This window comes from Papaver somniferum, chromosome 3 (assembly GCF_003573695.1).
Source record: "Papaver somniferum cultivar HN1 chromosome 3, ASM357369v1, whole genome shotgun sequence".
NCBI classification, from domain to species: domain Eukaryota; kingdom Viridiplantae; phylum Streptophyta; class Magnoliopsida; order Ranunculales; family Papaveraceae; genus Papaver; species Papaver somniferum.
The window spans coordinates 216,821,257-216,893,345 of record NC_039360.1 but is presented as its reverse complement, the minus strand read 5'-3'; the positions used below and the strand labels follow the sequence as shown (position 1 = coordinate 216,893,345).

Genomic DNA, 72,089 nt, shown 5'->3' with positions numbered 1-72,089 from the left:
GCACCGTTCATCTGGGCAGTAGATATAGGTTGTAAAAATTTAATTTTTTGACAAATTCAACTTATAAAAAGGACATTAAACCTCGTCTACCTATGTATTAACAAACCTTGATTACCTATTAGTTCAGCAAATCTCAAAATTTTAATTTCTTATTATTCTTCTTTAACAAACCCTAACCTAACTGTCTCTGAAAAAAAAATAAACTTTGAAACTAAGACTATATAATCATTGAAATTAACCACTAATCATTAATATTAACTACTAATTATTAGTATTAGATTCTAAACATTATCATTAACACTAATGAAATAAGAGCATTATTGTCGTGCTAAAAATATGATGATAAGGGGTTATTGATTTTACCACATTACCTTGTATGCTTCAAAACAGGATTTATAAAAAAGATCTATATACCAAGTGGACATCTCGCATTTGCGGTTGAGCCCCACTGATGATAATCCTATTGCGTTGGAGTTCTTGGCTTCCATGCATAAAAGAAAGCCTAAAGAAATTACTCAAAATGATTATGTTGTAGAGTATTATGAAGTTCATGAAATTTATGGTGCTGAAACTTCAGCGTCACAAAATCGTGATAGAGATTAATGTAGAGCTTGTTAAGAAGAAAGCAATACGGAGATTGCAGATGATACGAAGAGACGAAAGAGATACGAATAAGATGAAATCAAAAGATTAAGAATAAGAATATTGAAAGAGTTGATAAAGATAATAAAGTTGATTGATAATAATAATAATAATAATAATAAAGGCCTTGGTATCGTTATTCAGAAAGGTGTAGGAGCCCAATTGATAGCTAGGCTTCCTATCACCAAAACATACGATGATGTGTAATGACTCATTTATTAGTTTGTTTTTAATAAAGGCCTTGTTGGATCCTTTATTAGTTTGTTTTTCATAATAATAATAATAATAAGGTTTTGTTTTGATCGTAAGTGGTGTTTCTGTGAAAGAGGGGTTTCTTTGTTCAGATTGATAGTTGGTATTTTTGAAGGTGAATTTGTGGTGGGTTTCATGGTTTTGGCTACTAGAGAATCAACTAGTTCTCCTTCCTCAGTTCTTTAATTCTTTTTGAATTAGGGATTTGAGTTCTTGTTTTTTCAGAAGTAGTGTTTCGTTTTTGGGAATTTGGGGCATCGGGGTGTCGTCGATTGCAATATTGGGTTAGGATTTTTGTGACTGTCCTCTTCATCCTTCATCTCTGTGGAGCAGTTTTTCTGGGCTTTGTCAAGTGAATATCAGGATTTAGTTTTCTCGAGCAGTTTGATTGCAAAGAGAGTAGGTTGATCAATTAGCTCTTAATACTCAGTGGTGCAAGGTGTGTATTCTTCTTTTGTTATCTGATTGTTTGTTTTGAGCTTGTGCTTGTTCTGTGGTTGTTCAGTGGTGTTGGAATTGTAAATTTAGTATTGTTGTGTATATTTGAGGATTGAATTAGGGATGTTTCTTGTGGTTTGACTGCAAGGGAGAAGTTTGTTCAAACTAATTTTTAATCCTCGGTGTTGCAAGTGTGTAGTTTCTTCATATGTTCTGTTCTGTTTTTGTTTTGAGGTTGTGATTGTTCAATGGTGCTGAATTTTTATCAGAAGGTTTTGAAGTGGTGCTTTTGTAAGTGTTTGTATTAAGCAACTTTAGTTTAGTTGGAGGGGGTTTTTCTTCTGTGTGGTGTTTTGTAGACACGGGGGGTTTTCTTATGATTTGAAGAAGTGTGTACCAGGATCTTTCAAGCTGTTGTTTTTCCTGATTAGTGATTTAAGGAATGGTATTCTAAGTTTTCAATTGAGTTTGTTTGCCTGTTTTGAATTCATATTGTCCCATTCTTTGATCCCTAATCATAGTGGTTTGTAGTTATGCCTAGAACTAGATCATGTTCTTTTTCTTCTACTGCAATCCCTGTTGCATCTCCAATTTCGTCTGCACCTATCTACAACATCCCTGTACCGGTATCGTCCCCTGTTCATAATGATCGCATTCATTTCCCATTCAAGATTTTTAATGAATGCACTGATGGGGTTGATGGAATAGGCTATGTTCGTAGTTCCTTTCAACAACATCTCAGTGATAGACATTTTTCTTCGGAAGATGCTAAACAACAGTGCAGAGAAAGACTAAGTAAAGATAGGGGTTTTTACACTACTTGGGAAAAGGTTTTGCAGCAAATGCATTGTTGGTTGTGCAGTCATTGCTTGGTTTTACATGCTTGGAAAAAATCATGCAAGCACAAGAATATTGTCATTCCAGGACCTTACAATGGTGGGCATGTCAACTTTCTGGTATCCGACATTGTCAAACCCATTGCTGATGTCGTTGAAATCTCTTCCTCCTGCGTAGAGAGAACTTCTACATCTATCTCCTTAGATTTGCTCAATGATGTTTTTCAAAGGCAATTCACCATAATTGTGAGTATTCCTCCACCTTACAGGTTGCATTTTTCGAGAACTCTAAAGTCATGTTTAGATACTATTATCCTTAACCCTAGGGAAATTTCTTCTTGGATCAAACTTTTACTTCTCCCTATCTGCACTCTTAACCTGTACCGTCCTAATATCTCTTCTGAAGAATGATCAGGTAACAGGAAAAAGCTACAAGTTGCATCTATTAATCAGGCTTTGATGGATTGGAGAGAACCTAACGGGTGTCTCACTTTGATTCAAAAACTGTTAGATCAGCCTATACGTAGAAGTTTGAACAAGCTCTTAAAGAAGAAATCACAGGTTAGTACCAATCTGGATGCTTGTAGAAGGAAAATGTCTTTTGGTCATTATAATGCATCTATCAGAGTGCTTTCATCTGATGGTATTGCTCCATGCAATGAGTCCACTCTTTTAGAATTGAGGCAAAAACACCCTACGACTCCCCCACCTTCCATTCCAGTTGAGTCCATTAACCGCGATGCATTATCAATGGACTCAGGGGCTGTTTTAAAGGCTCTAAAAAGTTTCCCCAAGGGCACTTCATGTAGGAGAGATCGCTTGCGGGTTCAGCACCTTCTTGATGCAATGAGTAGTGCTTCCAATGTTGTAGCAGTTGAGTTATTATCTTCGATTACTAAGGTTGTAAATCTTTGAATAGCAGGATGCTGTTCATCTTCTCTTGGCGAATATATTGATAGTGCTCCCATTACCCCTCTGCAGAAACCTGGTGGCGGTCTTCGATCCATCGCAGTGGGTACCATTTGGAGAAGGTTAGTATCCAAACTTGCTGCAACAAGAGTAGGGAAAGAATTAGCTTCATATATGGGTGATTTTCAATTTGGTGTAGGTGTGCCATGTGGGGGAGAAAGTATACTTCATTCTGTTAACAGACTTATGGAATTGAAAGGTCATTTGTGTGATATCTCCATGCTCCTTGTTGAATTCTCCAACACCTTCAACATGGTTGATAGGACATCATTAATTAGTGAAGTCAGAGCGCAGTGTCCTTCAATTTCTTATTGGGTGGAATTTTTTTACGCAAGACCAGCCAGGTTGTACTGTAATGATGTTATTCTTTCTTCATCTCAAGGTGTGCAACAAGGGGATCCCCTTGGACCCTTGCTTTTTGCACTTACTCTCCATACCATTGTGAAGAATATTGCATCCCAATGTTGCCTTGACTTACAAGCTTGGTATTTAGATGATGGGACGATCATCGGAGACACTATGGAAGTTTCAAATGTTTTGCATATCATCCGATCTGAAGGGTTAAACCGTGGTCTTCATCTTAATGTTCAGAAAACTGAATTTTTTTGGCCAGTTGTGGATCCAAGAAGTTTTGAACCTGGTGTTTTTCCTTCCAACATCAGTCGACCATCTTCAGGTGTCAAATTGTTAGGTGGTCCGGTAAGTTTGGATTTACAGTTTTGTAAAGATGTGGTTTTACACAGGATGAATAAGACAATTCAGCTCATGAATGTTGTCAAGAAGCTTAATGACCCCCAATGTGAATTGTTATTGTTGCGCAATTGTTCTGGTGTTTCCAAACTTTACTTCACCATGCGTACAACTTTCCCTTTGGCCTTAGAACAAGCCAAAACTCATTTTGATGCTCATCTATTTCAATACTTGCGACATTTAGTGACATCTGATGGTACAAGGTTCGGACCGTTACAATATAGGCTTGCAACTCTTCCAATCAGGTATGGCGGACTTGGGATCTACACCATTTCAGATACTGCTAATTACTGTTACTTAGCTTCTCAATTGCAGACGCAGTCTGTTCAGCGCACCATTCTGTGTAACATAACTTCAGCAGAACCAAGTGTTGTTAGTCAGCAGGCTATGTAGACGTTCACCCAGGTTTGTGGTTTATCTTCTTCTTCGCTTAATTTAAATAGTACTGCCCCCCTTCCATGGATTCCATGCATTCTCTGGTAGTAATATACTTTAAATCTGTGAAGAAGCAACTTCCCACCAATTTCAATATGTCTGCACGTGATTGTATGTTGTGGAAGAGCAACAGATTGAAACATTCCCAAGATTACTTGCTTGCTATAGCTATAAGTGGTTTAAACCAAACACTTGGTCCTAGAAAATTTCGTTGTATTCTTAGTTATCGTCTTGGCATTCCTCTTTTCCCCAAAGATTGTCTATGCAATTGCTGCAACAGGGAGATGGATTTATATGGTGACCATGCTTTACATTGTGCCAGTGAGGTTGGGATTAAAAATTTAGGCATGATATTGTTCGTGACATCTTTATAGACATATATTTCAGATCAAGTGTTTCATCCAGAAAAGAAGCACAGCTTGGTTTAATCTCTGAAGGGAATCACATTTTGCTTCCAGCTGACTTTTTAGTTTACAACTGGGAGAACGGGAAAGATACTTGTTTTGATGTCACAAGGGTATCTCCCTTCACAAATGACATTCGTTCTTTTGTTCCTGGGCAGGCTATTGCCAAAGCAATTCTCCGCAAATGCAACAAGTACTTAATTAGCTACTTGTGAGTCTCATGGATATGGCTTTGGTGTTTTAGCCTTCACCACCTTGGGAGAGTTAGGTGAAGATACTATAGTATTCTTGAAGCGACTCAAGAATTGTCTTGCGAACAATGATGCCAATTGTGGCTTAGGTATATTTTTATTTCATAGAGTTGGAGTGGCTATTCAAAAAGGTATGGGCGTTCAACTTGTTGCTAGGTTTCCCACCATTACTTGTAACCTTGATTTTTCATCTTATGAATAAAGTTTTTTTTTTTAATTAAAAATAAAAATAATAATAAAATAATAATAATAAGAAGAAGAACGGGCACCTAGCTCACCTGGTCATCCCCGTTTCCGAAAGATTCATGCGTTCCAGGAGGTCTCAGGTTCGAGCCCCCAATGGTGTAATATTGCAGAAATTAACATGGAAGGTAGAGTTAGTTTGCCCCCCTTGTGACACAATCTCATCCCCCAACCGCTTGGCTAGGTTACCCATGAGCCTCGCTAGTAGGCTAGCACAGCAACCTGTTCAATTAATGTAGTAGTATGTCGTTGGAGCTTAGCTTGTCGGCGCACAGATTGTTGCCCGATTACCAACCATTCCTGTGTAAATTGCACTTTTATATTTTTCAATATATATCTCGGATGACACCTTTTCATAATAATAATAATAATAATTATGTAATGATCGCTGGTATTTGGACGATGGTACTCTAGTTGGGGAAATAACTTAGGTTGTAAAGGCTTTCCAGATTCTACGAGAATATGGTCCGGCGAGAGGCTTGCGGTTGAATGTACAGAAAACTGAAATTTTTTGGCCACACGCTGATCCTAGATGCAAAGACGTATTCCCTTCAGAAATAGGCAGGCCTGAAAATGGAGTGCGTCTGCTTAGCTGTCCTGTAAGTCTAAATGACGAATTTTGCAGTGACATGATTCAATCCCGTGTTGACAAAACACTCCACCTGATGGATTGTGTTAAAAAACTATGGGACCCCCAGGCAGAACTCCTCCTCCTTCGAAACCGTGTTGGAGTTTCAAAGCTGTACTTTTCAATGCGTACAACTCGATCACAGTGTATGCAGGCAGCACAACATCATTTTAGCGAACACTTACTTCAGTTCCTGCAGTACCTAATCACCAGTGATGGAGCAGGCTTTGGCCAATTACAACAGCGCATCACCACTCTCCCAATCAAAGATGGCGGCCTGAGAGTATACACTATGCGAGATACCACTCAGTATGGGTATATAGCTTCTTGTTTCCAAGCCCAACACCTGCATAGTAAAATTTTACAAGGTACTCCTGGTCTTAGTCCTCACTTTCAAACAGCGCTGGATCAATACATTCGTATATGTGGTTTATCTCCTTCATCTTTCAACATTAACGAAGTCGCCCCACAGCCCATGCATTTACTGGAAACTCGTTATTATGATGCTATTATGAAGGCCATACCGTCTACCTATGTTCTGTCCGAGCGTGACACCATCCTATGGCAGTGCAACAAGAAACCTCATGCACAGGTTGAGTGACGACATTACCGTCCTTTTGAAAAGATTGAAGAACTGCATGGCTTGTCATGATGTTAATAATAACTTAGGCAGTTTTCTTTTTCACAGGTTAGGTATCATTATTCAAAAAGGCATTGGGGTGCAACTTGTTGCGCGTCTCCCTGCCAAATCCTTGTAAATTACTGTATATTTTCGTTTTTAATAAAAGCCTTTGTGGCATATTTCATAATAATAATAATTCTTGTAACATGGAAGCTAGAGTTAGCTTGTAACATGGCATCTTTCACAATCTCAGCCCTCCATCCGCTTCGGCCCCCTTGGCTAGGTTACCCATGAGGCTCGCTGGTAGGTTGGCACGACAACCTGTTCAATTAATGTGGTAGTGCGTCGTTCGAGCTTAGCTTGTTAGGATTCCAACTAGTTAATGTAATAATCTCTATCCAATAATAAAAAAATATTTAAGAAAATAATAAGATTGTGTATCCTCTAAACAAGAAGGCATAGCCTTTAAATAGGTTCACAAGAACCGACTAAAAGAAAAGAAAAGGAATTTTACCTAAATTAGGAAAGTAAAGGACTTGCAAAGCAAGTAAACTTGGTAAAGTTGATGCAGTCGTTATGGGAGCTGATGAGTGCCAAATATTGTATATATTTATCCCTTTTTGTTGGCATTTAACTCATCTTTTGTGCATTAATTCTACATTTTATCCCATATTCTGTATTTTCATTGTTTTCAAGAATAAATATTTTTCTTACTTAATTTTATATTTTTAGGTAATAAATAAAGTTTGGATGAATTGCGGAATAGAGCAGAAAAGTAGTGAAAAGCCGGAAGAAATTACGCAAGGAAGCCGCAAAGAATGGTGCGCACAAGTCCAAAAAGCTAGGAATGGGCTCAAGAAGGAAGAATTGTTCTTAAAGAAGATATGGGATTGGCATACCCAAGGCCCAAAACCCTCACCCAAACCCATTTCCAATATCCAAACCCGCCTCCATCTTCAGCCGTCGGATTGGATCCATCTCATCATCCAATGGTCGCTTCATCGTCGTTCATCGAAATCGGAAGCTCCTGTCTAACACTACAACACCTAACTCCATCTGGCACCGTTAGTTTCGTTGTATATCTGCATCCAACGGTCGCTGCCAGCCTCTTCACTTTTAGCCGTTAGATCGATCCATCATCTCCACATCCCACGGCTCATCCTCGCTGTTCATCCAATTTGCTACAACCGCCCAACACCCGAGCACCCGATACCTATACCCTAACCCAAACACACCCTAACCCTAAAACTATCGACTTCACCTCCCTCACCTCCGTCTGCAACAGCCTCACCTTCACCACCTGCTCCGCCATCAGCCATGTCCGCCTCTGCCACCACCACAACTCTCACCAAAGACATCATAGCTCCTACCAACTGAAACCCACTCTTCCCCTACTCCTCTAGCTTTCTATAACATCAATTCCTCGATCTTTTCCTCTCACAGGAACCCTAGGTTAGGGGTTGATGAAATAGATGAGCTAGAAAAGCAATTAGGGCATGGGAAGAACAAGAGAAGACGCAGGAGAGGAAATTGAAGTATGGGTCGACACTTTGGAGCAGTTATCAGAGATTAGGTGAGTCGATTTTGATTTCTATTTCACAACAGAAAACCCTAATTTTACAAATTGAAGATTTTTGGGAATTGTTGATTGTAACTAGAAATAGCAGAGTGGGTGAAGATAATTGAGTAAAATCAGAGTTGTTAGGTGAGTCAATTTTGGATATTTGGTAAACCCTAATTTCACTGATTTGGGGGATTTTTGGGGATTTTGCTTATATGTATAAATAGGTGTTAAGGGTTGTGAATTTGGGCATCTCTGGACTAGCCAGTAGACATTTGAAGAAATTTTAATTACAATTTCAAATTCAGTCCCTTTATCACAGTTGTTTATTTTGAATGTTATGTGTGTGTGTTTGAATTATCCTGTATGATGTTTTTTTGTTCACAAGTTTAGCATGAGCTAAACTGCATTAGGCTGAGGCTCAGATGAAGCCTAGTGCACTGTCAAATGGTGAATTGCTAGGATAGTTATCCTGATGTATGTTTTGATTGAGCAATGGGAAGAGATTAATGCTCATAGTGCCTGTGATTGATTGTTCTGTCAAAAGACAGTCAATGCTAGGGGCAAACTAGTGAGCAAATTAGTTTTCCTCCCATTCTAGATGTATGCATAGGATTTTCAACTCAACCTAGGATCACTGCTTGGCTAGGACACAAAGGTGGATTCTAAGCCCTTAGCTTAGCCACAATCCCTTTTACAGTCACTTAATTTCAGTTCTATTTTGTTCCCTGCTAAATTTACCTTCCTTCACTGTTTTTCTTGCATTTTGAAGCTGTTGTGCACTGAAATCAGTGCACAAACTACCCCTGCCCTTGGCTCACAGCCTTGGTTCATGCCATTTGCCCTCTTTGTTTCACTGCCACTATAACATTGTGATCTTGCATCTTGTTTTACATCATCTGCCAGCATAGTTTAACTTCTTTATGCTCCCACTCCCTGTGGACTAACCCCTTGCTTACCTTCTATACTAAAACTTGGCCTTGTATACTTGCAAGTTTTGTGTGCAACCCCATTTTCACACCAAGTTTTTGGCGCCGCTGCCGGGGAGCTGGCTGCCATATTTTTGAAGTTTTCATTGCTGTTCTGTGGCCTTGCTGTGCTTGAAGCTGTTGTGGCCTTGCTGTGCTTGAAGCTGTCTCCTGAGATCATTGCACTCTTGTTCACTTGCAGGTGCCACTGAGTTGCTGCTGCTGCTGCTGTTGCTGGAGCTGGTGAACCAAGCCTGCTGCTGCCAAGCCAAAGCAACTGGGTTTAGCCACCTGCTGCTGCTGGGGCTCTGCCTTCTACTGGTGGGCTTGTACTTCTCTGAACTGGGCTTCACCAACTTCAACTGAACTGGGCTTGCCAAGTGCTGCTGGGCTCTGCCTTCTTTTGTTGCTGGGCTCGTGGTCTTCTATGAGCTGGGCTCTGTTCCACCTGTTGTTGCTGGGCTTGAGCGTGAAGCTGCTAAGGACGATCCTAAAGCCCAACTGGGCTGTGCAACTAAAAGGGGACCAAAAGCCTATTTTTGGGCTTCCCTCCAAAAATCAAGTAAGCCTAACCCATGAGTTAACCCACTTGTGCCTCATTTAAATTCAAATTCGGGCTTGTAATAATTAATTTAATTATTTAGTTGGGATTGTAATAATTTTTATTTTTCCTTTATTTTCTTTTTCTTTTTCTTTGGGAATGTAATTATTTTTTGTCTTTATTTTTCTTTTATTTTTTCTTTTTCTTTTTCATTTTCTTTTATGGGCTTGTCTTAATTATTATTATTGTTTTTATTTTTCTTTTATGGGTTGTGCTAATTTATGCTAGGTTTAGTTCAAATTTTTTTTCCAAAGCCCAATTTTAAACCAAAAAAAAAACCAAAATCCCTTGTTAGTCCAACACCCATTCAAAACCAAATCTTCGTAACCCTTGTGGGCCAAATTGTTTCCGATTGCTCTGTCTGACCAACATGTTAGTTGAGGTACCTACAAGGACATGACTGTGACCTATAGAGACCAAACAAACAGACTTGTTAGAATTAATCAAGAAGAACCTATCGAAATTCTGAGTTCTGAGGTAGACAGCCCAGATCAAACCGAAACAATGGGAGAACCCCGTACCCTCAAGGATTATATGTACCCAACTAGAGCCAGTCAACCTTCTTGTATTGTGCTACCCGAGGATAATGGCCATTATGAGCTGAAATCGAGCACAATACAGATGCTTCCTATTTTTAGAGGTGTTGAGAATGAAAACCCGTACCACCACGTGAGAGAATTCGAGGAAATTTGTGGAACTCTGCGTTTCACTCAAATGTCCGACGAAACCCTAAAGTTAAGGCTCTTTCCTTTCTCCCTGAAAGATAAGGCAAAGGCCTGGCTTTATGCTTTACAGCCTCAATCCATCATGACATGGGATGACCTCATAAAGGAGTTTTTCAAAAAGTTTTTCCCGAATCACAAGACTGCGACAATTCGTCAAAGTCTGAATAGCTTTGTGCAATTAGAGGGTGAGACCTTAGCTAGATACTTGGAGAGATTCAATGAATTATTGCTCCAATGTCCCCATCATGGTTTTGAAAAATGGAGACTTGTGCAAATTTTGTATGAAGGTCTAGATGTGTCCACCCGAACAACGGTTGAGTCGATGTGTAATGGTCTATTCGTAGACAAAACTGCTGATGCGTCTTGGGACTTCTTGATTGAAGTAGCTGAAAAGACGCAACAGTGGGAATCCATCCGTGAACCCAGAAAGACTACATCCGAAGCGAAGGCTTTTAGGATTGAAGCAGATTTCGAGGGAAAAGCAAACATGGCATCAATAGTTAGGAGATTAGAAGAGTTAGAACTACATAAAAATTCAAAACCTTCCACCACTACTCTCCGAGAACATGTCGCTTCGTCTGTATGTGCCGCTTGTAACGATCCCAACCATCAATTCCAAAATTGTCCCGATTTGCTTGCAGTCCAGGAATCTAGGCTTGAACAGGCACATGCCATGTTTCAAAAACCAGAGCATAACCCTTATTCACAGACCTACAATCCAGGATGGAGGAACCACCCCAACTTTTCATGGTCCAAAGGCCCCACTCAGGAGGACCATCTCAACCCACCCAAAGCTATCAAAACAATCAGGGATATCAATACCCTAGGAACCCTCAACAACAATCATATCCTCAACACAATACCGACAAGAGAATCCAACATAGAGGAGATGTCCAGAGTCTGGTGCAAGGTCAGAAAAATCTTGATCAAAAGATGAGTCAACTCTGCGATTCCATGAGCGAGAGAGAAAAGGGTACACTTCCTAGCCAACCCCAACAAAATCCAAAGAGGATATTTCAAGCAGGCACATCATCTTGCAATGAAACCTCACCCGATCAAGTCCATTCCATCACCACTCTTCGAAGTGGTAAGATTGTTGAGAACAATGTAGGCATACCACAATCAAATGAATCTGAGCCAAACATATCATTGCCTACACCACCCCAGAAAACCAATGAGCCTGAGCAAGTTGGAAAATCTGACAATTCTACTGCTGTGAATGTCCCTTTACCAACTCATGCTCCTGTCGCCCCATTTCCTCAGAGGTTAGTTTATCAACAGAAAAGCACCTACTACAATGAGATGTTAGATCTGTTCAAAAGAGTCAATATCAACATTCCTTTTCTTGAGGCAATTAGGCAAATCCCTGCTTATGCCAAATTCCTCAAAGACTTGTGTACTCAAAAGCGCAAGCTCAATGTGCACAAACGTGCTTTCTTAGCTGAACAGGTGAGTTCCATCATTCTGAACAAAACTCCACCCAAGTTTAGGGATCCAGGATGTCCAACAATTTCTTGCACTATAGGAGAACACACGGTCAATAAAGCGTTATTAGACCTAGGTGCAAGTGTTAACCTACTGCCATATTCTGTTTATGAGCAGTTAGGTCTTGGGGAGTTGAAGCCAACATCTATCACTCTACAACTGGCAGACCGATCTGTCAAGATTCCTCGTGGAGTGGTCGAAGACGTTTTGATCAAGGTTGACAAATTCTATTTTCCCGTAGACTTCATTGTCTTAGACACTCAACCTGTACAAAACCCAGACTGTCACATTCCTGTCATCTTAGGACGTCCTTTCTTGGCTACGTCCAACGCAATCATTAATTGTCGTAATGGAGTGTTGAAACTGTCTTTTGGCAACATGACGGTAGAATTGAATGTGTTCGATATTAGTCAACAACCTGTGAATCTTGATGATGATGATGTGCATGAAGTTAATATGATTGAAGGATTAATACAAGATTCGTTGACTAACATTCTATCCGTCGACCCCTTTCAAGCATGTATGGAGAACTTTAACTCAGATTCCTATGATGATGCATACTGTAGTGACGTCCTATCTCTGCTCGAATCTGTACCTCAAATGGACGTCACTGAAGATATGAAGTGGAACCACCCTTACTCTCTGATTCCAAGCTTGTTCCATCCATTGTTGAGCCACCCAAGCTTGAATTGAAAACATTGCCTAGCACTTTGAAGTACGCATTCCTAGGTTCCTCTGATACTTTACCTGTCATTATTTCATCATGTTTAGACACGGAACAGGAAAGTAAGCTCTTAGAAGTACTTAAGGAACACAAAGAGGCCTTAGGATGGACCATCTCAGACCTCAAAGGAATAAGCCCCACCATTTGCATGCACCACATTAATCTCGAAGAGAATGCCAAACCATCTAGGGAAATGCAAAGGAGACTTAATCCTAACATGAGAGATGTAGTCAAAGGAGAGATCCTGAAACTACTTGATGCGGGTATCATATACCCAATACCTGATAGCAAATGGGTTAGTCCCATTCAAGTTGTGCCTAAGAAGTCAGGCATTACTGTAGTTCAGAACGACAAGAATGAGTTAGTCCCTTCACGTACAACCACAGGATGGCGAGTATGTATCGACTACAGAAAGTTGAACACAGTAACTAGGAAGGATCACTTCCCGCTCCCTTTCATACCAAATGCTAGAACGTGTGTCTGGACACAGTCACTACTGTTTTCTAGATGGCTTTTCCGGTTATAACCAAATTCACATTGCACCAGAAGATCAGGAAAAAACTACGTTCACGTGTCCCTTTGGGACATTTGCTTATAGACGCATGCCCTTTGGGTTGTGTAATGCACCTGCTACTTTTCAGCGATGCATGATGAGCATTTTTTCTGACATGATAGATAGTTTTCTCGATCTTCATGGATGATTTCTCCGTGTTCGGTTCTTCGTTTGATAAATGTTTAAGACATCTTACCCTTGTGCTGTCCAGATGTAAGAAAAGGAACCTTGTTCTAAATTGGGAAAAGTGCCATTTTATGGTGAATTCAGGAATAGTTCTAGGACACATCATCTCGGAAAAAGGCATTGAAGTAGATAAAGCTAAAGTAGACCTCATCCGACATTTACCAAAACCCCGCTCTGTGAGGGAAATTCGATCATTTTTAGGTCATGCTGGTTTTTACCGGCGATTCATCAAAGACTTTAGCAAAATCTCAAGACCTCTGTGTAGTCTACTCGCCAAAGATGTTACCTTCAATTTCGATGATGCTTGTGTGAAAGCTTGGGAGGAATTAAAAACTCTTCTCACCGCCGCTCCTATAGTCCGACCACCCAACTGGGAACTACCGTTTGAACTCATGTGTGATGCCTCTGATTATGCTGGTGCTGTTTTAGGACAGCGTGTTGATAGACTACCATACGTGATATACTACGCTAGCAAAACCCTTAATGATACTCAACTCAATTACACAACTACCGAGAAGGAATGCTTGCTGTCGTTTTCGCATTAGACAAGTTTAGATCTTATCTCATAGGATCTAAGATCATCATATATACTGACCATGACGGCTTTGAAGTATCTTCTTTCCAAGAAGGATGCTAAAGCTCGCCTTATTCGATGGATACTCTTATTACAGGAATTCGATCTTGAAATCCGTGATAAAGAAAGGTTGTGAGAATGTGGTTGCTGATCATTTGTCTAGATTAACCATTGAGTCTATTGATGAGTCCATGCTAATCAGAGAATCATTTCCTGATGAGCAATTGATTCTGTATCAGACCTCCCTTGGTTTGCCGACATTGTTAACTACCGCTCGCTACAGTAGAATGCCCTCACGTTGGTCGAGACAAGACCGCTATAAGTTCTTGGCTGAAGTTTTAAACATTTCCTTGGGATGACCCATATTTGTTTAAGTACTGCCCGGACAAATCATTAGGAGATGTGTCCCCAACACTGAACAGAAAGATGTGATATCTTTCTGTCATGACCAAGCATGTGGAGGCCATTTCAGTGCCAAGAAAACCGCTGCAAAGATCTTGCAGTGTGGATTCTATTGGCCATCATTGTTCAAGGATTGCCATGATTATTGTGTTGCTTGTGAACGCTGTCAAAAGCTAGGAAGCATTTCGAGGAGAACATGATGCCATTGAACCCCATTTTGATTGTGGAGATTTTGATGTTTGGGGGATCGACTTCATGGGTCCATTCCCTATTTCTGACGGTAGATTGTACATCCTAGTCGCAGTTGATTACGTTTTCTAAGTGGGTAGAATCCATAGCAACCAGAACAAATGACCACAAGGTGGTACTTTTTCGTTTAAAGGAGAACATATTTTCACGTTGTGGTACCCCTAGAGCTATAATCAGTGACGGTGGTTCGCATTTCTGCAACAAGTACTTTGAGTCTTTAGTACGCAAGTATGGCATAACCCACAAGGTCGCTACTCCTACTACCACCCTCAGACCAGTGGACAAGTGGAAGTGTCTAATAGGGAAATAAAGCACATTATAGAAAAGACGGTTAACCCGTCTAGGAAAGATTGGTCAATAAGATTGAATGATGCTTTGTGGGCCTATAGAACAGCGTATATACACCAATTGGCATGTCCCCCTATCGTCTAGTGTATGGAAAGCCGTGTCATCTTCCTGTGGAGTTAGAACATCGATCTTATTGGGCAATCAAGCAACTGAACTTTTCTCTGGACGAAGCTGGAATTCAACGGAAACTTCAACTCAACGAGTTGGAAGAATTGAGAAATGAGGCTTATGACAGTGCCAGGTTATATAAGCAGAAGATGAAGATATTTCATGACAACGTATTCTACGCAAATCCTTCACTCCTGGTCAGAAAGTCTTGCTGTATGACTCCCGATTACATCTCTTTGCAGGAAAACTGCGTTCCAGATGGAAGGTCCGTACCTAGTACGCACAGTTTTTCCTCATGGAGCTGTAGAGCTGGAGGATGTTTCCAACAAGACCGTTTCAAGTCAACGGGCAGAGATTAAAGCCATTCCTTGAGCCATTTCCACCCGACATTGAAACAACCAACTTGGAGGACCCGGTCTATGTGGACTAAACTGGTCCACTCTTTCCCTAAATAACCAAAAAGTTTTCACTCCCGACAAAACCAAATTTTTCCCAAAAAGTCCAATCCCATTAAAAACCAAAATTTTCTTGTAGATAATGTGTTAGTTAAATTTCCTTTTGTATATATTTGTGCTCATCCATTGTGACTCCGAATATGTTGGAGTTTGCCTTGGATAACGGAGTTTTAATTCTGCTTTCGCCGAAATCGGGTATTCTCTCTCTCTTTTTACTCTACTCAGCATGTCCCTTTCCATATGTTTTATTTTAATTCTTTCCATGTTTTTAAACATTGAGGACAATGTTTAGTTTAGGTTTGGGGTTATGGAATGGATACCATGATAATATGCTATAATTGAAAACGAACTCCTTCTTCTTTTGAAAAAATCGAAAAAAATTCAAAAAAATTAAAAAATGATAAATCATAAAAAATGGAGCTCATTTACCTTGAAAAGTTGATTTATGTGCATATATGTTATACGTAGGGTTCTTAGTATAGAACGATTGGGCACTCCTATTCTAGCACATTTCACATAGTGATAAGAAACTTGCACGCGCACGATCTACCAATACATGTATAGCCTCGATCTTCAAGGTGTTTGATAGGAAGTTACGATTGCCAATCACATTAGAATACTGAACGAAACTTGACTAGCTTGTTCTTTGGTTGGTTGGGATAGAAGGTGGAGGTTACATTAAGAAAGACAACCATCGAATTTTACTGGGTGCATCAAAAAGGGCTACCTCTTGCTAGGAGTCATGTAATTATTATTTTTCTTTCTTTTTGTACATATATCAAAAATGTCAATATGTTGTAAAGATCAAAATTTATGTTCAAAAAAAAAAAAAAAAAAAAAAAAAAAAAAAAAATCAAGTAAATATCAGTTTCCATGTTTTGTAATATTTCTCTCTTGTTCCAAAAATAAAAGAGAGTAGTCAATGTAAATAAGAGTCATGTAAAGAGTCATTTTTTTGTTTTATTAAGCAAGGAAGGGTGCATGCCATTGATGTACAACGCGAGTGATTGTGAAATACCTCCTACTCATTCACAATTCTCGTAAAGTCCGGACAGCTAGCTAGATTTCGACCTCGGTTCTTAGCCTGAGAAACTATCTCTTGGTGATTAGTAGTCATAACATCCGATCTTTCTTTACACATGTGTAGATACACTTTACACTCTTATCACATGTCTTTAGTTGTTATCAGTGCTAGGATTGTGCCTTTGACAGCTAGATTGACATATTCCTTTGCTGTGAGCTTAAACTGTCTTGCACATGTCACGTTTCATGGAATCTGAGCTCATATTTTGACCTAGAACTTTGTAGGTACGTTCTAAGCAAACCTTCACGAGACTTCAACTCGTCCACTAGGGACACTTAGTGGTTTAAAAGGCTTAGTGCATACGCTAAATGCATTCGAGAGACCAGCGACAGTGGTATAGTTAGGATTTCCTTAGTTTTGTTTTACTTGAGGACAAGTAAAATTCAGGTTTGGGGGTATTTGATGAGTGCCAAATATTGTATATATTTATCCCTTTTTGTTGGCATTTAACTCATCTTTTGTGCATTAATTCTACATTTTATCCCATATTCTGTATTTTCATTGTTTTCAAGAATAAATATTTTTCTTACTTAATTTTATATTTTTAGGTAATAAATAAAGTTTGGATGAATTGCGGAGCGGAATAGAGCAGAAAAGTAGTGAAAAGCCGGAAGAAATTACGCAAGGAAGCCGCAAAGAATGGTGCGCACAAGTCCAAAAAGCTAGGAATGGGCTCAAGAATGAAGAATTGTTCTTAAAGAAGATATGGGCTTGGCATACCCAAGGCCCAAAACCCTCACCCAAACCCATTTCCAATATCCAAACCCGCCTCCATCTTCAGCCGTCGGATTGGATCCATCTCATCATCCAATGGTCGCTTCATCGTCGTTCATCGAAATCGGAAGCTCCTGTCTAACACTACAACACCTAACTCCATCTGGCACCGTTAGTTTCGTTGTATATCTGCATCCAACGGTCGCTTCCAGCCTCTTCACTTTTAGCCGTTAGATCGATCCATCATCTCCACATCCCACGGCTCATCCTCGTTGTTCATCCAATTTGCTACAACCGCCCAACACCCGAGCACCCGATACCTATACCCTAACCCAAACACACCCTAACCCTAAAACTATCGACTTCACCTCCCTCACCTCCGTCTGCAACAGCCTCACCTTCACCACCTGCTCCGCCATCAGCCATGTCCGCCTCTGCCACCACCACAACTCTCACCAAAGACATCATAGCTCCTACCAACTGAAACCCACTCTTCCCCTACTCCTCTAGCTTTCTATAACATCAATTCCTCGATCTTTTCCTCTCACAGGAACCCTAGGTTAGGGGTTGATGAAATAGATGAGCTAGAAAAGCAATTAGGGCATGTGAAGAACAAGAGAAGACGCAGGAGAGGAAATTGAAGTATGGGTCGACACTTTGGAGCAGTTATCAGAGATTAGGTGAGTCAATTTTGATTTCTATTTCACAACAGAAAACCCTAATTTTACAAATTGAAGATTTTTGGGAATTGTTGATTGTAACTAGAAATAGCAGAGTGGGTGAAGATAATTGAGTAAAATCAGAGTTGTTAGGTGAGTCAATTTTGGATATTTGGTAAACCCTAATTTCACTGATTTGGGGGATTTTTGGGGATTTTGCTTATATGTATAAATAGGTGTTAAGGGTTGTGAATTTGGGCATCTCTGGACTAGCCAGTAGACATTTGAAGAAATTTTAATTACAATTTCAAATTCAGTCCCTTTATCACAGTTGTTTATTTTGAATGTTATGTGTGTGTTGTTTGAATTATCCTGTATGATGTTTATTGTTGTTCACAAGTTTAGCATGAGCTAAACTGCATTAGGCTGAGGCTCAGATGAAGCCTAGTGCACTGTCAAATGGTGAATTGCTAGGATAGTTATCCTGATGTATGTTTTGATTGAGCAATGGGAAGAGATTAATGCTCATAGTGCCTGTGATTGATTGTTCTGTCAAAAGACAGTCAATGCTATGGGCAAACTAGTGAGCAAATTAGTTTTCCTCCCATTCTAGATGTATGCATAGGATTTTCAACTCAACCTAGGATCACACTGCTTGGCTAGGACACAAAGGTGGATTCTAAGCCCTTAGCTTAGCCACAATCCCTTTTACAGTCACTTAATTTCAGTTCTATTTTGTTCCCTGCTAAATTTACCTTCCTTCACTGTTTTTCTTGCATTTTGAAGCTGTTGTGCACTGAAATCAGTGCACAAACTACCCCTGCCCTTGGCTCACAGCCTTGGTTCATGCCATTTGCCCTCTTTGTTTCACTGCCACTATAACATTGTGATCTTGCATCTTGTTTTACATCATCTGCCAGCATAGTTTAACTTCTTTATGCTCCCACTCCCTGTGGACTAACCCCTTGCTTACCTTCTATACTAAAACTTGGCCTTGTATACTTGCAAGTTTTGTGTGCAACCCCATTTTCACACCAGGAGCAACTTGGAAAAGTTGATGCAGATGTTATGGAAGGAACTTGGCAAAGTTGATACCATCTTGAAGCATTGGATGTACTACATCAGTCCCCCCCTTCTTGAAAGAAACTCATCCTCGAGTTAGCTAATAAAAGAACTTCATTCTCTCCATATATTGATCTAGACATAGAGCTGTCATCACAGAATAAGAGTTCTTTTCCTCCATGAAAAATGTAGATATCATGTGTATCGGCTTACTACGATCAAAACAAAAGTCATAGCTCTAGAGATCATAAACCGAAGTATCCAAGAAATATGTCTCAAAGCATGATAAAAGTTGTGCTTAAATTTCCCACTATCAAAGAAAAAAGTCACGTTACCAATGATGATAATGTAAACCATGCAAGCAACAACTACCATGAGCACAACAAGTATATCTTTCTGAGTTATACCTTTGAAAGCGCGTTTGAATGGCTCCTTGACTTCAGTATTAAAATTTCTTTTTTGAAATAGCATTTCCCAACCAGGTCTCCTAAATTCGACGTAACGTCTGGCGTTCACAGTATTGTCTAACATTATCGCAAGCGACGATGCAGAAGTAGGTGGAGAAAATAATGTGAATTAGTTATGTCATTGAACCGTTCTTTTTTTGTATCAACCGGTCCAAACCGACTCATATTATATCCATCATTGTGGAGTTCTTCTCTTGGCTCCATTAAACTGATGTGCTCAACCATTTTTCTAACCATGATTTGGAATATCCAACAAAAATAATGGCGTTGAGTGTCATGTATCTCTTCCAATATATGCTTGCATCTATGCACTGTTCATCTCTCGTGTGGATGGTATCCTTTAAAAAAAATAACTGACTTAGCCCGCGAGTTGCGACAGTCCACTGATAGTTCTTTCTCATTTATCACCTTTAGGAAAATATCAACCAACGAAGAATTCCTTACTGTTGCACTAAAAACTTTTAGCCAAAAATTAGCAATAATTTCCAAGAGAGCAGATAATAACCTAATGAAAAAGTGGGGGTCTAACAACCACACCCAATATTTCGCTTAGCAATCAGTATGGACTAACTCCAATATACTTTCAAGAGAATCATCTAGACAGTCAGACTCAATCTGAAGAAAAGTACGTCCAAGAGTTATATCTCTATTTCTCTGTTCAATCGGCAATCAAACAAACAGTAATTTGCAAGCCCGATAAAATATAAGAAATAACTTGGACGGTATCAAAAACCAATATCCAAGTGTCAATCAATATAATCAACAAACAAAGGTTGGATTTACAATTGATTGAACTTACGCACTGATGTGATTTGTAGATAGTGTAAAAACTGATTCGATTCTCGAACTTGTGAAGGATAACTTTAGACTTAAATTCAAAACTAAATATAAAACTCCTAATAATTATAACAAACACCGACAAAGTTGGTATCAATATTAACAGAACACTGAGGCTGAGATTCCACTATTTTCCAAGTTCAAAGTGATTTGGTCCAAAAATTTATATTCATGCAATTTTCTCGTTTAATTTGATTATAAAATATTGCAACTAATAGATTTTCAAAAGTAATAATTTTAAATACCAAGTATGAAGCATCAAGAGTCTATAAACTAAGCATACTCCATCAAAATAGATCACAATCACTCAAATAAAAATCATATTCAATAATAGTTCAAGGCAAATAATCATAATAATAAGTGCAATAAATTAAATAAAATATATTGCACCGCTTTTTGTTGGAAAAATAGCTTCCTCTATTGCCTCAGCAATGGGGTTTAGCTCCTCATATTATTCACGTTCTCAAAATAGGTGTTTATAGCTCAAAAGTGTGAAAAACAAGAGAAAACTAATAAAGCAGACAGTTTGCAACGCTAGAAAGGCGTTACAAACAGACTGTTACAATGGGTTTTGAACTGTTACAGAGAAAAGATGACAAGCTTGTGATATATGAGATCTGTTGAACAACGATACTTCTGTTGTGTTGTTTGAATAAGACTTCCTCTGCGACTGTCCTCCTCCGTCCAATGTTCTTCAGCTTCTCTTCTTCACCAGCAGCAGGTGAATATTCCTGCAACTCGATCTTTGGAGCTCTGTGGTGTTCTAAACTTCTCTGAAAGGATTCGTACCGACCCCCAACTACTCGATCCCCCCTCCTGGAACTCATACAACTCATATATATACACATAAACCACGATATTTCGAGTAATATTTCAATTATCTTTCCGTATTCTTCTCTGCAAGTCACGACCTCTTTTCCCTTCCTTTTTTTTATCTTTACGCGGCTTATGTTTTCTTGAAACTTCCTAAAGTAGATAAGAGTCGAAACATAGGGTAATATTTCTTCTCCAGCTTCCGACGTAACTGCCAAATATAAGCCACCATATCCCGGGAAACTTTCATCTCATGTTTTATCGATAACTGATGAGAACCTTCCTTTATTTTCGATTGTAAGAACCCTACCAATCCTGCTTTCCGTTAACAGGTCAAATAATCCCAAATATGAGAAAAAAATCCAGGGAAAACTCGTCCAAATTCAACCCTGTTTCAAACATAAAACCCGAGAACACTATCCAATTTCATGTCTCTTCCCAATTGTTGATATGGCCCAATTTGATTGATTAAACCACTTATACCTGCATGTTTTGCTCTTATGAGTCTATGCAAACTATTTCCAGCGATTGAGTCTCTTCAGAAATCCCCCCAAAATCAAGTCCAAAACTGAACTTCGCTGCAACAAGTTTCCCGCCAAAAAGCAAAAATTCAAATGTAGAAGATGACACCCCTTATCCTGCTGCTGGGTGCCTTTAACACTTAGGGTGTCCTGGGGTGTAAATAGCAAGTGTGTGCCCCTTAGTAATTGGGGTTCCCCTTATCCAAATGAGGGGTGTCTTTAGTGATTTTCTCCCAGGAGCGCAAATACCACTTTTTGAGCCAATTTTGCCGCAAAAGCTTATTTCTCCAAAAATACCTACAAAAACATAAAATAATCAAATAAGTACAAAATCGAGCACTAACAATACACATAATTGAGAACAAAATAGACACATAAATGCATCTATCAAATACCCCAAACTTATTATTTGCTATTCCTCGAGCAAATCAAATCTAAAAAATAAAATCCTAACTCACTGTCGCAGGCAACGTCGGTTGCACTTAGCGTGTGCAACAAGCCTTTAAACCCCTAGGTGTCTCTAGTGGCGGAGTGTTGTCTCCGGAGGGCTTACCAGAGGTATACCCATAAAACCTTTATACTCCAGACCCTAGCTATCTACACAGAACCTTGGAAGGTACTAAAGAATCTCCTTGGTTGGCATACTTATTGACTACAAGAGGAAATACCCTGATGCGAAATTCCAATTGTTGTACACGAGTTCGCACTCAAGCATACTAAAATTCATATAAAGTGACAGAGCTCTACTCAGATAGTCGCATCCAAACTCAGAATCAAACAAATCACATGGATAGATTAAGAAGATGGATATAGAAAAACATAGATGGTTTTGATGTTGACTAATGAACGGTGTTTCTCATATCTGTCTGAAGACCACTGCCATAATGAACCTATCCTAATGGACTGAGATACCGGTCTGACTAATATCAATACACTGGCATATACAAGGGTACCAGTGGTCGATAATCCTAACTCTAGGTCAACACAACTGGCATATATAAGGGTTCCAGTTATCGACTTTATTGAATTTATTCCAGTTGGTCTGATGGTTTGGTCTCAATTTCTATTTTTTTATTATTATTATTTTATTTTTTTTGGCTATCTCAATCAGTCTATTTCACCCTAGTAATGGTAACAACTTGAATCGTGAGCCCCACCTAATCACTTAGAGAAATATATTTTAAAAATAAAAAAAATAAAAATAGAAGTGAAAAGGACTCAATGAGACATGGCGAAACTACATGTTATTTCTAACACCTGAGCTCTGTGCTTTTATGAATAGACTCTTTAGATGTTTCCATCTAATTAGATTGGTCCATCAACTCCTACAACCAAAATGCTTCCATCCACTTAGATTGGGTAGTACCATCCTTAATAAGGATAAATTTCTAGGCTCTGGAGTTTATTTATTGCAACTAAAAGGTAACAAAAAGTTCTACCCCACCCCCAAACTTAAATCTAACATTGTCATCAATGTTTCTAATTAAAGAACAGTACCAAAAATATAAGTAACATGAGGAAATAGTAAAGAGAGAAGTCGGAAAGATAGTACCTGGGTGAAGTGTAACCAAAAACCTACAAAAATAATATACAACATACAAAATCGCCTCGATGGTCAATCAAGGTAAACAGGGTCCTCCAGAGGGACCTCCTCAACATCACCTGTAGGAAAAGGCTCTATAAAGAGCTTCAGTCGCTGACCGTTAACCTTCGAAGAACTACTACCATCTGGTGTCTCAATCTCAACAACGCCATGATAAAAAACAGTACGGACCATAAAAGGACCGGTCCATCGAGAGCGCAACTTCACGAGGAATAGATGCAACCGAGTGTCATATGGAAGAACTTTTTTACCTGGAGAAAATGACTTTCGTAAAATATTCCTATCATGCACAAGTTTCATTTTGTTCTTATACTCCTTAGCACTATCGTATGCATCTCTACGAATCTCGTCCAACTCATTGAGCTGGAGCTTTCTTTGAGCTTCTGCCTTGTCAAGTGAAAAGTTTAAGTTCTTAAAAGCCCAATAGGCTCGATGCTCTAACTCAACAGGCAGGTGACATTCCTTTCCAAACACTAAACGATAAGGTGACATTCTAATGGGTGTCTTAAACGCATTACGGTAAGCCCATAAGGCATCAGTAAACTTCAACGACCAGTCTTTCCTATTTGGATTAACTGTTTTCTCTAGAATACGTTTAATTTCCCTATTGGAAACCTCTACCTGACCACTAGTCTGAGGGTGATATGGGGTTGCTACTTTATGAGTAATACCTTATTGTTTCATTAAAAGAGCAAACGGTCTAGTACAAAAGTATGAATCTCCATCACTAATTATATCTCGCGGCATACCAAAGCGTGTAAGTATATTCTCTTTCAAAAACTGGACTACGACCCTGTGGTCATTCGTTTTACACGGAACCACCTCAACCCACTTAGACACATAGTCTACAGCGACAAGTATGTAAAGATAACCAAACGAAATAGGAAATGGACCCATAAAATCAATGCCCCACACATCAAAGACCTCAATCACTAAAATAGGGTTCAAAGGCATCATATTTCTACGGGAAATGGTTCCTAACTTCTGGCAACGCTCACAAGAAGCACAATGACTATGGGAATCTTTAAACAACGAAGGCCGGTAAAATCCACACTGCAAAATCTTAGCAGCAATCTTCATAGCACTAAAATGACCCCCACATGCATGTTCATGATAAAAGGAGATAATACTAGACTGGTCACTCTCAGATACACATCTCCTAATAATCTGGTCCAGACAATACTTAAACAGATAAGGATCGTCCCAAAAGAAATGCTTAACCTCGGCTAAAAACCTAGAACTATCTTGCTTACCCCAATGTTGAGGCATTCGACCAGTAACAAGATAATTCACTATATTTGCATACCAAGGTGATTGGGAAACAGAGAACAATTGTTCATCAGGAAAACTATCCCTTATATGAAGGGAATTATTAGGGGAACTAACAACTAGCCTAGACAAGTGGTCTGCTACTACATTCTCTGCACCCTTTTTGTCTCTAATGTCTGGGGAAAATTCCTGTAACAATAGGATCCATCTAATCAATCTAGGTTTGGTATCCTTCTTAGATAAAAGGTATTTCAAAGCAGCATGATGTATAGATTATGATCTTAGAACCTAATAGGTAGGACCTAAACTTATCCAAGGCAAACACGATGGCTAAAGTTCCTTTCGGTGTGTTAGTTCATTTGGGCATCATTCAGAGTTTTGCTAGCATATAATAATATCAATGAGTAATTTGTTTTCTCGTTGTCCTAACGACGCCTATAGCATAATCTGAAGAATCACACATAATCTCAAAGGGTAGGTTCCAGTTAGGCCTGGACTATCGGGGGCAGTAGTGAGTAAAGTTTTAAGCTTCTCAAAAGCCTCTAAACAAGCATCATCAAAGACAAACTTAACATCTTTTGCAAGCAAATTGCAAAGAGGTCTAGAAATCAAGCTAAAATCCTTAATGAATCGACGGTAAAAACCTGCATGCCCTAGGAATGACCTAATATCTTTTACGGTTTTTGGGACCTGTAAAGTCTTAATAAGGTCAACTTTGGCTTTGTCTACCTCTATACCCTTTGAAGAGACGATGTGCCCTAAACAATTCCTGATTTAACCATGAAATGGCATTTTTCCCAATTAAGCACTAAATTTTTTTCCTTACACCTAGTCAACACTAATGTCAAATGATGCAAGCACTCATCGAAAGATGAACCAAACACTGAAAAATCATCCATAAAGACCTCTAAGAACCGTTCTACCATATCAGAAAATATGCTCATCATACAACGCTGAAAAGTTGCAGGGGCATTACATAGCCCGAAAGGCATGCGTCTATACGCAAAGGTACCAAAGGGACGGAATGGTTTTCTCTTGGTCTTCTGGGGCAATAACGATCTGATTATAACCGGAGTAGCCATCTAAGAAGCAATAGTGACTATGTCCAGCTAATCGCTCTAGCATTTGGTCGATAAAAGGAAGGGGAAAGTGATCCTTCCTTGTGACCTTGTTCAATTTCCTATAGTCAATACACACACGCCATCCCGTGGTCACTCGGGTTGGGATTAATTCATTATTATCATTCTGGACTACAGTGATACCTGATTTCTTGGGGACAACCTGAACAGGGCTGACCCACTTACTGTCTGAAATTGGGTAAATAATACCCGCATCTAACAACTTAAGCACCTCTTTTCGAACTACCTCTTTCATGTTAGGGTTCAGTCGACGTTGCATCTCCCTAGAAGGTTTGGAGTCTTCCTCTAAATGAATCTGATGCATACACACAGTAGGACTTATACCCTTAATGTCTGCTATAGTCCACCCTAAAGCTTCCTTATTGTCTTGAAGTACATTTACTAGCCTACTTTCCTGATCACTATCCAAATTGGAAGCTACAATCACAGGTAAAGTCTCAGATGGGCCTAAAAACACATACTTTAGAGTATCGGGTAGTGGTTTAAGGTCCAACTTTGGGGGCTCTTCTAAAGAAGGAATTAGGGTAGTCTCAGAAACTGGTAACGGTTCGAACCTAGCTTTCCATCTATCAGTGTCTAACACAGGGGTAGAATCTAATAGAGCATTCACCTGTTCAATAGTGCTATCGTCGTCAAAATCTAAACCAAAATGGGATAGACAACTTTCTAATGGGTCTTCAGACAAGATGTTTGGTAATGACTCCTGAACTAAGGCTTCTATCATGTTCACCTCCTCAACACATGTGTCATCTAGCTCATGAGGTTGCTTACTGACATTAAAAATGTTCATCTCCATAGTCATATTACCAAAAGATAAACTCATCACACCATTTCGACAGTTAATGATCGCATTAGACGTAGCTAAAAATGGGCGACCTAAAATCACAGGTATCTGGTTCTCTGGGTCAGGGACAGGTTGGGTATCTAGGACCACGAAATCCACTGGATAAATAAACTTGTCGACCTCAATAAGAACATCCTCGATAACACCTCGAGGGATTTTAACAGACCTATCAGCTAACTGCAGTGTCATCTGAGTAGGTTTCATTTCACCAAGTCCTAGCTGTAAGTATACATGGAATGGCAGAGTAAGTTCACACTGGCTCCTAAGTCAAGTAAAGCTTTTTCTACCCGGAAGTTACCTATTGTGCAAGCAATGGTAGGAGAACCTGGGTCTTTGTACTTTGGAGTTGTGGTGTTCTGAATGATTGAACTTACGTGACTAGCTAAAAAGGCTTTCTTATGGACGCTAAGTTTTCGCTTTCGCGTACACATATCCTTAAGGAACTTGGCATAAGCAGGAATTTGCCTAATTGCATCTAATAAGGGAAGGTTTATGGTAACTTGCTTAAAAACCTCCACTATGTCATTAAAGTTCGATTCCTTCTTTGTTGGTACTAATAGCTGAGGAAATGGGGCTCTAGGCTAAAATCAGACCTTTCAGGAACCGAATTCACATCATCAGAAACTTTATCAGTCTCTTCAGCTACTGGTCCTGAGAGGTGAGATCCTGAGGGGTGAACTACAGTATGTTCACTATCGGGCATGGTTACCTTATTGTCTACAACTCTACCACTTCTAAGGGTTCTAACAGCATTCAATTGATTCGATGGTTTTGCACCTAATTCATGAACTCCTCTAGGGTTGGGTTGTGTTTGACTAGGAAACTTACCTTTTTCTCTCAAAGAATCACTTATCAGACCAACCTGGGTTTTTAACTCGGAAATAGCCTGACTATTTTCTTGTCCTATCCTTACTAGCTTGTAGACTCTGTTCTACGGATAACTGGAATTTTGCAGTTTGCTGAGTTAACAAGGCGAGAGATTCCTCTAAACTTAGGATTTTCTTATCTGACTGATTCTGAAACTGAGCTAGTCCTGAAGGATTCTTAGTATAGCCAAAACCTGGGGGAGCATTAGAATTACTAAACTGACCTTGACTTTGGCCCTTAGACCACGAAAGGTTCGGATGGTTTCTCCAACCAGGATTATAGGTTTCTGAATATGGGTCAATCTTTTGACGGTTATCAAATCTAGTGTTATTATAAAGAGCATTGGCTGCTCTTCAATATTCTGGCCTTCCCAAAAAGGCTCCACTCTACCACTAGTCTGGCCCACTTCTAAGGCTTCTAACCTTTTTGCTATAGCAGCAATTTTGGCATCTGATTCATAGCCTCCTTCTACCCTATTAACGTTTCCTCTACTTAAAAGAATTGTTTTCTGGGGTGCCCTACTATTTTCCCATTGCTGGGTTTTTTCGGCGATTTCATTAAAAAATTCCATCGCCGCATCAACAGTTTGGTTTTCAAATCCACCAGTGCATAGAGACTCAACCATGGTCGTTGTGGAATAATCTAAACCCTCATAAAGGATCTGAACTAGCCTAACCTTTTCTAAACCATGATGAGGACACTGGGATAATAAATCATTGAACCTTTCCAAATACCTATATAAAGATTCTCCCTCTTGTTGTGAAAATGTGCATATTTGCGTCCTAATAGACGATGTTTTGTGCCTAGGGAAAAACTTATTGAAAAAGGCAGATGTAAGTTGTTCATATGTCTCAATTGACTCGGAGTCCAAACTATCAGCCACGACTTGGCCTTATCTTTCAGGGAAAATGGGAATAACCTAAGTTTCAAAGCATCATCATCTAAGCCTCTAATTCTTAGAGTACTACAAATTTCCTCAAAATCCCTAACATGGTAATAAGGGTTTTCATTTTCTTTCCCTAAAAAGATTGGGAGCATCTGTAAGGTCCCAGGTTTCAGTTCATAGGGTGCCTCCGTTTCAGCTAACTTAATACACGAAGGACGGTAGTCCTAGTTGGATTCAACAAAGCTTTCAAAGTTCCATTCTGGCGCTATCGGAAAAGGGATTCTCTCCTCAGTCGGACGTTCAAAAACAGACTCTTCAAAATCGGACTTTCTAGATTAAGGTAATCGAGACGCTTCGAACTACTAGGTTTCTCTTTAACAAATCTACCTAGTGCGTCTCTTTTACGTTCAGGCATAAAAAATAAGGAAGGGTAAGCAACACAGATCAAGGCCGACTCAACCAAATCAAACCTATTGATTTCTAGCAAACAAAAAGCATGATGGCTCCACTTAGATTGTTTCTAGACCAGCTTCTAATCCTTCGAACGGGAATTCGTTACAATTTAAGCAAACCCCTCTGGAATCAATCCGAGTTAACGTAAGTTGAATAGAGGCGGAAGCTCGGTGGAGCTTTGATACCCAAGGCCTCACCGGTATTACAAGGCGGCGCAGTCACGCATTCAACTTACAGAAACCGTCAAGAACTTCGAAGTATGCTTAAAAGAGTAACCAATATTTTTCGAATGACTTTCCTGTTAAGCTCGTTACCCTATCGGTCTCGTTCTAGTCAAAATTTTAGGCTTAGGTTCGCGTAGGTTACGTGTTCCTAAAGCGGGCAAGAAGAGAACGGTGATGAAATCCGAACCCTTATCTTGTATGGCCAGGCCTTGCCCTTTACTAGAAAAATAAATGTCCGTATTCAGTCCTCAACATATATGCATACGAAGGAGTCCAGTAACTCGCTGACAGGGGATTCGCGAGTGTTTAGAATCTTACCTCCCGTTCCAGACGGGGGATGAATCGGTTGTAGTCGACTCGGGCCACTGACTCCGATGTCTAGTGTACGAACCCAAGGTGCAGAGACAATATCGTAATTGTCCTCCTTCTCTGCAAACAGTTTATATTTAAAGTACCCTTCCGTAGGGTAATAAAAAAAATAATGTCCCAAAGTCCAAAAGTCCAAAAAAAAAGAAAAATTACAAAAATAATAAACCCTAATACAATTTTTTTTTTAAAAGAAAATAAACAAACCCTAAACTAAAATTGTTTAAAATAAAATTGTCTTCTTTTCTGTTCTTTTTGCTTTAATCTTTAGCTCCAAGTCTTTATGAAATCACCAAACTCTTTGGCTCAATTTTCTTTATGATCCAGAAGCTGTAGACACAAGATAAATACCCAAAAATATAAAAAAGAACAAAAATAATAATAAAATAAATCTAAAATCCTAAAAACAAGTCCACGTCGGCGGCGCCAAAAATTGATGTGATTTGTAGATAGTGGTAAAAAGTGATTCGATTCTCGAACTTGTGAAGGATAACTTTAGACTAAAATTCAAAACTAAATAGAAAACTCGCTAATAATTATAACAAACACCGACAAAGTTGGTATCAATATTAAAAGAACACTGAGGCTGAGATTCCACTATTTTCCAAGTTCAAAGTGAGTTGGTCCAAAAATTTATATTCATTCAATTTTCTCGTTTAATTTGATTCTAAAATATTGCAACTAATAAATTTTCAAAAGTAATAATTTTAAATACCAAGTATGAAGCATCAAGAGTCTATAAACTAAGCATACTCCATCAAAATAGATCACAATCACTCAAATAAAAATCATATTCAATAATAGTTCAAGGCAAATAATCATAATAATAAGTGCAATAAATTAAATAAAATAGATTGCACCGCTTTTTGTTGGAAAAATAGCTTCCTCTATCGCCTCAGCAATGGGGTTTAGCTCCTCATATTATTCACGTTCTCAAAATAGGTGTTTATAGCTCAAAAGTGTGAAAAACAAGAGAAAACTAATAAAGCAGACAGTTTGCAACGCTAGAAAGGCGTTACAAACAGACTGTTACAATGGGTTTTGAACTGTTACAGAGAAAAGATGACAAGCTTGTGATATATGAGATCTGTTGAATAGCGATACTTCTGTTGTGTTGTTTGAATAAGACTGCCTCTGCGACTGTCCTCCTCCATCCAATGTTCTTCAGCTTCTCTTCTTCACCAGCAGCAGGTGAATATTCCTGCAACTCGATCTCTGGAGCTCTGTGGTGTTCTAAACTTCTCTGAAAGGATTCGTACCGACCCCCAACTAATCGATCCCCCCTTCTGGAACTCATACAGCTCATATATATACACACATAAACCACGATATTTCGAGTAATATTTCAATTATCTTTCCGTATTCTTCTCTGCAAGTCACGACCTATTTTCCCTTCCTTTTTTATCTTTACGCGGCTTCTGTTTTCTTGAAACTTCCTAAAGTAGATAAGAGTCGAAACATAGGGTAATATTTCTTCTCCAGCTTTCGACGTAACTGCCAAATATAAGCCACCATATCCCGGGAAACTTTCATCCCAAGTTTTATCGATAACTGACTAGGGAACCTTCAATCTTCTCTTTCACTAAGAAACTTAGCTATTTGTCCGACTTGAAGTTATAAGTTAGCAAGAGACTGGGAATTATTCTTAAAATTCTGCCTGGTTTCTTCTTGAAAACCATAGTGGTTCTTTGATAACATCTCATGGTTCTTTGCTAACATAGTAAGGATTTTTCTAAGGTGGAGATTTTTTTCTCATTCTGAAACTGGGGTTGACCTGAAGAGTTCTTAGCATAACCAAAACCTGGGGGAGGCTGAGAATTACAAGACTGTCCTTGATTCTGACCCTTAGACCAAGAAAAATTAGGATGGTTTCTCCAACCAGGGTTGTAAGTCTCTGAGTATGGGTCAAACTTCTGACGGTTCTCAAACCTAGCGTTGTTATAGACAACATGGGTTTGCTCTTAACTAACCTGACCTTCCCAAAACGAGTTATTGGGTTCTACTCCACAACTAGACACTTGAGAGTCTCTAAACCTATCATCAGGTTCAACAAGAGACCTATGTTTAGGATGATTCAATTCCAAAGCTTCTAACCTTCTATACAAAGCAGCAAACTTAGCATCAGACCTGAATCTTGTATCTACCACATTGGTGTTACTTCTATTGACCAAGAGTCTTTTGGGGGGTTCAACACAAGACTCCCACTATTGGGATTTTTGAGCGACAACTCCTAAGAAGGTAAAAGCATCATCATCACTTTTACTAGTGAACTCACCAGGGCACATAGACTCAACCATGGCTTTGGTTGAATAGTCCAAACCATCATAAATAATCTCTACGAGTTTCATCTTACCAAATCCATGGTGAGGACACTGGGATGAGAGATCACTGAATCTCTAAAAACCTATAAAGAGACTCTCCCTCTTGTTGCACACTAGCACTAATTTTCTGCCTAACAGACGCAGTTTTATGCTTAGGGTAGAATTTCATATAGAAAGCAGCAATAAGTTCCTGCCATGTTTCAATGGATTCAGATGGTAGGTTGTTCAGCCAGGTCTTGGCTTTATCTCTCAAGGAAAAGGGAAACATCTTAAGTTTTAAGACTTCATCAGTAAGGTCTTTTATTCTAATTGTCCCACAAATTTCCTCAAAGTCCCTAATATGAAAATAAGGGTTCTCGTCATCTTTCCCTAAGAATATAGGGATCATCTGAAGAATACTAGATTTTATCTCGAAATTAGCCGTAGTGGCTGGCAATTTAATGCACGAGGATCGGGTGGACCTAGTTGGGAACATGTAATCTTTCAAAGTTGCCATCGCTGGCACAGCTGAAGTACTAGGGGTATTTTCCTCACGAAGATACAGATTCTCAAAACTGAAGTTTCCAAAAACAGGGCTCTCAAAAGAAGAGTCTTCGAGCTCCCCGCTTCCACAAGAAGAACTACTAGGTTTTTTACTAATCAATCGACCTAGATTATCTCTTTTCCAAGCCCGTTTTCTTATTACCTCGGGCATACATTAGAAAAACAAATAAAAGAATCCTAAAGGAAGGGAGGTTCTAAGCAAACACAAAGCAGGCTGACTTCACCAAAGTAAACCTAAAGATTTCTAGCAAAAAAAAAAGCATGGTGGCTCCACTTAGATTGTTTCTAGACCAGCTTCTAATCCTTCGAAAGGGAATTCGTTACAATTTAAGCAAACCCCTCTGGAATCAATCCGAGTTAAAGTAAGTTGAATCGAGACGAGGGAAGCTCAGTGGAGCTTTGATACCCAAGGCCGCACCGGCGTTACAAGGCGGCGTATTCAACTCACAGAAACCATCATGAACTTTGAAGCATGCTTAAAAGAGTAACCAATATTTTTCGAATGACTTTCCTATTAAGCTCGTTACCCTATAGGTCTCGTTCTAGTCAAATTGTAGGCTTAGGTTCGCATCTGGTTTCATTTTCCTAAGGAGGGAAAGAAGGGAACAATGATGAAATCCGAACCCTTATCTTGTATGGCCAGTCCTTTCCCTTTACTAGGAAATTAAAGAAGCCGTTTTCAAATCCTCAACATATATGCAAACGAAGGAATACAGTAACTCGCTGATAGGGGATTCGCGAGTGTTTCGAAAAACTTACCTCCCGTACCAGACGGGCGAAGAACCGCTGAAGTCGACTCAGGCCACGACTCCTATGTCATGTACGAACCCGAGGGGCCGGGGCGATATCGTGATCGTCGTCCTTCTCTGCAAACAGTTTATATTTAAACTACCCTTCCATAGGGTTTAAAAAAAATAAAGTCCCAAAGTCCACAGTCCAAAGTCCAAAAATAAAGTGCAAAAGAAAAAGATAATCTAAAAAAATAAAAATAAATGTCTCTTTCTCTCTCTCTTTTTTAATTAATTTTTATTCTTCTTTTCTTTCGCTCCTTTCGCTTTGCTTTTACTCCAAATCTTTAAGTATTCACCAAAAGCTTTGGCAAATTTTTCTTTCGCTCCAAACTCCAAAATCTGTAAGGAAAGGACAAAAACCCAAAAATGTAAAGAAGAACAAATAAAATAAAAATGAAAAAACAAATAAACACCTAAAAAAAAATCTGAAAACTCTAGCCTAAAGACAAGTCCGCGTTGGCGCCGCCAAACATTGATGTGATTTTCAATTGAGTTGTAGTAATAAGTTCGTTGAGACCTGTGAAAGCAAAAGATTTTAGACTTATAAAACTTAAAAATAGAAAATTTATTGCAAAATTGATTTCAAGATATTAAAAGTAACCAAGACACTAGATTCCACTATTACACATGAATGAACGATACCAAATATGTTTCAAAACTCTAACTATCCTTTAAGTCCTTTATTTCTTAATTCACACATAATCAAACATATTCCCAAATATTAATTGTATTCCCTAAGAATAGACTATCAATCGATTAAACAAAGTATAATCTATCAAATTGAATCACAAGTAATTAATAAAATTATGTGAACATTTAGAACTCCGCAAAAACGGTAATTGAATGAATTAAAAATTGTAAATTAGAGAAAATAAAATTGTTACCAATCATTCATGCATAGATAACTTCATCCATTGCCTTGGTTGCGCGAGAATTATCTCATCATCATGGAAACACGCTCAATATTCATTTTTATTGCTCAAAGGGTGTTTACAAAGATGAAATGGGAGAAACAATGATAAAACCGGGTTTGTAACAGTTATATTTGTTACAAACTGAAAAGAACGATAGAACAGTACTGTCGCTGATTCTGTAGCTCTCGACCCACGCCTGTGTGTCGTTTCCACTGTTGAAAAACGACTGTCTTGGATGGTCTGTTCTTCGTGTTCTTCAGATGAGCAGCAGCAGAAAAATATTTCTAGTGGTTCTGATTATCGCCTCTGTCTTCTCCAAAACTCTCCCAAACTCTCAGTAACCATCTATGACTCATCGGGATCCTTTTTATAACCAGTTGCACCATTGAATCTCGTAGTTAACTCAAGAATAATCCTCTTTTACTCTCCTGCCATTTATGTGAAATATTTCCTTTTTTTTTCTCTGCACGCATCTGCTGGTGATTCCCATGCATCAAAAACTCTTCAAACACGTGCCATACACTTCCTAGAATGAGTAGAACTCTTGCAGGGAATAAATATCCATGTAACTTCCACAAAACAACTCGAGAAAATCCCGAGAATATTGCCTTCTCTGTTATGAATAATGACCGAAAATATGAAGATTTTGGTTCCTTTTTTAGCTCTCAAACACGTCAACTGATTCCCATTCTTTCCAAACCTGATGGATGCAAATCCTGCGAGAATTATCTTCTCCCAATTGCCAGAAATACCACCAACCAACCCCGAATATCTCTCTTCCCTGTTTAATCCAAAACCTGATTATTCAACCTAGATTTCTCGAATCCAACGAACATACCTTCTCTGTATAGGCCTAAGAAGTTAATCCAAATCAAAAACAGCGGTTGAATCTCTTCGGAAATGGCCCAAAACTCGAACCCTACTGTGGTAGTAAACTGTGCACTTTTCCCGCCAAATTCATTTTTGAAATGTTGAAGATGAACTGCCCCTTATCCACGACAGGGGTGCGCATAGCAGGTGGCGCCTGGGATGCCCCTTATCCAATCTGAGAGTCCGCATAGCAAATATCCTTCGGGGTATTCCGCATAATTTTTCGAGCCGATTTTTCCAAAAATGTTTATTGGCAAAAAAAATACCTACACACATAAAACGCCATAATTAGTACAAAAATCGAGCACTAACAATAGAGACACTGAGGACAATTTAGACACAAAAATGTGTCTATCATCGTGTTCCTATTAGACAACATCGGCAAATGACAGAGGAGCAGAGATTGCTAAGAAATGACCGCAGGCGAAATCAGTATAGAGCTAGGCAGAAAAACGTTGAATCCGAAGCAACGGATGTGGATACATCCCAAAGTGAAATTGCAACTCGAAGCAGCATGATGACCGAAGAACAACGAGTTGCTGAAAGAGAAAGGTGCCGTGTTCGCAATATAAATCATCGAGAAAGCATCACAGATGAGGAGAGATTGCTGCAAAATGAGCGTAGGCGAAACCAGTATAGAGCGCGGCAGCAGAATGTTGATTACGAAACAACAGATGTGAATACATCCCAAAGACGTTTTCCTGCTCGAAGTAACAGCGTGACTGAAGAACAAAGAGCTGCTGAAAGAGAAAGGTGTCGCGTTCGCAATATGAATCGTCGGCAAAGCATGACACATGAAGAGAGATTGCTACAAAATGAGCATAGGCGAAACCAGTACAGAGCGAGGCAGCTAAATATGGAAATCAGAAATCTTCCTTCATCATCAACTAGCAACAATGAAACAACCTTATTTATTCCTCGCCGAAGCCCAAGATTTATTGGTTGCGGAAGCACTACAGAATCAACATCCATTCCTCGCCGATGCCCAAGATTTATTGGTTGCAGAAGCACTACAGAATCATTGGATCAAGGTAATGCTGTAGTTAGCGGATTTAGTCTTACTTTTAGTTGGCTGAAAACCTCCTGGACTGGATTGGAAACATGGAAATGCATCGACACTATGACACTTTTTTGGTTGTACTGATTTATTAAGAATGTCAAGTATGATATGTATATCTTCTCTGCATATATGTGTTGTAGGTCAATCACGGGATCCTCAAACTACTATTATGAAAAACAGTAGGAAAAAACAATTGTGGCGTGCTCAACACAAATCAATACAAGAGAAAATGACTGAACAACAAAAACATGCGTTCGATGAAAGGCAGCGTATTGCTTATCAAAACCGAAAGACACGAATTAACGAAGCCAGTGCAAGTTGTAAGTATACTGATTCAATAATGCTCATCACATAACCATAAGCAAGGATTTTACAACATAAGCTTACTATAGATATTTTTTTTACATGTGCAGCAAGTGTAAGTGTCTAAGTCAGCTGGAGCACATAAATCAGTATCAACATTTATTCCTCGCCGAAGCCCAAGATTTATTGGTTTCGGAAGCACTACAGAATCATCTATAGGTCCGCACATATCGGAGGAACAGCTGGCCAGTGATCGAGAAAGGAGATGTGTCCGGAAAAGAACCCATCAGAAAAATATGACGGAGGAGCATAGGTCATCCAACTTATTTGAACATGTTATGCATGAACATGTGCAGGCAGAAGTTACAAGACTATTAGGTTGTGTCTCGAGAGTAGTAATGAATACCAGCGAAGGGTATATGGAATTGGGCCATCAACACAGAGGTAAGTTGTATGTACTTGACTTTTTGTGTTGTATCAAACATAAAATTCAATGACTGCCAAATTCATACATAATCTCCAAATTGTAGCTCCCATACATACAACATTTAATGATATGCTCGAGTTTGATGAGCAAATCAACAACCCAGAAGACGACGATTGTAATGAGAGTCACCAAGAGGATGTGCATGAAGGTCAGTTGGAGAATACCCTATCTAATCCCAGAAATAGCAACAAAAGAAGAAGAACACGATTGCAGGATAGTGCAACAATGTCGATGAACCTGATCTGTATGCTTCTAGGTTTCTGAATGTCTCTATCTTAAAAAAAATTGTACTGTATTTTGTTTTTGGTGTAAATTGTGCTTTAACTTACCAAGTAGATTCTGTGTAATAGAGAAAAATGATGCACTATGTTGTTATCATGGTGGGAGCTAACTTCAGTTAATGCTTTGGCCTTCGTCGTTCTTTATTTTACTTTGGAATATCCTAATATACTGTGAGAAAATGTCATCTTCGTATAATTTTATGACTTCTTTGATTTGACACCAATGCCATCTCCGAAAACTGTTTTGCGTATTCCTGTTCCAGTCCTTCTAGCATATACTTCAGTGTTCGCTTAAAATCTTAGAGATTCTTTTGACACGTTAAAATGTCTATACTCATAAAATATACTTCATGAGATCTCGGTATAGTTAAGTGTGGGTCGAATGAATCATCTTGGTATGTCTATTCATAAAATATACTTCATGAGATCTCAGTATACTTCTTGGTATGTCTCTTCTTGGATGTAATGTTAAGTGTTAACATATATGATTCATCTGTTGCAAATTCTCTTCTTAGAATGCATGTTAAGTATGGGTCGAATGAGTCGACAAATATATGTTACCGATTGATGGCTTTGCATTAAGTCTCATCCAATTCTGATCGCTAATAATATTGTGGTGTAGGTCAATGACGAGTAGCTCAATCTACTACAACGAACAATAACAGAAGGAGGACAAATAGAGGATTTTATGTTGCAACTGTAACAATAAAACACTCAAAGAAAGATGTTAGAAGTAAAATTTCTGGAAGCTAAATAAACACTCAAATGGACAGCAAATAGAGGACAGAGTCACGTGTTCAACACGCTGTTCTTAACACAATAGTTGACCGGTACGCCTCAAAAATGAGTGATGCTTATACCCTGTGGTCAAGTTGTATCCAGGATAAAACTGCCTGTTGCAAGTGTTGTTAGCACTACAATACTTGCCCACTCATACGAACTGAACATCAAATCACGGAATAAAAGAAAAAGACCACAAAGAGGGAGAGAGACGAAAAGATGAGGATAGTAGCTCTTCTGGACACAAATGAAAATGAAAGTTTCGAATTCTTTTTATAGGCAAACAAAAAGGGTGAAATCAACGCACATTAATGTGCGAATCAATACTGCATGCGAAATAATGCTGCCATGATGTCGACATAATTCTGTCATCAACATTCAAAAACTGGTAAGAAAATGTCGACATCCATGCAAATAATTCCGTTAAGAAAAATGTTTTCGGTAAGAGAATAAATTCACCCAGGTCACACGCCCCCATATTTAAGACATAATTTATTTTGATTTTCAAAATGATTAGGAAATAAATCAAAAGAAATTTTTCCAAAAAGGAAAGTCTTGGTTGACCAAAGTCCATGGCGCAAGCACGAGCTCGAGCCCTAAGACGTGGAAACAAAAATATTTCGCCCCACTCGTTCCACCATATTGTTTTACTAACTATACATAAAGGAATAGCTATATAGTGGAACTCCTTTTTAGTTATGCCCAATGTGGGACTAAAGGACCTATTTCATTCAATCATAGAAAATGAGTTAGAGCTCATAGAGACCCAAAGGTCCTAGGTTCCGTTCCCACCAAGACCATAAAATTAAAACATTAAAAACTCATTTTCTCCAACATTTTATAACGCTGCAAGGGATTTCGTCGACGAACCTTCACTTCCATGCCTGCAATTGACTAATATTAGCTCATGTAACCATTGTGGAGCTAAGCTTTTTCCTCATGAGACTAATCAGTTCTGTTGTTTAAACGGAAAAGTTGAACTACCCGATTTGCCTGAATCTCCAGAACTATTGCAATTGTATACTGTACAATCAAAACTTGGAGCTCATTTCAGGAAGAATATTCGTTTTTTCAACCATGTTTTTGCCTTCACATCCATCGGGGTATGTATTGATCATAACACGGCTAATTCTAATAAGGGACTGTATACATATCGAGCTCAAGGTTACTATGTATCACAAAATTGGTAGCCTTATTCCAAAACCAAGTGATAGACCAAGGTTCCTTCAGATGTACATCTATGACACCGAACATGAATTGGAGAATTGGATGAAGGAACAACAGTTTTCTTCCAAGAAAAACAAGGGCAAGGAACATGAACAAGAGCCAATTGAACCGAAGAACCTCTGAACAGAGAAGTGCTGGCTATATTGAAAGGAATGTTGGACAAATGCAACCCGTATGTACGTGTTATTCGACAGATTTCTCAAGGTACTGACTTCCAAGATGTTCGTCTTCACATAAAGGAGCAAACAACATTTCTTCGGACGTATAACATGCCAACATCACCACAAGTAGCAGCTGTCTTAGTTGGAGGAGAAGAACCGAGTGAAGTGCTTCCTCGAGACATAATTGTTGAAACAAATTCTGGGAAATTGCTGAATGTTCCCGACACAGCATGTTTCTATGATCCATTACAATATCCGTTACTGCATCCCTATGGAAGTTTTGGATGGGATTTAACGATTTTCGGTGATAATGCTAAAAGGATAAGCTGTCGAGCATACTATGCGTATATGCTACAGGTAAAGTTAATGTACCATCCGTATGTAAATTCTTATAATTTAAGATTTAAAAAACTTATATGTTCTCTAACAAAAACACCAAATGTCATTAGATTCGAGAAAACCAGCAGTCCATTCTGTTACATGGTGGGAAACTACTACAACAGTACGTGGTCGACAATTATGTGAAGATTTCCACAATGCAGTTGAGATGGGTTCGAGATAACCAGCGAACATTCCGAGTTGATTGGTACTCAGGCGTTCTTGATTCCTTGGATGCAAATACAGGTAACAAAATCTTTTCGGAACTATTCTTATGGCTCCTAAAATGGGCAAGAAACAATGCATCAAATCTTAGGTGTCCCTGAGTTGAAATCATATGTTTTAATCATGCCTATAATTGTGAAGGACATGTCATGATATGTGCTGAAAGTGGTTCTCGACGAGTTAGAAATCCATCTTTTCGATAAAATTGCTTATGTTCATATTTCCAGACTAGGTATACAATTTTTGATAGCGTATACAACTTAACCAAAAAAAGCTTAGACCGCGATCACATTTCCATGAAGCTTCTCCAGACTAGGTCTAGGTCCTTGGACAACTACCCTGAAAATAGATAGCATGACTTTAAGACAGAGAGCACTCAAGTTACTTGATATACTTTTTGTAGAACAGTATTTTTAGTCAGTTTGTGATATTTAAACGAGTCTGCTATACAACTTAGTGATACAGATACAGTAAGTTACTTGACAACCATCAGTTTCAATATGCTGTAAGAATTTATCTTTGAAACCATCCAACTTCGTTATTTCTTCGCGAAATTAAACATCAGTTGACAGAGGGTTCATGGACTCCGTTTAAACTTCTTTTTATGTTTTTTTTTTTTTCTGAATAAGATAGTTTTATGCCTTACATTTCCATATGAAACTTCATTTTTGTCAAATATATCCAAAAACGACATCTCTATTTTGTTGTTGTGATTTCGTCCTAATTATGTTTGCATGGTTTGTGTGCGCACTTTGCAGATGATATTGGGCAGCGGGTTATTATACCTCCTTCTTACACGGGAAGCCCACGTGATATGCATCAAAGGTATCATGACGTTATGGCATTGGTTCAGAAGTATGGCAAGCCTGATTTGTTTATAACCATGACGTGTAATCCTAATTGGGAGGAGATCCAGAGAAATCTAAAACCAGGGCAACAGGCACAGGCCAGATCTGACGACGAGGGTGTTTCATTCTAAATTTGAAGAACTGAAGGTAGATCTGTTCACTAAGGGGGTTCTTGGAATAGTTGTTGCACATGTTCATGTTATTGAATTTCAGAAGAGATCTTCCACATGCACACATTCTTATCATCCTGCACGAGAAAGACAAACTGCTTACCCCAGATGACTACGATAGGGTTGTTCGAGCAGAAATACCAGATGAAAAAGTTGAACCAGAGTTGTATGCTTTTGTCCTCAAACATATGATACATAAGCCATGTGCTTTGTCTGCTGATAGTGTCTGTAAGAAGGATGGAAAGTGCAAGAAAGGGTTTCCAAAGCAGTTTGCACCGGAAACTCTAGAAGGCAAAGATTCGTATCCAGTCTATAGAAGACGCGATGATGGTAGAGAAATTACACTCGCTAATGGGAAAGTTGTGAATAACAGCTTGGTTGTTCCGTATAATCCGTGGATGCTAAAGAAGTATGATTGTCATATCAATGTGGAAATTTGTTCAAGTGTGCGGTCTGAGAAGTATTTGTATAAATACGTTTGGAAAGGGGTTGACCGTGTTTCTATGGAAGTTTCAAGCGAGAAAGAAGCGGAAGATGAGATCAAGCAGTTCGTAGATGCTCGATGGATTTGCCCGCAAGAAGCTCTTTGGCGGATATACATGTATCAAATGAATAAGATTTATCCTCTTGTTCTTTCGTTACAAGTACACTTAAAGGATCGACAAAAGATTCTACTTCCCGAAGGAAGTACAGTGAGGGATGTGATACGACGAGAAAAGGCCTCCCATACTCAGCTGACTGAGTTTTTTTAAGAAGAACCAAGAAGATGAATTCGCGAGAACTCTTCTCTACAAGGAATTTCCCGAACACTACAAGTGGGATAAGCCGCTAAAGCAATGGATAAGGCGGCAACGCGATAACAAAGTAATTAGTAGAGTTAACGTTTTTTCTACCCGCAGTGAAAATTATCATTTGAGACTTCTTTTGAATAATATTAGAGGGCCAACTTCTTTCGAGGATTTGCTAAAGGTGGGAGCTAATGCGTTTTCGACGTATAAAGAAGTAGCTCAACATTTGTCTTTGTTAGAAAGTGACACTCCCATTCGTGACACACTTCTCGAAGCTATACAAGTAGAGATGCCTTGCTCTTTGAGAAGGCTTTTCTGCATGTTGTTAGACCTTTGCAAGCCCACGAGAGTTCGTGAATTGTGGGATGAATTTTTTCCCTACATGATTGATGATCACTGCCAGTTCAACACAGAACAAGGGGAAATCAATATTCTTTTACGGGAAGTAAGGTCTGTTCTCGGGGAAGAATTAATGGCCACATATAAACTCCGGTCAATGACTGAAGACATACGAACTTCAGGAGTAAACGCGTTGGTTTCTGAGGAATTCAGAGTTCCAGTTTCTCCAGAAGATCTATCATCTATTGATATGCTAAAAGCGGACCAGAAACATGCATTCGACAGGTAAGTCTTTAGATTATAAACCCTTATGGAACTGCACCCACTAATTAGTACTTTTTTTCTTTCTTTTATTGAATTAGACTTGCCGCCAATCATCCATTTTGAGATCGTATTCTTATTATCATAAAATTTGACCTTAGGTACAAATCTGACCCAAATACAGGAACTTAGCGCCTTGATACATGATATTAATTTTGTTGTTTATTTGGTATACAAACCTCTGATTGTTCTTCCTGTTTTTTCATTTATAATTTGAGCATGTTCTAGCTCCTTCAAGGTTTTAGATGATATGTCATCCTAGGTTATAGAAATTGAAGATCTTACCAACTCAGACTCTTAGGATTATTTTAAGTTGTAACAACATCCTCCATTGGTGAATTAAGTGTCTGAAGTGCATCTTTTTACACTCTTGCACTAACACAACAAGTCATTGCATTATAGTATGTTTGGATAGTTGAAGGGACTTGGATTTTCACAACCAAGTTAAGTTTTGACAGCCCATCCCAGTGACTTCCTTGAAAGACTGTTTTATTTAATATTTGAAATGGTTATTACTTGCTTATGAATTTACCTACCTGATTTTAACATGGTGACTCAAGAAACTACGATTTACTGGACTTGAATTAGAAGTTATGACTATTGGATATTGAAGAGCTAACCGCTCCCATGTTGCAAACGAGTACCAACTCTCTCAAGTCTGGATGTTGCATAGAGCAACTAGGCAGTTTGTTTTGCTTTTAAATGAAACTCATTTAGGGTGTGACGTACGTTTCGAAAATACCAAGTTGATGTTACTCCACGTTCTTAGTATTTAAATTGGAAAATCTTAAATCTGTTTCTGTTTTTGTTTATTTGCTTGCTAGAAATTACATTTCAAAATTTACACTCTTGCACAGTTGATACAAAATATTATTGTGCGAGAATGTCTAATCTAATTTAAGATTGGGTACTTTTTATTTCAGTTCTTTACTTTTTCGCTATGGTGTTATGCCTTCTACGCAAATTCATCCATTGGACTGATTTGTATAATTTCTATAACTCCTATGCAGGGTAGTGAATTCTGTTAGGAGGGGCGACAAATGTATATTCTCTTAAAACGTCCAATATATTCTTTATTGATGGTCCGGGTGGTTCAGGGAAAACTTTTCTCTATAGGGCGATATTGGCTAAGTTACGTAGTGAAAGACGTATTGCAATTACAACTGCGACATCAGGGATTGTTGCAACCATGATGCCGGGTGGGAGGACTTCCCATTCTAGATTTAAGATACATGTACCAGCAACCTCAACTTCTACGTGAGACATAGTCGCAGAAGATCCTTTGGCAGATTTCATTCGAAAAGCCGATTTGATTATTTGGGAAGAAGCAACGATGGCAAACCAATGCATTTGAAGCTCTGGACAGAACGTTAAGAGACTTGATCAAAGTTGAATTGCCATTTGGAGGGAAGATTTTGCTTTTAGGTGGGGATTTTCGTCAAGTATTTCCTGTGATTGGGCACGGGACACGAACACAGACAATTAATGCATGCTTGACAAACGCAAAGTTCTAGAAGGATGTTAAGGTGATTCGTTTAAAAGAGAACATGCGTTCAAGGTTAGACCCTAGCTTTTCAGAATTCTTGCTACGGATTGGAGATGGGACTGAGCCATTTGCCGTGGATGACATGGTGAAGCTTCCGGATGATATTGTAATGAAGTGGGAAGGTGAGCAATCCGTTGAGAGATTAATTGACGAGGTTTTTCCAGAGCTTGAAAAGAATGCAAGTGATAAAAGCTACACGAGTCAGAGGTCATTGATAACTCCCAAGAATGATATCGTCGAAAAGCTTAATCAAAAAGTTACTAGCATCTTTCCTGAAGATGAGGTAGTTTACCATTCCTTTGACATGGCTAAAGATGACCTCTACATGGCTAAAGATGACCCAAACAATTTGTGGACGAAGATTTTTTGAACACTATTGCTCCGGGTGGATTGCCTCCTCACAGACATATACTCAAGATAGGTGCTCCGATAATTCTTTTGAGGAATCTTGATCCCAGTTATGGTCTTTGCAACGGCACGAGGTTACCATGTAGAGGTCTCTATAGAAACTTTATTAATGCAGAGATTGTTACTGGTAGTTGTTCGGGGCTTAGAGTCTTGATTCCACGGATACCCATGGAACCTCCTAAAGAGGTGGTACTCCCATTCAAGTTCGTCCGCAAACAATTTCCAGTTCGTGCAGGTTTTGCCCTCACAATAAACAACGCACAAGGACAGACAATACCACATGTTGGTATTTATCTACCAGAACCGGTTTTTAGTCACGAACAATTATATGTTGCTTTGTCTAGGGGAGTTTCAATAATTACAACGAAAGTCTTAGTTAAGAATGGAGTTCTTCTGGATGTCTCTGGAACATGTACTAAAAATGTTGTATTTCAAGATGTTCTCAGGTCATCTGCTATTGCTGAGTGATATGTTATTAACAATTAAGCTCCAAATAAATTTTTTCCTTTTTATTTTACTTTGTTAATTTGAAGGTCTGGAATTCGAAAATGTAAAATACCTACAAAAGAAGGTTGTTTGCTGACTCAATTTTTTCCTTTTTATTTTACTCAGTTCGATACGGAAGAGCGATCCGCGTTGTGTTTGCCAACGTGCAACGCACGTACACTCTACTTGTGTGTGTAATTTGTCTACTGATTCGTTGGTTTCTCAATGAAGCAAGCAGGCGACTCCTGGAATATTTACTTTCTTGGAGTGTATTCGCCTAAAGAAAGAATGACATTTGGTTGTACCTTTCTTGTCCTCTTGAATGATTATGTGCGTAATTTGTCTACTGATTCTCTTGATGCTCTCCGTGAACGGGAGCCTAGTTAGCAATTCGAGATTCGGCAAACGTACGGAACGACAAACGTACGAGTATTATACGGTTTTGTAAAATTCAGATTCGGTCCAAAATTCGGTCAACGGGACGTGATTCGTCATTAATTCGGAACGGCATACGTACGTGTATAATTCGATTTATAAATGTGAGTTCGGCTCTGAAAATTCGGTATCTATATATAACAAATAATTTGTATTTATAAGGTCATAGACAAATTTTTATGCATATGTGTGAGTTATTTAAGGAAAAAATAAACTCAATATGATGATATTAATAATATATACAACATTAGTTATCCAAGAGGACGTCGTATGGTGGTTTAGATGCTTGGTTAGTGAGTTTGAGATCTCTCTCACCTTCACCTTCAAATCTCTTCAGTCGTTTTTGTTTCATAAAAATTACAACACGTCTAATATTCGGTCGTGTATGTTCGGGAGGCAGTAAAGCCCAAAAAGTGGAGTCTTTGAAAAGCAAAAGCTAAAGAATTTATGGCGAATTAAGCGGACGTATCATTCGGGATACGTAAAATTCGTGAACGATTCGCGAATAATCCGGGAATGCCACATAATACGCGATTTGGGTTCGGAGTTACAAACGTACGCGAATAAGACGGTAAAATTCGTGATACGGAAAAATTCGCGAATGATTCGCGAATCATTCGCGAACTTACTAACTAGGAACGGGAGAATGAAAAATTGTGCTTCCTTTTTGTTACTTTCGTATTTTTTTGATACACGTTGGCTGCCCAAAGTAAAAAAACGAGCGCCAATATAAAGAACTGAAGAGCACAGAAAGTACTACAGAGTTTAATAAATAAGCTACTACAGAGTTTAATAAGCAAAAAAATACCAGTGAGATTTGTTCAGTAGAAAATGTAAAAATGGCGAGTACCCAAGAAAGTTCATTACATTTCTTCGTGTTCTACCTATTCTTCATCCCAACTATCCTTTATCTTTTTCACACTCTAATTTTCCATAAGTTAACAATAGGAAACGAACAGATCAGAATAAAAAGGAATCCAAATCTTCCTTTAAGATTTAACTATGATGGCACTTTCAAAATCCTTCAGGTAAGTAAAAAAATTTACTTCCTTTTATACTCATTCTTCTTAATACTGATTTTGAAGGTCTGGGTTCTAATTCATTTTTTGTTTTTCTTTGTGGGTTTCTTTAGATTGCAGATATGCATTATGCAAATGGGAAAATGACCAGATGTAAAGATGTATTGGCATCTGAGTTTGAGTATTGTTCAGATCTTAATACCACGTTGTTTGTGAAGAGAATGATTGAAGCTGAGAAACCTGATTTTATTGCATTTACAGGTAGTCTGGATTTATTTATTCCTGGATTTAAGGGTTTGTATTAATAGTTGAGTATTTATGCTGGACAATCAAGATCTTTGGTTAAATTACACAAGATATTAATTGCAATCTGAGGAATGTTTGATTGAAAACTGAGATTTTCATTAATTTTTAGTTATTTTAATGTGTTTTTAATGCTAATTTCTAGACATTAGTAACATGCATTTACCACATTATATGGAAAGAAAACACTTTTTTTTAATGATTAAATTATTGAGTGTTGATTGGTCATTTTTTGTTTGTAATCATTGTATCCTGAGTTTTACACCCATAGTCACCTAGAAAACCTCATAAAAACTTGAGAAAAGTTGCACAAGATTATCTTGCTAAGTGTAGAAACCTTAAGGTAGCTTCCCAGGAGTTGTTGTTAGTATCTACCAGGTATTTCTCATGTATTATTTAAAGATTAGTATTTAGTAGTAGATGGTATCTGTAACGGTTTGTTCATGTGACTACAGTAAGTGAGGACTGATGAATACAGTTAACTTGGATCTTTTGTTGTTGTTGAAATGGAGTGTTCTTGTTCGTATGACCTCGGACAGAAATAACCGCAGCATAAACTTTATCTTCTTCACGTGAAAATTAACCATTGAATTAATGTTAGAGCAACTAGGATTTTATCTTCTTCACGGAAGAGAACATTGGTATCTTATATGGTTTTCTGTATAATTAGCTTTTGGTGATTATTAAGCCACATTGGTGTCAGCTAGGTCCGTATTTTAAACTTTTGATGCTATACAATGTTACCAAATTGGCACAGGATACTTCGCACCCCTGTTTTACACCTTTAAGTCTTGATTGAATTTATGGTTCTGATTAAGAGAACATTTCTAATTGATCCACTAGGGGATAATATATTTGGGCAGAGCACTGCTGATGCGGCTGAATCTCTGGTCGGAGCTTTTGGACCTGCCATGCAATCTAAACTTCCTTGGGCTGCAGTTTTGGGGAATCATGACCAAGAATCTACAATGACACGTGAAGAGCTGATGTCTTTCATTTCCCTTATGGACTATTCTGTTTCTCAGGTCAATCCTTTAGGAGGTGTAGTGTCGGATATTGATGGATTTGGGAATTATAATCTTGAAGTATATGGGGCACCGGGTTCAAATTTATTCAACACCAGCATACTTAATCTCTTCTTTCTTGACAGTGGGGACAGGGCTATAGTTGATGGAAGACGAAGTTATGGGTGGATCAAAGAATCTCAACTTCAATGGCTTCGTAGCATTTCAGAAATTTTCAGGTATGACTGATACTCTTCTTTCTTTTGGAGTTTGTTTACTACCTACCATAGGGGATATGAAAAATAGAAGTTAACTCCTTCCTTCTTACCTAGAAGTTCACCAAGGTAAAAAAAAAAAACTTCCAAGCGGAAAATTTATTTTACCTCTCTTTGACTCTTTGTCTTTCTCATGTTATGGAAAAAACTCCGTGCTATGTAAAAGTAGAATCCTTCCTGTGCTAGCTCAATATTTCCTGTACGTAGTTCGTGCTTTCCATATTCTTATATTGGGAATAGAGGACTGGTTAAGCGTTAGAAATAAAAAATTTGTGAACGTCAACCTAGCTCAGGAATTTCATCTTTAGTAGATCTGCGTGTGCATGTCTCAGGTTCATTTTCTCCTTTCGTAGTTTCAGTTCTCATGAAAGGCATTTCCATCATTTAGATTTCGTAAACAGGACCAAGATCATGACAATCCACTGGGCAGCATCTCAGCTCCACCAGCATTGGCCTTTTTTCACATCCCAATTCCTGAAGTGCGAGACCTTTGGTTTAAGGAATACGTCGGGCAATATCTAGAAGCAGTTGCTTGTTCTTCTTATAATTCTGGCGTCCTGAAGACATTAGTATCAATGGAAGATGTGAAGGCAGTTTTCCTTGGGCATGATCACCTTAACGACTTCTGTGGAGTAATCGATGGTATTTGGTTTTGTTATGGTGGAGGATCTGGGTATCATGCTTATGGTAGAATTGGCTGGCAAAGAAGGGCAAGGGTCATATCAGTCGAGCTGGATCAGGGAAAGAATTCATGGTTGGGTGTGAGAAGGATTAAGACTTGGAAGCGTCTGGATGATTCAATTCTTAGCAAGATTGACGAGCAGATACTGTGGGACCTGTAACTGTGAGGTGAAGTTGCCTTGTGTAATATCTGCGTAGTGGTTCCGAAGCTTGACAACAGATACAGGTAAACCCCATGAATCCCTGACATGCATTTTGACCATCTTGTTGTAGAGTATTGGCGGCCAAATTAACTACTCTTCACCTCACAAGGCAAAAAGGTTGATGGAGATAAGAAATGGCGTTATCATGGGTGTAGGGACATTGCTATGTTGTTGTATTAACTTGTTATTTGTTTTAGTAAAACTTGGGATGCAATGCATCTTCTTCGGTGTTGAATCTAATTCCACTCACTCATTTAGTTCAGTACAACGGGCAAAGACCAATGTGTCTGATGCATTTGACGACTCTTATGCAACTACATGTTTTCAATAATCTTGTTGATTATGTTTCTTTAGTACGTCTTCTTCTCCTCTTCGATCCATTTTTTCATGAGATCCTTTTGATGCAGCACATAGATAATAACAAATGATCAGGATCAACCATATTATCAAATAAAAGCCATACAAGGTCATTAACGTCACAATATCCATCAAAGTTTTTTGTTCAATCACCTGATCATTAGCAGCGGGTAAATGGAAAAATACTCTTCGCAAGATTCCACCAGTCGCATGCTTCAGTCTATTTAATGTCAAACCAGAAGTTCCACAAGACTCAATTACATCATCAATGGTGGCTGATGCGTCCGCGATTTCTTTCTCAACGAACTATATAATGTAAAAAACAGAACATGAGACGGCATAAAACATTAGTATCAACTCCAAAAAAGAGTAATTTAAACCTTGAGTTGTGTTTTCTTGTTATCAAAGTTAGTGGCATGAAATCCCTTTGCGTTGTGTGAATAACTCCGGAGACGCTGCTGGTTTTCCTTTGTTTTTTCTTCTACCGCACTCTTAACATCTTCTCCCCACCCTTTATTCAGATAGCTAGGACAAAGTAGATTCTATGTCAGCTTTGAAATGTTTCAGAAGCTTCTTAAAATTAACCTTCTTATTAACTTTCCTCGGATCCACTCTTTATTGCGATCCGAGACTGCGTTATGAGCTAACATCCTTTCAAAACTAGCAAGCATCTGCGCTCGTGCAATCACAATAAATCATTTTCTTTTGTAAAAGGGTCATAAGTTAAGGTGTGGTAGAGAGCAGACTTGTCATTTGACTGGAATTTTACTAGTAAAATATATGCTGATAATGAGAAAAGGGATATAAATAAACGAAGAAGTAAAAGAAGAGCCGAGTTGTATCTGGTAACCTTGTGTCTTTTATTCTTGGCATAGGCGTGCCAAAGCTCAGCAGCATAGAGTCGAATGGTGAGATTACACGCTCGTTCTTCAGCTTCCAGTTTAGCACGAAGAGCCTGAATGTACATTATTTGTTAAAAATAAGAAGATCTGTTTAAAAATAGGAGAAAGAAAGAGACACATTACATTGCAGATGCAAAAATCATCGAATACTTGTCTCTGAGTCTGGTAACCATTAAATGTCATCTTAACATCCACATTATCTACCCAGGGTGCCACAATCTTCTCTACCTTCATAATTGGTCCATTCTTTCAAAGCCTTCGTCATCCTCTCGGAGCTATATACATTAATAACCAATTAATAGTATGAGTCAAATACAATTGAACCCGACAGTGGAAACGATATCATCGTTGCAGAACCAGCTCATTAACAAATGGGGTTAGTTTCTCGACACCAACCTTTAGCTCCTCTCTAGACCTAAAACTGCAAAATATTTCACAATCCTTGAAGATTAATAAACCAGTAATAGAGAGATGGTGTTACCTATAGATATCCTCCGTCTCAGGGATCTCGATTTCACTTCTGCTGCTTCTTCTACCTATTGAAATGTATCAATTCTCTAAGAGACCAACCGAAAAGAGATTTGAACCCTAAGAGCGACGGACAAAATATCAGACTAAATCCTTAAAAAAGAATTGGTATTGTAACGCAACGGGAGAAGAGACGTTCATCAAAATCCGTTTTGGCTGTTGGGCGCTATTATAAGATACGTCTGGCTGGACATGGGCTTGGGCGCACTTTCTAACTACGCCGGACACCGACGCAACTAATACTTGCGTCGGATGCAACTTCTAAATATGCCTAGCAATTAATACGGACGCCTACACCCAATGCGCTCACTATACTCACGCCTCCATTTGGTCATAGTCTGTGTCGGTTTCTAAATCTGGCTCACGTCGACTCAATTTGGCTATGGTCTCGAAATCTGGTTGTGGTTGTGGGCGCTCTAAGGCCGGTTCTTATTATGTATAGTACTAGCCCTTAACCCATGCCGTAATGTTGGTTCATTTTTAATATATCGTATAATTTGTGTCCCGAATACTTATCAACTCCTTATGATTTAATATGGGTTTGTCATAAAAATAGTCGGGATTTTCCTCTTTTTTTCTTGTTTTTTTCCTTTAATATTTTACCGCCGGAGATTTGCTCAAACGAAAGAAATATAGTCTTAACTTCCAAACATTTTTTTATTTAGGTTCATTGCTTATGATGAGATAATGCTCTACATGAACATGGAATTTTAAATATTTTTTGGAAATATGTCGCCAGCAGCGCTCATCTCAGTGAAATCAACTAATCAATATCGTCCATAAAAGTCTCCCCGTGCTCCTATTTCTCTCCAGCTGACTCATCTATCATGGTCATGTTGTCGATCCTCCAAATAGGCAGAGAATAATTTTTTTTTTTTGCATCGAGCGGATGATACAAACTCTGCAATGTGACATGATTTTCCTGTAGTTTTTCAACACCCATTAGATGACAATGTTTAAAATGTGTAGCAATTACCTTTTCGAAGGGATTTTATATATGCAAACCTCTTCCATTAAATCTTCAACGAAGTATTGTGCCCAGCAGTTCGTCTTAACTAAGGCTTTGGTAACTTCAAAAGTCTTGGACATTTTGTCACTTCCATATGTTCATACCTTCACTTGGAATACTATTTGGCGACACATTACCTCATAAAGAACCTTGAACACATATTGTACTCCCTGATCCTATTTCAAATTTATAGCTTGTCAATAGATCCTTTACTAAAAGTTGACATTTTCTACGTTGAATATTTTATAAAAAAATTTATGCTATTGTGGATCGTTGCTTTCTAAGATTGTAGTTTTCAAAATTGGCCTCTTCAAGTCCCACGGATTTCTAACTTTATATATCCTGTTTGTTTTTAACATTTTAGTTAGCCATATTATGTTTGTTACTAACTTTAAACTTGATGTCATCTTCTACTGTGAACTTTATGTGAATTCAGAATCAAAATAGTTATACCTCTTTCATTCGTATCAAGCAATCCGTCGTATATCCCAACAATTCTTCTGCAACAATTCCTTTCTTTTGCCGTTTCCGGACCATCGGTAGCCATTATTATCAACCGCAATCTGTCCTATTTTTGTTGATGTTATGTATTTGCAATGTTCATTTTTCTTAAATAAAATGATTGTGGAAAAACTAAAAAAAAAAAAAACATAAGTATTACATCGGGTCTAAGTTACTATATCCAAAATACTTCAGACACTGCTTCTGGTGCTTTGTTTCCCCAAATTCATCGTTGCATTCCAGACAGTACATGCAACATCAATCATTTGCGAAGTGAGCTATTTGCGAAAGTGTGGTCAATGTATCCCTTACCTGTAATAATAATAACAACACGTCAATTTTTTTCAAGGCGTCCAGTTGTAAATGGTATGAATCTAATAGATTTGAATTGTACCTCAATCTTAGATATCACCTTCTTCTCACATAACATAGCAATTGAGGAAGGACAAATCTTGACCACTCTTTACATAGGCAGAATTAGCCAAACTATATTTTGAAATTGTCTTACGTGGAAATTATTATTAATCCATATTTTAGTCGGATCCTATCGAAATCGATCTAATTAGTCCTATAGAAAGTTAATCTTAAATTTTTGACCTTATTTCTTGACCAAATTATTGAAGTATTCTCAGTCATGTTCTGCTTTGTGTGATCTACCCATCTATATCTACTCTACCTTCTAACCCAGTGAATGAAACCTATACATATTGATCCGTAATTTGATATTGTTGATTTGTAATCAAGAGGTCGCATGATTTGAGAATGTAAAATATAAAAAATATTCTATAAACATCGAAGGCGAAATTTAGATTTGTGATTTAGAGTTTTTTATGATGATTTTGATGAACAAACATAATTTTCGAACAAATATTTTAGAATGCAAATGCATTTTGCCGGTCAATAATGTTTTATATCGGGAATTGAGTAAAAGTTGTTGTCTTTATAGGTAGTTGTCGCGAAACAACTCGACATTGATGGTCTTTCAGGAAAAAAAGAAGTAATAGTACTTGAGAGAGCGATAATGTTCTCTTACGCGGGTACATCAATTGCCTTTATATAATACGGATACCATTTCGGTGATCCAACAATCATGATCATATTGTCTTATACATTCCGGTATCATCCTCGAAATATTTGATTTTTGTCCTTATCAATGGTGCTAAAAACAACCAATTACATCTTTCACAATACAATGTTGCATGTTTTATGAAGTTTTTTTTTTTACTCGGTCAATAAAACTCACTAAAAAGAAAAAACTATTATTATCCACTACTATTACCAACACCCTCCACCACCATTATTTCTTCCACCAATAGTTATGTTACCGCCTCCACCATTCACAAACACCCGCCACCGTTTATACTAACCCTAATTCCACTACCACCATTAGAATTAATATAGCTTTTAGTACAATTATTTATTAATAAAATTATGTATTTATGTTAGATTATTAAAGGGACATTTATAATAGAAATTTAATTACTCATTATGAACAATCAATGAGACACTAATTAATAAAATATATAAAAATGGTTAAGTTAAACAAACCCCAGCTATAAATTTATCTTTACCAAGGACAAATCCTGACCACTCTTTACATAGACAAATCGATAATAAATAATTTCATATGTTCTGATCTTGATTCGTGTCGTTCGTTTATTTATTACATAACATGGCAATTGGTTGCACCAATTTTTTAAAATGGACATGTGTTTTATCGAGTTTATTTTAACATTAGAATGATCAACCAAGTTTTATACTTTATGAAATAACGTTACATATTTTGTGGCATTACGAAATTAGCATAATATGTTTTTGTTCACCAATACCCGCCACCACCATAAAACCATATGAATCCATTTTTTTTATCCACCACCACCTAGTGGCAGAGCCAAGGGTTGACTAACCTGGCTCTAACCCCTTAAATTTATACTAACTACATAAATTTTTTAGTTTATTTTATAAATAGTACTTTGTCCATATATATTTATGGTTTAGTCCACCAAAGTTTGGATTTTTTTTTTTTTTTTAAATTAGGCTTCCTTAATGTCAACTTTTGACTCCACGACTGCCACCATCACTGCCGCCCACCCCATTTAGGTTGTTGGACGCAATTCTAATTTTCAATCACAAATGCCATGTATGAGGTTTAGATTGAAAAAAATGTCGTCAATTGATTAGTTTCATTATTTTTTTTCCATGTATATATTCTTTTTTGTATCGCAATCAATTTTATTTTAACGTTAAAAAATCATGATTTATACGATATAGTACCAAAGATAACAGGGGTACCATTTGGGTGATCCAACTACGATCATGAAAATATTATCTTGTATGATATCATCCCTGAAATATACGGTACATTCCTTTATCAAAAGTGTTAAAAACAACCAACCACATCTTCCACACTACGATGTTATCGATGTTGTAACGACAACATAAAATTAATATTGTCCAGCACTACTCACCGTCACTACTTATTCCACCACAAACCAGGGGCGGAGCCAGGATTTTGAGGAAAGAGGGAGAAAAAATTCTTGGCAAGTTGGATACATGTGAAAAATGGACTTTGTATCCCATTTTATGATAAAAGAACAAAAGTAAATATAATTGTGCTTGGCACCGCCCTTAACCACCACTAATCTTTCGGCCTCCACCACTTATACTATTCATTGTCGTCAAAAATGTCTATTGATATTATTTGTCAAAATTACTTATTAATAGAAATAAATATTACAATGAATTAAAAAACATTTATAATTAAAAAATGATTAGTCATTTATTATGAGCAATTAGTGAAACACTAATTAATAAAACACTTTATAATGAATAGATTATTTATTATGTGCAATTAGTGACTAATTAATAAAACAATTATGATATTTAAGTTGAACAAACCACCACCGTTGATTTATCTTTTCTAATAATTCCAGCCAAGGTGGATCACTGGTTAGAGGCCACTCTTATGACACAGTAGGTCATGAGTTCGAAGCTCCCCGTTATAATTTTTGAAAATCCATATCTTGACTTGAGTATTCATTTTTCATTCATAATATTGGAATTAATGCTAGGCGTGGTAGTTGTAGGGGATGGTCAGAAGAACCACATCCCTTGATTTATCTTTGTCTAGACAAATCCTGACCACCACTAACACAGGCTAACTTATCCTAGCTTTGTTTCGTACTAATGGTATCAATTTTAATTTGTCATGTCATATCTCAATGCCAGCATTTATGAATGTGAACACTGAAATAACGATGGTAACTTCATGTTCACAAACAATATTTGCAGAGTCAATGAAGATATAATAATGATAAAGATAATTACAAAGGATTATCTAGTATGGGTATTAGAGACTTTGAGCCGTCGGGATCGTCCTTGTCTCTCTTCATAGGCAGATCTATGAATACATAATGATGCACAATATAAGTGTATGAAAGATAGTAGAAGCATAAAGTAAATGAGACAGCTATTTACGTGGTTCATCACTAAGGTCTACGTCCACGGGGGTTTGCTTTTTCACTATGTATTAAGTAAGGTTACAATGGTTAGTCGAATGACTCTGAGTTGGGAATGATGCTGGGAGAAACCAGATAAAACTCATACTTACTCTTACAATTTCTCTCTCTTCAACTATAGTTCTCTCTCTAAATTTGGTCGACCCCTTCTCATTTAATGGAGTTGGGTATTTATAGGCTTCTTTCATGGGGCCCTCCTCTTTGAGATAGTCTTTCCTTATCGTCTTGGTTGGCGTGTCGATCCCGATGATTCTTCGTCCGGATCCGATGATGTCCAACGATATCCTAATACTACGATGACTTGTCTATGCTTCTTCCATTGAAATGTCGACACTTAACCTAGGTGTGTAGCTTTTAATGCGGGTGGTTGGGTCAGTCTGCACGCCTCAGACAGTTGTTGACTCCAAGGTAGTTAATTTCGGATTCCGGTTTATCTCGGTCCCGAGCGAGACACTGGTACAACGTTGTCTCGGGGAGATTCCGTTTTCAAATTTCGGTGTAATTACGGTTCCAACTTTTATAATAAGAAGTGTTTGTTGCCAGGTTCAATTAATTCCAATCCTAGTTTGAGTCAGACTAGAAGATTGAGGGACTATTGACCCACTTAAAAGAAACATAGTATTAGTAAATCTGGTTGTTCACCTTCCTCATCATCAACACCAAATGATAATTTTAGGTCAAGAAATTCAAACACAACAACAAGCAATAATACTAGTGAGTGAATTAATCTGTTTAATTTTGTACTTGAGATTAATCCACTCAATTTAAAAAAAAAATTATATATATATATATTCCGGCCGAAATTCCGACCGAAAAACGCGTTTTCGGCCGAAATTTTCGCAAAGATTTCGTCCGGCCGAAATTAACAAAATCTAGTCTTCTTGGACCGAAATCCGGAATTTCGCCGAAATTTCGGCCGAGATGGCCGAAATCGACTACATAGGTTGACTCATGTGTCAGCTGTGCTTCCTCCCGCTCTTCCGATATGGATCTTCCTTGGGATGATAAAAAGTAACCCCACAGATCTTTGTACGGTGCTTTGCGATAGTTTTATCATCAGGTGCTCCTTGATTCGATATCGTCGGATCCGCATGATGATGGATACGTGGTAGATCGATGGTGATACATGCCTCTCGGGTGTTACAACGTGGCATCACCGGTTTGATGCTCCTCTTGGTGATGGAATATACATGTCTTCTTCTTGACACATGGTTAATCATAAGTTATGTCTATACAATTGCCCTTTACTTTTAAGTTTGAAGTTGGTCAAAGTTTGAAGAAAACTGTCTTCACAGTCTCCTCCTCTTCTCGCAATAGCTTCCCCTAGATTTTAGGGCACGTTTCCCACTTCTAGAATTTACTCCTTCTTCATTTATTACAATTATAAATATGTAAGAAAGTCAAGGGATATTAAATTTTATTCTCATTATCTGTCGTCTTCATTCTCATTCTTTATTTTCTTTCTTTCCCCTGAGAAACTTTATTCTTCCTCTTTTTGTTCTTTTTCTCTAAACTGCTACTGATACTCGCTTCTTCAAACACTGCCCCATATTTGTTCTAACAAGATTAGATCTTCTTCGTTATTCTTTGTTATTTATTGCGACTGTTACCTGGTCATCTCTAAGATATTTTGATTTCGCCATTGTTACAGGTATGTAGTTCTTCTCTGCACATTGATCATTTTTACCCCTATTATTCTCTGGGTTTTGTGATGAAGAACATAATATACAAAAGTATAAATACTTTCCCTTGTTCTTCATCACAAAGTCTGGAGCCATTTTGTTGATTGTTATAATGTTGTTTTTCTGTGTTCTTGGTGAAAACTGATGACCTCAGATCTATTTTGTGACCTTCGTTTCTTCCTCTGCCCCTTTTAGGTAATTATGGCTGGTAGTGATCGTAATCGGGTTCCTTATAAATCTCCTCTGACAAGGCCTTACAGATCTCCTCCAATTAGAAGTCCCGATATATTATCTCCGAAGGGTGGTCCGTCTAGATCTTCCCAACCAGATCTTCGTACTTGTAGGACCTCTTCGTCGTCTGACCCTAAAGCTCATTCTCAAAAGAAATGGGATCAACCGAGGGGTTCTCGCTATGTGGTTAATCGTCCTACCGACAAGTCTTCCTTACAACGCTCAGAGCCGTTGGATGTTCATCCAATTCTTTCTGTTGCTCCTTCGCCTTTCTAGAACCCTAAGATCTCGCTGAAAGCTGGCAATTTGAAAGAAACTTCGTCTAAGAACCCCTTGCCGAAGGATGTGGACTTGCCGAGAAATCTGTCGATGAAGAGGAAGGCTTCAGATATGAGTCCACTGAAGAAGTCGTCATCGTGTAAAACATCGTCTGATGGGGTTGCTCCTTTTGGGAAAGCTGCTCCAGCTTCGAAGAAGAAGAAGAGAGTTACCTTCAAGCATATTGATCGTGAAGAGTTTAAGGTGAAACACGGTCTTGAGAACTTTGAGGTTCGTTTTTATAATCAGGGGGCGTGATCTTACTTATGATATGATCAAGAATTATAAATACGATGCCTTTCATCTCCTGCCGACCGTGGGAGCCTTCGAGGCTGGTTTGATGTTGAACTTGTATAAGTGGGGATACTCCTTCTATTACGACGTCTTGGTTGATCGTGAGGGTTCTACTTATCATACCCATTGTCGTTCGGTAGTTCAGCTAAGTGGGAACTATCTTCAGACTCTTCGTGAATGCTACCTTTGGAGCAAGGGTGAGGCGCTGATGACGTGTTATACTCCCAATACCGAGGAGAAAAGTTTGTACACCCCTGCGAACTTTAATGCTTCTTTCGGGGACTACGTCAATTGTAGGAATCGAAATCCGTGGAGTATTGGTCTTCGCACAATGGCTGCTTCTCAAGGTGAAGTTCGTCTTTTGAGTGAGGTGAGTGATTCGAATCTTCGGTTCGTCCCTGGCACCCCTGCTAACTTTAATGCTTCTTTCGGGGACTACGTCAATTGTAGGAACCGAAATCCGTGGAGTGTTGGTCTTCTCACAATGACTGCTTCTCAAGGTGAAGTTCGTCTTTTGAGTGAGGTGAGTGATTCGAAGCTTCGGTTCGTCCCTGGCACCGAAGGAACTGATAATCCAGAGCTCTTTCCTTTCAAGGAACGTCTTCGTCGTGATCATGACTATGAGTGGCACGCCACTCCTCTTGAAGTCATTGGTCCTTGGGCTCATGGTTGGGTCCCCGATCCACATGGATGGCAACCTATCGCTGGTAGCAAGCCTCGTGAGGGTGCCCCATTTTGTTATGGTGACTTATATTCTTGGTAATTAAATTTTGCTAGTATGAATTTTGACTAGGCTGTCGATGTTGCTGATGCTGGGGAAGAAGAGAGTTTTGATGCAGCTCTTCCTCCGAAGGGTACTGCTACTGTCAAGGTATGATTCCTTATAATAATACGTGGTATGTGTATGTTTTCCCTTGGAATCAGAGATTGATCATGTTGCTTATTCCAGGTTTCGAGGAAGAAAAAGATTGGGCATGTTCAGTCCTCTACCGCTGATTTTGAGGAAACGGAGATCCCTGAGGTTACCATCCCGGTTAATGACGAAGGGGGCTCTGACAACAAGGAAGTTACCGATGAAGAGGAGTGTATTGATACTTCCTCGCACAATCATGAAGATGATGAAGATATTGGTGACCGAGATGGTGGAGAAAAAGCCGCTCTTAAAGGTCAAGTGAACAATCCTACAAGCGATCCCAATCCTACTCCTTCTTCTTGTCAAAAAGAAGGAGGACGCTAATCTTCAATCAACGATCCCTGCGCCAATAAATTCTTCGGATCCCAACCAAGAATTTTCCGTTGGAAAAATCTACTCTGCTGTCAAGGTATGATTCCTTATAATAATACATGGTATGTGTATGTTTGCCTCTGGAATCAGAGATTGATCATGTTGCTTATTCCAGGTCTCGAGGAAGAAAAAGATTGGGCATGTTCAGTCCTCTACCGCTGATGTTGAGGAAACGGAGATCCCTGAGATTACCATCCCGGTTAATGACGAAGGGGGCTCTGACGAAGAGGAAGTTACCGATGAATAGGAGCGTATTGATACTTCCTCGCACAATCATGGAGATGATGAAGATATTGGTGACCTAGATGGTGGAGAAAAAGCCGCTCTTAAAGGTCATGTGAACAATCCTACAAGCGATCCCAATCCTACTCCTTCTTCTTGTCAAAGGAACGAGGACGCTGATCTTCAATCAGCGATCCCTGAGCCAATAAATTCTTCGGAGCCCAACCAAGAATTTTCCGTTGGAAAAATCTACTCTGCTGGTGGTCAAGTTGATATTGGTGCTGCTATGGGAATAGCTTCGGATTTCTCACTGCTATCTCCGAACGATGACTGGGAGTTTGTAGCTGAGGACGATGGTGAAGAAGAAGAGGAGAGTTATGACGGCGAGGATGCTGAGTTCGTGCTGTTGAAAAAGTCGAAGGTAAAAAGGATGTCGTGGGTAAGAAGACTGCTGCTAGTGGTGAGGCTGCTGCTGGCGTATCTTCTGAAGGATTTGTAAATGTTGTGATGCGCGACGGAGATGATGTGACCTTTAACTGGTTGATTAAGAAAGGTCCGATAAATGTGCCCCATCCCGCTCCCGTGATTCCTGGGGAAAGGGATTTTGATGCTTTAACACGTCAGCAGATGTCGCTATCGTCTCGTGATGATGTTGCTGAAATATGGAACCGGGACCTACTACTTCTAGCCTTCTAGTTGATTCACCTTCTTCTATCTCTGACATGATGGCCATAGCTGACGGGTATCAATATGGTTTCCCTCAACAACGTATTCTGAGGTGAGATGTTGTATTTTCTTCTTGGCGGAGTAGTGCAGTCTCCTTTTATTGGTGATTATTATTTGCCCCTGGTCTTTAGAGCTAAGGCTCTTAAGCTGGATGAGAAGCTACGTCAGAGAGACGATGAGATAAATTCTGCTACGTCAGAGGGACGATGAGATAATTTAATTTAAAAGAGGGGTCTAAAAGAAGGAGGATATTTTCACACTTTTATTCTCATACTATCTTACATTTTAAGTGTCTTTTTCGTGAATAAAAAATAAATAGTACCGAGTTTGAAGCTAATATTCTAGAGATATATAGTTCTCTTGTAAATATATACATACCTACTAAAAATGAGTATATTTCTAGATGCATAACGCCATCATCTACTGCTTTGAAAATAAATCGTTGAAAATTAATGGATTTTTAACCATCGAAATTGAGATTGGTAGATGGTGATGAGGTTTAGTATATCGGAACACGCTTATTTTTTATTCACAAAAAAACACCTAATGTGTAAGATAATGTAAGAATTAACATGTGGTGTATAATTAATAATTGCCTATTGATTTAATTGAAGCTAGGTCAGAATATTATTTGTCAAAACGTGATAAACATGTATGTTTATTGACCCTTGTGTTGTTAATGGGGTGGTATATACCAAACGTGCTAGTTTACGGAATTTCCTTTAAACGTGAATTATTAGCAATGCAGTGATTTATTTTCCATCGGTATAGTAAGCTGAATTTGGTTTCTTAACTCATTTAAATAATTTCCTAATGTCTGTTTTTAATACACTACACTTTATTTAGAGAATTTAGTTTTTTTAACTGTAGAGAAAATCTCCCAATGTCTATTCTCTGTAAAGTATACATTCCACTTTAAGTATTGTGTTATATAGAAGTCCCTGCCACGCACTCCTCGCCTATAGCCCCACCATTTTCCCCATAACGTGACCAATTCCAAATCCCAAATCTGGCAGCCGTGAACTCTTTGGGGACATGTGGTGAGATCTGGGCTAAATATCATGGACCAACAGGGGAACAACATGTCACGTTGGGAAATATAGTTGTCATGTTTATAACTATATATTTTTGAGTCGTAGAGATTATTCGCATTCAGTTCCTGTACTTGTTATTTGTGTTAGACAGATGTTCAAAAAATGTCATCATGAAAAAATTAGTTGTCTACAAAAAAGAGTTTAATCGCTCAAAAATACATTCATTCTGAAAATGATCAACAATATGTGAATTAATCATTTCAAAATGATTATCTAACGTTTTTGATGCCTTTTTATATAAACTCTATAAACTAAAAGCATTATAAAACCTCGTTTCTCCTACACCTGCAATCATCTACTTAGCCACCAATGCATTTATTAAACTACTCCACAAATGCATATATTAAACTACTCCACAATTAAGATTTTGAGAAAAATTATAGAAGCTATCAAAAGTGTAAAGTAAAATATTTAATTTGGGAGTCACAAGTAGTTAGAACAATTGTTATTTCCAATGGATGTCACTCCGTAACTACAAAGATGTCTGATTAGTACCTTGATGCCTCCCAGTGACTTGTAGGCTATGAACAATGTTACTACCATTATTCTAGTAGCAACAACCAAACAAACAAGATCATTGGATCTTATTTTAAATCATAAAACAGCAAGTAGAAGATGAATTTAAACAAATAAATAACAATAATTTCACATAACAATAATTTACGTGGTTCGACATCGGAGTGTCTACATCCACGGGAGGGTAAAAGAAAGTTTTATTATGATTTTTATCTGTTACAAGGGTGATGATCCCCACTAATGATGATGAAGTTCAGTGAAAGTTTCAATAACGAAGGTATAACGAAGATGTAACGAAGGTATAACGAAGGTAAAACGAAGGTAACAAAGGTATTACGAAGATAGAACGAAGGTAAAACGAAGGTTACTAAGGTAAAACTAAGGTTACTAAGGTAAAACGAAGGTATAACGAAGGTTCCGAAGGTAAACCGAAGATAGAAGATAGAACGAAGGTAGTAATACTACCCAGCTATTATTCCTCTCTTCAGAGGTATTGGGTTTCTTACTCCTCCCTCTTTCTTCCACTCCAAAAGTCCTCCCATTCTCTTCCTTATCTTCCCCTCTTTATAAGGAAAAGGGATGTTAGTTATTTACAAAAATGACATCTGCTTAGATTCTAAGCTAACTTAGAACTGATTCGGTGTGCGCCGTTGTATGCTTATATCCAACTGCGACTTATAATCACCGTCCACGTGTACGATGCATGATTTGGTATCTACAATTTGCCCCTTTTCTTGAGGGTCGATGATAAGCGATCCTTAAGAAAAATTCCTCTCACCATAATCGTTCATGCTTCGGTTGTTGTTTCCTTCGGCCGCTCCTTGTCGAAAGGTTCTGCATTCTTATCGTACTGGTACAAGCACTCTTCGTGGCTTGTTCTTTTTTGGTATTTGGTATTGACATTTTCAATACCCGGCTTGGTGCTTGTCCGTTGCATGCTTCAAGTTGAAAACGCTTTGTAAGGCCGGTTGAGCAGCAACAACCTATACATCGTAGCGTCGACAACTTTTACTTTACAACACCGTATTATTTGGGGTCACAGGGCCTCGTAGGATTACTCAAATTTATCTGGCACAAAAATGTAAGTGGACGACATTTCGTATGAGTTTTTTGTATTATAATAAATAAGGTAAATTCATCGTATGATCAATAACAAATTTATTAAGTATTTGTATGGTTTGATCTTGCCCCTGCATTGTGGGGAATCGTAAATCCATTGTCGCAGAGGTAAGATGAGTGTTTGAACTTGTCACTCCGTTGGCCAATTTCGGGCCAGGAGATTACCGAACGGTGGGGATTAAAAAATCTCCCGGAGACGTGGTGTAAACCTGAATGTTTTGCAAACACCCGTTCCGATGAGCTGCCAAAGGCATGTCATGTTGGGTATCTCTTTCTTATGGAAGCCTTCCCCATGGTCATACACTCATAGACACTTACGGGGGAGTCCAGAGAGATTGTGTGCAAGCACTTTCCCTAGTATGATGATATGAGACCGGAGGTGCTTGCCCCGGTTCTCCATTATATGCATTAGTATCCAAAAACGTATCCAATTTATGGGAATATATGCATTATTCAGAATTGAAATGTATCAAATGCATATAACAATGTATGCTAATATAAACAAGATGCAAGGGGTCTAAATATTTGCAAACTTTTTTTTTGGGTGTGATGTATGCCCCGTTTTGGTTTTGGAAGCTGGTTGTCGAAGCTTGTGAAAGCAAAAGTAATCGCCCCGCTACTGTCAATGGTTGCAAGGCTTATGCTATATGTGTACCCCTTGTGATTGGGACAATAATTGTCTTCGCGCCGCTGGGGTGTGTGGATATGTATTTCTATATACAAATTTGGCATTGTTGGGCTTGAATTGCACCCTTTAATTATTCCGGAATTGAGCCTTGTAACGGTTAGTGGTGGTGCGCCTTCAGCTGCGTCCCCTAGTTGAGCATATGCTAGCTACTTTGCTAACTGCTTCAAATTGAACAAACTCACACATTGTTGATGGCGTTGATGAACTTTTCTCGTCCTTGTTGTGCCTTTTCATCCTTGCTTCGGCTTTGGTGTGATGAGTCTATATCTTATAAATCAAGTGCCTACACAGATAAAAACCGAAAAGAACTTGGGAATTTACACTTCATCAGTGGTTACTTCGTCTTCTCCTACATATGATATTTGGGCATGTGAGGTCTCCGGGGGTTGATCACACATTTTTCTGAAGAGAAGGTGCAGTCCTTTCTGAACTGTAGAGCTTAGACATCTGCATAAGCTCTTCAGTCGAGCTAGGGAACTTTCAAAAGTCATCGACTTTCAGAAGTCATCGACTTCTGAGCCATCGTCTTGGTACGTTGGACCATGGTCGTTGTTACTTTCGTCATCATCTTCGGATCGAAAGTGCTTTTTACGTTGGGTAGCTGCGGGTTCACAGGTGTACTCGCCACCCGCGTTACTAAAGATGATTTGTTCAACTCTTTTGATGAAGTTAGCATTAGCTTGTATACCGTGGCAGTATGTTCTTCTCAGCTTGTTCAGGGTAGCAACGTCTTGGCAAGCTGAGCAAAGTATCAAAGGATACTTGGAGTCTTTGTGTAGCATCGTTCCTTGACCTTTAGTCTGAATTATGGTCCGAGCAAGTCCATCGGTATAAGAGGTAACTGGAAGTAGGGGGGACACTTTCCCGTAAGAAAAGATAAGGGATATCGGTCCTTGGAGAAGTACTTTTTAGTACTTCTTAGGTCCTTGGTACGCCTTCATGAAGAGTTGTTCTGATGGTTTGAGTTGCTACCACAAACAAAGCTTTGGCGTTTCGTCAAAATCTGTACTACGAGCTGAGGGCTGGAGCTTTATCTTGCTAAGGTTCTCCCACAAAATTCTCAAATCATATAAACTACGACAGTCTGAGGAAGTATATATACTACGACAAAGTATATATATACTTTGTCATGACTGCCGTACTTTGCGTATGAACGGAAGTATAAAAATCATTCTTATAAAGAATGAAGCATCAACTCTCATATCATCATACTAAGCAATGATGCTTAATGTAAGGCAAGTCCATCGTACTGATACAAAGCTTTCGTCATTAGCTTCGTAATTTGAAGGTTTTGTCATCAGCTTCATATTTTGAAGCTTCGTCCTTAGCTTCGTGTTTTGAAGCTTCGTTAATTATGATGATGTGTTTTGAAGCTTCGTGTTTTGAAGCTTCGTCCTTAGCTTCGTGTTTTGAAGCTTCGTTAACTATAATGACGTGTTTTGAAGCTTCGTTAATTATGATGACATGTTTTGAAGCTTCGTGTTTAGTATGAAGCAACGTCATCATATTTGCATATCGTTACAAGGTCCTTGTATTAGGTATGTAATCCCTGAAACTTTTGATACTTCCATAATTAGTGAATCGAGCCACACTGTCGATATTGGACTTAAGATCATCTCTTTAGATTTCCTTCTTCGCTCCTTGAACTACGATACACTTTGTAGTCCGGGTTAACTTGGATTATTAACATCGAGAATCATATGACTTCGAACCTTGGCTCATCGTCTCCAGGCCTTGGATCTTTGTCTGAGGATTTTGAATCGACATTGCAGGATTATGACAATCAGTTATGAAACATTGGCGTCAATATTCGGTTCTTCAGTTCATCTTTATTCGGCTTAGGGTTTTGGAAAGCACTACTGGCATCGGACTTTGGATGGTGCTCTGTGTCATCGGGGTGGAAGAAGAGTCATTGGGCTTGAGTTGTACGCTGGTAGACCTTGCATCATTGTCCGCCTTGTATCTTCGTGACATGGCAGAGCTTCTTCATCGGCCATGCCCCTTTGGGACATGGCTTTGCATCTTCATCGTCCATGCCCCTTCGTGACATGGATTCGTGACACCGTCGTCGGCCATGCCCCTTCGTGACATGGCAGAGCTTCTTCATCTGCCATGCCCCTTTGTGACATGGCTTCGAATCGTCGTCGGCCATGCACCTTTCATCCGTTGCTTTGAGCTTTATCTTGAACTATAGCACCGAAGGTACACCTCGGGTTTTGGAGGGAAACCTTTGTAATCCTTCGTAAAAGATTTTTATCTTCGTTGCACCCCCAAAGATACTTGGTTGTTGGTCGTATACCTGCAAAGAGATGAACGGTAAAACTTGTCGTAATCCCCTCACTTGGACTGCGGAGCTTAGATCTTCGGGTTGCTTGAATCTTCGTAGTTGAGCTGGGCAGCGGATGGACCATGCTTCGTCATTGTCATCGGTTTGAATTATCAGCATCATCGTTGAGAAACAGGTAAGGCTTCCAGTAAAGTGTAGAGATAATGAGGTAAAAATGATCAATAACGGAGTATACGTTGAAAAACATGTCAAGAATTGATAATAATAATTTGGCATGTTTATTCTTATTCCATAAACATATATTTATACAAGACAAGACTTGGGACTCAAGGAACAAAGACTTTCCTAACACACATATAATTTCTTTTCCTAAACCATATGTAAGACTGTCTATCCGAGTCTTAAACAAATTCCACCTTTAATAGACTTATATATGGAATACTTTCCACATCAGTCTCAGAGACGTGTCTTAATACCCCCCTCAAGACGTAGCATGCAGGTCACAAATGCCCATCTTGGACAAAATTCCATGAAACTGAGCTTTCCCTAATGATTTAGTGAAAATATCCTCCAATTGCACTTTGGTAGGAGTGTAAGAAGGTGATATAATCTTCCGCAATATTGCATCCCTGACCAGATGACAATCCACCTCTATATGCTTGGTACGTTCATGAAAAACTGGATTTTTAGCAATGTACAATGCTGACTGACTATCACAAAGAAGACTCATTCCTTGTGTATGTTGAACTCCCAAATCTCGGAGTAATTGTTTTAACCATGTCAATTCACACATTGTTGCCGCCATCGAGCGGTATTCTGCTTCAGCTGAGCTACGTGACACAGTGTGTTGCTTCTTAGTCTTCCAGGACACTGGCGATTCTCCAAGAAGTACAAACCATCCTGTTAGAGAGCGCCTAGTTAGAGGACAACTTTCCCAATCTGAGTCACACCAACCTCTCAAGTTTAGACTACTATCCGAGCGCAGCAGAATTCTTTGTCCATGACTCTTCTTCAAATATCTAACCACACGCAGTGCGGCTTCCCAATGCTCCAGTCTAGGTTTTTGCATAAACTGAGACAAAGTATGTACATACTAAGAAAGATCTGGTCTTGTGACTGACAGATAAATTATACGTCCAACCAGTATTCTATATTTCTCCACATCATTGAGCAACTCACCTTTTGCCAAAGCAAGACGATGATTCGTTTCCATTGGAAATTACGCAGGTTTTGCTCCCAACAAACCTGTTTCCATAATAATGTCCAACGCATATTTTCTTTGGCATATGTAGAAACCTTGTTGACTCCTGCGAGCAATTGTCTACGGTGTTTTTCGAGACATACATGTATAAAAAATCAACAAAGGCAGGGTTAGATAGGCTATTTGATTTAGCTATCATACCTCGGGAGACATTGATGCAGTACACAGACAGGTGTCAAAAGACATGCCAAGAAATCGATAAAGTCAATCCAGAAATTAGCATTAACTGCTATAAGTACGGACTTGATGAAACCTCAGCCATCTTCGTGGAGCTTCACAACAGATCCCTCGATTCCGAAGGCGAGCTCAGGGTTGTCCAAGACCGCTACATCAGACTTGAAGAAATCCATAAGGACAACCCCAGGGCACAAGCAAAGACGACAACAGCTCCGCAGCGAACTAACTCTCTGGAACCAATTCTGGAGGTACCTAAGCGACAAAACTAGCTCTCGAGACAAACGATCCAAATACGAAGACCGAAAAAGAGGCAAAGGAAGAGAGGAATTTATGGATAAATCTACACGAAGCTAAATACAACTTTCTCTCACATCCTAAGCAAGGAGGGAGCAAAGCTTGGCTTTCCTTACCCTAATACTAGAGGAAAGAAACCAGAAAAAAATGAAGGAGGCCAAGGAGTATTGTGCATACCACCAATATTATGGGCATACAACTGATACGTTCTACCACTTACGCAATGTGATCCAAAGATTCATCGACGAAGGAAAATTCATGGAGTACGTACAGCTAAAACCTGCGGAAACTGAGGAGACCCAGGATGTCAAATACATCAACATGATCACCTTCTCCAATGGATGCAAAGAAGAAATGCTCGAAGATATCCTCGAGTTATCTCGAAATAGAAAGAAGATAGAATCCCATGAGGTGTTCAAGCTAAGTGAACCAGCTACTAGCACTTGGGAGGAATGGATGGCCACGCCATTAACTTTTTCAACAAAGGACGTCAACCATGAGGTTGAAATGCACAATGATCCATTAGTAATCACTCTTCCAATACACGGATGGAATGTTACGAATGTCCTCGTTGATGGGGGCAGTTCGCTAAATGTGATATTTTACGAACCCTACCTACGCATGGGTTTGATAGCGGAGCAAATGGATTCCTCCAGTTGCACAATATACGGTTTCAATGGAGCAGTCTCTAGACCAAATGAGAAATTGTCTCGCAGGTACATGCAGGACCTTTAGTAACCAATACACGGTTCTGCATAGTGGAAGCACCTTCACCCTACAATGTCATCATGGGAAGGATATGGGTCCATAGATTGCGAGGAAAAGCTTCGACATATCACCAATACCTACGCTTTCTTACACCTATGGGTGAAGTGGAAATCAAAGGCGACCAGCAAGATGCCAGGCTATGCAATCTAGCGGAAATCAGACTCAACGAAGAAAGAACTGCTGCTCAACAACACGAAAGAAAGAGACGCAAGGCAAACACCAAGGAAGTACAGGACGGAGCCTCCTTAGTACCCAAAGCCGTCTCAGCAACGGAGACAAGTACCTCCGCCGCTCCAGGCGCAGATGTCTCCGCCAAATGACAATTACAGAAAAGCATTCCTCAACGACCTCAGCAACAAATCTGCTCACCGGTGGAACCAACGAAGAAAATCAACATCGGGACGGAGGAAGAACCAAAGATGCTCAACATCGGAACTTTGCTTGAAGAGGAAGAGGAGGTGCAACTACAAAGGTTACCAAAAGAGTACGCAGACGTCTTTGCATGGTCAATGGAGGACATGCCAGGAATTGATCCAAATTTGGTGTCACACCACCTTCGGCTCAGACCGGAAGTACCACCGTTCAAGCAACGCATACGTAAAGTGGCAGACATCTACCACGAAGGGGTAGAAAAAGAGTTGCAATAGATACTTACAGATGGATTCATACGAGAAGTCAAATATCCCACGTGGATATCCAACATGGTCATTGTTCCTAGGAAGAACGGAGGCGTGCGCATTTGCATCGACTTTAGCAATCTCAACAAAGCGGGCCCCAAAGACAGCTACCCACTGCCAAATATTGACCAGCTGGTCAACGCAACCGAAGGCAACTAAAGACTATCTTTCATGGATGGATACTCAGGCTGCAACCAAATATCCCTCGCGGAAGAATATCAGGAGCATACTGTGTTCTTTACTCCACGAGGCCTGTATTGCTATACAAGGATGCCTTTTGGACTAAAGAACACAGGGGAAACATACCAACGATTAGTAGACAAAATCTTCAATCCATGGATATGGAAAATACTGTAGGTCTACGTAGACGACATGCTCGTCAAGAGCAAAGAAGCAAAAAACCATCTCTCGGACCTAAGGGAGATATTTGAATCCATGAGTAACTTCCACATGAAGGTGAACTCGGAGAAATGCACGTTCGGAGTTACCTCAGGGAAATTCCTGGGATATCTGGTGACTAAGCGAGGAATTGAAGTAGACCCCGAAAGGGTAAGAGTAATAATGGAGATGCCATATCCACAAACCCTAAAAGGAGTATAAAAGCTAAATGGAATTTTAGCCTCCATGGAAATATTCATAGCAAGATCATCAGATAAATGTAAAGCATTTTTCGACATGCTAAGGAAAGGAAACAGGTTCATGTGGACCGCAGAGTGCGAGCAAGCCTTTCACAAAATCAAAAAGTACTTAGCATCATTACCCATTCTGCAGAAACCATAGCCAGGTGAGATACTCACCCTATACCTAGCAACAACAAGCTACACTGTGAGCGCAGTGTTGGTACGAGACCAAGAGCAGGGAGAAAATCCCGTATACTACATCAACAAGACACTCAGTTCAGCGGAGCGTAATTACACCAAGGTGGATCAACTCATATATGCCTTAGTAGTGGAAACACAGAAACTAAGGATATTTTTCGATGCACACACCATTCGAGTTTTCACAAAAGCTCAAATAAGTCAAATCCTCGACAGCACGGAGAAAATTGGAAGAGTGGAAAAATAGAATGCCATGATCAAACAGTTTCACATAATCTTCGAAACCAGGAAAGTGGAGAAGTCACAAATCTTAGCATACTTCTTAACGTACCTACCTATGAATGACGAAGCAGAGATAGACGACATCCCAAGAATGGAGGAAGAAAAGCCAGAACCAGAAGACCTTTTAGAACCGCAAGTTTAGACTACTATCCGAGCGCAGCAGAATTCTTTGTCCATGACTCTTCTTCAAATATCTAACCACACGCAGTGCGGCTTCCCAATGCTCCAGTCTAGGTTTTTGCATAAACTGAGACAAAGTATGTACATACTAAGAAAGATCTGGTCTTGTGACTGACAGATAAATTAGACGTCCAACCAGTATTCTATATTTCTCCACATCATTGAGCAACTCACCTTTTGCCAAAGCAAGACGATGATTCGTTTCCATTGGAAATTACGCAGGTTTTGCTCCCAACAAACCTGTTTCCATAATAATATCCAACGCATATTTTCTATGGCATATGTAGAAACCTTGTTGACTCCTGCGAGCAATTGTCTACGGTGTTTTTCGAGACATACATGTATAACAAATCAACAAAGGCAGGGTTAGATAGGCTATTTGATTTAGCTATCATACCTCGGGAGACATTGATGCAGTACACAGACAGGTGTCAAAATACATGCCAAGCAATCGGGAAAGTCAATCCAGAAATTAGCATTAACTGCTATAAGTACGTACTTGATGAAACCTCAGCCATCTTCGTGGAGCTTCACAACAGATCCCTCGATTCCGAAGGCGAGCTCAGGGTTGTCCAAGACCGCTACATCAGACTTGAAGAAATCCATAAGGACAACCCCATGGCACAAGCAAAGATGACAACAGCTCCGCGACGAACTAACTCTCTGGAACCAATTCTGGAGGTACCTAAGCGACAAAACTAGCTCTCGAGACAAACGATCCAAATACGAAGACCGAAAAAGAGGCAAAGGAAGAGAGGAATTTATGGATAAATCTACACGAAGCTAAATACAACTTTCTCTCACATCCTAAGCAAGGAGGGAGCAAAGCTTGGCTTTCCTTACCCTAATACTAGAGGAAAGAAACCAAAAAAAAAATGAAGGAGGCCAAGGAGTATTGTGCATACCACCAATATTATGGGCATACAACTGATACGTGCTACCACTTACGCAATGTGATCCAAAGATTCATCGACGAAGGAAAATTCATGGAGTACGTACAGCTAAAACCTGCGGAAACTGAGGAGACCCAGGATGTCAAATACATCAACATGATCACCTTCTCCAATGGAGGCCAAGAAGAAATGATCGAAGATATCCTCGAGTTATCTCGAAATAGAAAGAAGATAGAATCCCATGAGGTGTTCAAGCTAAGTGAACCAGCTACTAGCACTTGGGAGGAATGGATGGCCACGCCATTAACTTTTTCAACAAAGGACGTCAACCATGAGGTTGAAATGCACAATGATCCATTAGTAATCACTCTTCCAATACACGGATGGAATGTTACGAATGTCCTCGTTGATGGGGGCAGTTCGCTAAATGTGATATTTTACGAACCCTACCTACGCATGGGTTTGATAGCGGAGCAAATGGATTCCTCCAGTTGCACAATATACGGTTTCAATGGAGCAGTCTCTAGACCAAATGAGAAATTGTCTTGCAGGTACATGCAGGACCTTTAGTAACCAATACACGGTTCTGCATAGTGGAAGCACCTTCACCCTACAATTTCATCATGGGAAGGATATGGGTCCATAGATTGCGAGGAAAAGCTTCGACATATCACCAATACCTACGCTTTCCTACACCTATGGGTGAAGTGGAAATCAAAGGCGACTAGCAAGATGCCAGGCTATGCAATCTAGCGGAAATCAGACTCAACGAAGAAAGAACTGCTGCTCAACAACACGAAAGAAAGAGAGGCAAGGCAAACACCAAGGAAGTACAGGACGGAGCCTCCTTAGTACCCAAAGCCGTCTCAGCAACGGAGACAAGTACCTCCGCCGCTCCAGGCGCAGATGTCTCCGCCAAATGACAATTACAGAAAAGCATTCCTCAACGACCTCAGCAACAAATCTGCTCACCGGTGGAACCAACGAAGAAAATCAACATCGGGACGGAGGAAGAACCAAAGATGCTCAACATCGGAACTTTGCTTGAAGAGGAAGAGGAGGTGAAACTACAAAGGTT

The 72,089-nt window shown here is 39.0% G+C and overlaps 4 protein-coding genes and 1 pseudogene across 4 annotated transcripts; all 5 read left to right on the top strand.

The window, feature by feature from the left end:
• Positions 1 to 27,971: 27,971 nt before the first annotated feature.
• LOC113362418 lies at positions 27,972 to 28,071 on the top strand (annotated as a pseudogene).
• A 6,970-nt stretch (positions 28,072 to 35,041) lies between these two features.
• On the top strand, positions 35,042 to 40,537 carry LOC113360655. The gene is made up of 9 exons (XM_026604140.1): positions 35,042 to 35,687; positions 35,857 to 36,036; positions 36,130 to 36,134; positions 36,376 to 36,463; positions 36,550 to 36,654; positions 38,543 to 38,670; positions 38,989 to 39,312; positions 39,405 to 39,579; positions 40,317 to 40,537. The coding sequence occupies exons 1-9, from the start codon at positions 35,042 to 35,044 to the stop codon at positions 40,535 to 40,537; spliced, it is 1,872 nt and encodes a 623-aa protein (XP_026459925.1).
• A 65-nt stretch (positions 40,538 to 40,602) lies between these two features.
• LOC113360654 lies at positions 40,603 to 42,156 on the top strand. The gene is made up of 3 exons (XM_026604139.1): positions 40,603 to 41,220; positions 41,333 to 41,988; positions 42,126 to 42,156. The coding sequence occupies exons 1-3, from the start codon at positions 40,603 to 40,605 to the stop codon at positions 42,154 to 42,156; spliced, it is 1,305 nt and encodes a 434-aa protein (XP_026459924.1).
• Positions 42,157 to 43,571: 1,415 nt separating this feature from the next.
• LOC113360652 lies at positions 43,572 to 44,446 on the top strand. Its single transcript, XM_026604138.1, has 2 exons — positions 43,572 to 43,921; positions 44,029 to 44,446. Exons 1-2 carry the CDS (start codon positions 43,572 to 43,574, stop codon positions 44,444 to 44,446), a joined length of 768 nt encoding a protein of 255 aa, XP_026459923.1.
• A 1,268-nt stretch (positions 44,447 to 45,714) lies between these two features.
• Positions 45,715 to 48,738, top strand: LOC113358649 (probable inactive purple acid phosphatase 28). Its single transcript, XM_026602265.1, has 4 exons — positions 45,715 to 45,927; positions 46,032 to 46,179; positions 47,065 to 47,464; positions 47,889 to 48,738. Exons 1-4 carry the CDS (start codon positions 45,739 to 45,741, stop codon positions 48,340 to 48,342), a joined length of 1,191 nt encoding a protein of 396 aa, XP_026458050.1. The 5' UTR covers positions 45,715 to 45,738; the 3' UTR covers positions 48,343 to 48,738.
• Positions 48,739 to 72,089: the final 23,351 nt, after the last annotated feature.

Excerpts from the sequence above, each read along its gene's own strand:
- LOC113360655 (XM_026604140.1), top strand. The coding sequence starts at position 35,042 with ATGACAGAGGAGCAGAGATTGCTAAGAAATGACCGCAGGCGAAATCAG. Across the intron at positions 35,688-35,856 it reads TACAGAATCATTGGATCAAG|GTCAATCACGGGATCCTCAA; the intron begins GTAATGCTGTAG and ends TATGTGTTGTAG. Across the intron at positions 38,671-38,988 it reads TTGCCTTCACATCCATCGGG|ATTTCTCAAGGTACTGACTT; the intron begins GTATGTATTGAT and ends GTTATTCGACAG.
- LOC113360652 (XM_026604138.1), top strand. The coding sequence starts at position 43,572 with ATGCGTTCAAGGTTAGACCCTAGCTTTTCAGAATTCTTGCTACGGATT. Across the intron at positions 43,922-44,028 it reads AAAGATGACCCAAACAATTT|TTATGGTCTTTGCAACGGCA; the intron begins GTGGACGAAGAT and ends TCTTGATCCCAG.
- LOC113360654 (XM_026604139.1), top strand. The coding sequence starts at position 40,603 with ATGTTATTGAATTTCAGAAGAGATCTTCCACATGCACACATTCTTATC. Across the intron at positions 41,221-41,332 it reads CTCTTGTTCTTTCGTTACAA|AACCAAGAAGATGAATTCGC; the intron begins GTACACTTAAAG and ends TTTTTTAAGAAG. Across the intron at positions 41,989-42,125 it reads CAGAAACATGCATTCGACAG|GTACAAATCTGACCCAAATA; the intron begins GTAAGTCTTTAG and ends ATTTGACCTTAG.
- LOC113358649 (XM_026602265.1), top strand. The coding sequence starts at position 45,739 with ATGGCGAGTACCCAAGAAAGTTCATTACATTTCTTCGTGTTCTACCTA. Across the intron at positions 46,180-47,064 it reads TGATTTTATTGCATTTACAG|GGGATAATATATTTGGGCAG; the intron begins GTAGTCTGGATT and ends TTGATCCACTAG. Across the intron at positions 47,465-47,888 it reads AGCATTTCAGAAATTTTCAG|ATTTCGTAAACAGGACCAAG; the intron begins GTATGACTGATA and ends TCCATCATTTAG.